Here is a 69,545-nt window from a genome sequence, read left to right as displayed (position 1 = left end):
TTGCAGCAACTACTGTATGGAGCTTAATCAGGGCCAAATGTTTTGTTAATTCGAAGAAAGAAAATCTTTAGTCGAAAAACTAAAGCTTGACATTGAAAATGTCAGTTTTGGTCGAAAACTTGAAAAATAAAACCATGTATTCAAAGAAAAACTAAGTGTACACATTTTTATATCAGGTTGAATAACATTTCGATTACATTTCTGAATAATTTTGAATAAGTTATATGTGAGGGAATGATAGCATTATACTGCTGATCAATGCTGCTATACCAATCAATATCTAATATGAATATGTAAACACACATGTTTTGTAATGCTAATAACTAAGATACAAATATTGAATGTGATCAATTGATTTAATAAAGTAACAGATAAGAAACATTGAAATGTAACTTTGGTGTGTGGACAAGAATGCAGATGTCAGGCAAACTGACTTGGGAGGCGAGTTCGTGACGCTCAGGGACTGGTGTGAGCACAATGAGCTAGTCAGCTCATGGGAGTAAAAGTGTCAACTTGGGAGATAAGGTGATGCTGGGAACATAACTCTTCTCTGCTTCAGGACGAGTCAGACCGGACAGTTCTTACTATGGATAATATGCCCCCTTCCCCTGGAGACCCTGCCCCCCCCCCCCCCTTCTCACTGGATGCCCCCCTTCTCCTTGGAGCCCATTTGCCCCTTTACATCATCTGACCTAGGAGTGGTCTTACCCTCTCCCCTTCCCCTTGAAGACCCCACCCCGTATATCATCAGGACCTCGAGATGACCTGCTCTCAACTCTGGAGAACTCAAACCCCCCCCCCTTGGATTGCATCAGACCTGTGGGTCTTGTCCACCCCCCTCCCTGAACAACACCAGACCTGTGGGTCTTCTCTGCCCCCTCCCTCTCCTAACATCACCAGGTCCGTGGACTGCCCACCTTGCGCCAGCATGAACGCCCTGGACATTTAATTGGTTAACAATAGCCACCCCAAGGTCTCCTGACCAATGGCCACTCACCAGACCTCCCTCTCTGGGGAGTACAAGATCTGTCTCCCAAGGGCGGGGAGACAGAACTTGGGAGGGGCAGAACTTTCTCTGATATTCTGTCACGACCACTTTCTCAACGAAGGCCTTCGTTCGTTCTAATCTTATACTCTGTTTTGGTGGGACGACTGCTTTTGCATCATCGACTGATTCATTGTACTAGACTACGGACATCTTGGTGTGTTGTTTTCATTGTGTATCTTGTGATTGCATCATTACTAATTAAACTACAAGTAACATGGTCCGATGCTTAACCGTGTATCATTCTTCCTCTCAACACCCAGTTTACACTATCCTTAACAATTGGTGACCTTCCGACGTGCCTGGGTGAGAGATCTGGACGAGAGGTCCCTGAGAAGGGGACCCCAGCCGGCAGGAGCGGGACAGCTGTGGTTCACTGACACTCACTTGGATATCCACAAAAATAGGGTAAGCAGAGCCTGTTTAAACGAAATCTGCATAGCTTAGGACTTTAGCTTTTAGGAGTGAGTGTCTTTAAACTGCACTGTACTGTGACTCTGGGCTGCACACTTTGAATCAAATTGTCCATAGAGAGATTAACGTTGATGCAAACTCAATGATACATTTGTAATTGTGAAACGAGGTGGGGTCTGGCAGATGTGGCACTGTGACGGGAGCGCTTGGCAGTTTCTACGTGAAACGAGGCGGGGTCTGGCAGTAGTCACACTGTGACGGGAGCACCTGGCTGTTTCTGATTGTGTCTATTGTGAAACGAGGTGGGGTCTGGCAGATGTGGCACTGTGACGGGAGCGCTTGGCAGTTTCTACGTGAAACGAGGCGGGGTCTGGCAGTAGTCACACTGTGACGGGAGCACCTGGCTGTTTCTGATTGTGTCTATTGTGAAACGAGGTGGGGTCTGGCAGATGTGGCACTGTGACGGGAGCGCTTGGCAGTTTCTACGTGAAACGAGGCGGGGTCTGGCAGTAGTCACACTGTGACGGGAGCACCTGGCTGTTTCTGATTGTGTCTATTGTGAAACGAGGTGGGGTCTGGCAGATGTGGCACTGTGACGGGAGCGCCTGGCAGTTTCTACGTGAAACGAGGCGGGGTCTGGCAGTAGTCACACTGTGACGGGAGCACCTGGCTGTTTCTGATAGTCGTAAATAATATGTTTGTGGAGATTTAAGGAGTAGCAAACCTCTTTTTCTTGCTTTCTCTCTCTTTCTCCCTATCTACTGCATTGCTGGAATGGGCTATGCCGAGGTTCGAGCAGGGCACATTTCACAAGCAGACTCTCTCTCTTTCTTGCTCTCTCTCCCTTTCTCTCTATTGCATTGTCGGGATGGGGCCATGCCGAGGTTCGAGCATGGCGCATTTTAGACAAGCTCTCTCTCTCTCCCTTTCTCTCGCTCTCTCTCTCTCTCTCTCTCTCTCGCTATCTCTTAGCATTGTTGGGTTAATAATGTGTATCTCTCCCTTTCTTGCTCTCTCTCCCTTTCTCTCTATTGCATTGTCGGGATGGGGCCATGCCGAGGTTCGAGCATGGCGCATTTTAGACAAGCTCTCTCTCTCTCCCTTTCTCTCGCTCTCTCTCTCTCTCTCTCTCGCTATCTCTTAGCATTGTTGGGTTAATAATGTGTATCTCTCCCCTCGCACCTTTCCCCTCCCCTCTCCTCTCCTCTCACCCCTCCCCTCTCACACACTCTCCCTTCACACACCTCCCCTCCCTTCCCCTCTCCTCTCCTCTCCTCCCCTCTCCTCTCCTCCCCTCTCCACTCCTCTCCTCTCCTTTCTCCTCTCCTCTCCCTTCACACATCTCCCCTCAACTCCCTACCCCTCCAACCCCTACCCTCTCACACACTCTCTCACTCTCGCCCTCTCTCTCTCGCTCTCCCCACCTCCCCTCTCCTCTCCTCCCCCCTCCTCTCCTCTCTCCCCTCCCCTCCCCCCCTCACACACTCTCTCCCTTCACACACCTCCCCTCAACTCCCAACCCCTCCCCTCCAACCCCTCCCCTCTCACACACCCTCTCGTCTCTCCCTTCACACACCTCACCTCCCCACCACTCCCCTCTCACACACTCTCTCCCTTCACACACCTCCCCACCCCTCTCCTCCCCTCCCCTCTCTTGCACTACACACACTCTCTCTCTCTCTCTCTCTCTCTATGTCTCTCTCTCTCTTTACCTCTCTCTGGTCAAGGAGCTGAGACCTACCGGTGCCAACTAAACTCCTTGTCTCTCTCTCTCTCTCTCTCTCTCTCTCTCTCTCTCTCTCTAATACTGATGTGTATGTATGGATCTTTGAGACTCTACCCACAGCTACGACCAGCAACAGGTTACAATTATTTTGGTGGTTGGCATTGACTGGTGACAGTGGGTTGCAGCTGTTACTAGCCTGGATCCGGCTGGTGGCAGTTGGGTGGTTGGTGAGCTCAGACTGGTGGTGGATTATATTATTGCAGTTGTGTTTTGTCTGTGGCTCCGACTGGTGGTGGATGGCATTATTGCAGTTCTATTTTGTCTGGCTCCGACTAGTGGTACATGGCATTACTACAGCTGTTATTGTTTGATTCCAACCAGTGGTGGAACAACAAGTATTTATGGTCAGACGTGACCTTGCTATCTGTGTGTGTCTGTTATGTTTGCCTTATGTTGCCTATATGTATCTGTCATGTTTGTTTTATGTCTGTTTCAAACAAGAGAAAATTATGTTTATGTGTCTTTAAGGAGAGGACAAATGGAGTGGCGTCCATCGCACGTTGAATTAAGGCCAGGTTATAAAATATTAGACTGGTGGCAGACCAAATACACAGTCAACCCAGATACTGGGTTTAAAGAAGGCAGCGGTAAAAAAGACCCCACAACCAACAGAAGAGTGGCATTAACTGAGGAAGAATACAAACTTGTGTTTGCAGGATCGCTGCAGTGCATAAACAAGGAGGAAATAAAAGAACAGTATCCAGCACAAGCAGAATATTTCGAGAAGCTGGCATCACAAATTATAGTCGAACCTTCACACTTGCAGCCAATCTAGGGCAGCAGGCACAGTGTTATCTGGAGGAAATTGTGGAATTTGAAGTTCACTCAGAGATCGAGCGCTTCTGTGAGGCTACAAGTGGACAGGACTGGAGCGACGGCTGTCGCTAGGGCCATGTTCTCTTTCCTCACGGCATTATCTTTTGAACCCCTTTACTTTCACTAATCACGTCCTTATTTACACTGGGACATATCTTAATCAGTAATATCCAGTTTGATTGTTATTCAATGTTCTCAAATTTATTTTATTACAATTCTAAAAGCTTGGCTACAGTTGTATGTATGTGGTGAAGGGGACCTGTGAGTATGTTCAGGTCTGCCGTGGGTACATGGATGTCGAATGTCCACTCTGTGGAGTGACGGTGGGTTTTCCCCTATAACATCGTTAGGGTTTTCCCACTGTGTCCAGTGTGTCCACACCACTTGGCCATAACGCTGCATAGTCTCATTATTATCGTTCTAAGCATTGTGTTCCTTAACGGGATATTTTAAATTTTGTGTTAGTTGTCACACCCTTTAAAGGGTGTGAAAGGAGGGATTCCAAGAAAACTTTAAAATATCCTGTCCGAATTAACAGTTTCTTTCTACATGTATTGACTCTTTTAATGTTCTGTTTAACAGATTGACTGATCGTACGATATGGTCGTCACACCCTTTAGAGGGTGTGAAAGGAGGGTGAGTTCTAGTGAAAAAAAAAAAAAAAAAAATTATATATATCTTCCTGTAATCTGACTGACTGTTTCTTATTGCTCATCTGAACTAACCTCCATTGTTTGCTCACACAGGTTCATAATATTTTACATTTGTGTAGTCACACCCTTTAGAGGGTGTGAAAGGAGGGATCCATGAAACTTTAAAATATCCAGTTTTAATGTTGACACCACATAGTGGTGTCAAAGGAGGGATTGTGAGGGAATGATAGCATTATACTGCTGATCAATGCTGCTATACCAATCAATATCTAATATGAATATGTAAACACACATGTTTTGTAATGCTAATAACTAAGATACAAATATTGAATGTGATCAATTGATTTAATAAAGTAACAGATAAGAAACATTGAAATGTAACTTTGGTGTGTGGACAAGAATGCAGATGTCAGGCAAACTGACTTGGGAGGCGAGTTCGTGACGCTCAGGGACTGGTGTGAGCACAATGAGCTAGTCAGCTCATGGGAGTAAAAGTGTCAACTTGGGAGATAAGGTGATGCTGGGAACATAACTCTTCTCTGCTTCAGGACGAGTCAGACCGGACAGTTCTTACTATGGATAATATGCCCCCTTCCCCTGGAGACCCTGCCCCCCCCCCCCTTCTCACTGGATGCCCCCCTTCTCCTTGGAGCCCATTTGCCCCTTTACATCATCTGACCTAGGAGTGGTCTTACCCTCTCCCCTTCCCCTTGAAGACCCCACCCCGTATATCATCAGGACCTCGAGATGACCTGCTCTCAACTCTGGAGAACTCAAACCCCCCCCCCTTGGATTGCATCAGACCTGTGGGTCTTGTCCACCCCCCTCCCTGAACAACACCAGACCTGTGGGTCTTCTCTGCCCCCTCCCTCTCCTAACATCACCAGGTCCGTGGACTGCCCACCTTGCGCCAGCATGAACGCCCTGGACATTTAATTGGTTAACAATAGCCACCCCAAGGTCTCCTGACCAATGGCCACTCACCAGACCTCCCTCTCTGGGGAGTACAAGATCTGTCTCCCAAGGGCGGGGAGACAGAACTTGGGAGGGGCAGAACTTTCTCTGATATTCTGTCACGACCACTTTCTCAACGAAGGCCTTCGTTCGTTCTAATCTTATACTCTGTTTTGGTGGGACGACTGCTTTTGCATCATCGACTGATTCATTGTACTAGACTACGGACATCTTGGTGTGTTGTTTTCATTGTGTATCTTGTGATTGCATCATTACTAATTAAACTACAAGTAACATGGTCCGATGCTTAACCGTGTATCATTCTTCCTCTCAACACCCAGTTTACACTATCCTTAACATATACATTTTCAGTTTTCACTTTCATATTTTCACATAGTTTCACATTTCATGTTTTCAGATTCAAAACGTATTTTTTACGGCTTCAAATTGTTTCCTCAGATGCAGGAATTATGAGTGACAGCCTAACAAGGAGACACGGCAATCGTCATTGTGTCCGCTTTGCCAACACAATCTCATACTTCTGCATATCTATGACACGGGTTTACAAAAAAATGACGTGACAAAAAGAAATCAAAGGACATTTAGAAAAAATATGATTAATCGCGAGTGAACTATGACATTAATGCGATTAATCGCGATTAAACATTTTAATCGTTTGACAGCCCTACTGTTAATATAATGAAGACTTTTCAATACACAGGGTGAGATATTAAATAATCAATAGGTTTATTCAATTGCTTAAGGCCTGTCGGTGCTCAAGAGAGAACTGCCACTATTGGGAAACTTCCGGGTTCTGAACTGGTTGCAGTTCCATGTAAGGGCGCTAACGAGCGAGTGCAGAATGAATGGAGGTCTATGAGCGGTACCCCTCAAAATCCACTTTTCTCAGAATAATTTTTTTTGTCTAGTAATTTGAATTCTGAATTCGAAAGGGGAGGCAAAAAAAATACACTCTGCTGGCTGTTACATTGTTTTAAAGTCGCCTTTCTGTTCTAAAAAGCCTTTGAAAATGTAATTGACGTCATACGCATCGTACGACCAGAGCTACTGCTTTACGGCAAGCTCTCAAGGCATCGACAACACAGCTGACAGGTTAGGCTCTCCCTGTCAATACCCATCCTAGAAAGAGTTTTGGCTTGCTAATGTTGTTGCTAATGTTGCTAATGCTCTGACATTCTGATTCCGCTTCGGATGCCATCAAGCGAGAGCTCTGGTCGTATCAGTCCTTCACTAACCAATCAGCATTCATTAGCAGAATGCTAGCGTGTCATGGGCAACAACGACTCACCCTGTAAGAAATCGAAAAGACATATGTACTCGTTCATTCAACTTTCGACCTATAATCCATGTTGAACATGCAAAAACTACAATCAAATCAGAGATTTCTCAACAACAATCAGGCAAAAGAGACAAATGTTGCCGTTTAGCTCCATGGACTCCCATTTAACATGCACTCGCTCGCAATCACCCCTAGTGGAACTCTGGTCGAACTGCAGCCAAATTTGGTACCATGGGGCTCAATAGGGAGTGGCAAGGCTCTCCTTAAAAAGGCTCTGTCTATACCTAGCCAGTCTGCGTGGAGTTTGTATCATGTTCTCCTGACCCGTTGGCCAACTTACCAGGGTCCCCCCTCAAAGAACCCGACTAAAATGCAGAACTGATCACTCTCCTGCCCATGTCCCTAACCAAGTATGAAATGAGCACTTGGACTTGGCCGCTGTTTATCCACCCCCCGTAAAGAGTATTTTGTAAAACCTTGCTCTGGGTTGATTTCTATAATCAGTTTCAACTTCAATTAATTCAATAATACAAAACATATTCGGTAAAACAGAATATAAATGTAGTCTTCTGGTATTGGCTTAACTTTTATTCTAAGCCGTTTCTTCATACTGTAAAGGCCACCATGAAAATGTTCAGACGGTGGCTTGTAGCCTAGGCCAACATGAGGTGAGTCCAACCACCAAGTCAATGTTCATAAAAATAATACCTACGTTTATTGAATAGAAAAACAAGACTTGAGTTAGTGAAAATAAAAACAAAACCTGGTAGCCGCTGGCCCTCCCCCAATGGGAAGGCGGAGCCAGCGCGCTCCCTTACCTAACAGTGAATCTAAAACAAAACCCCGAAAACGTTAGCTAGGTCACCAACTCACCCATGTTATAAGTAAAGCTAAGTGGTATACGTTCTACCACTCATTTACAAATAATGCTCTGTGCTCTGCTGCAGTCATGCTCTGGAGGCAGCCTCCGTTGCAATTGATTTGCCTGGGCCATTAAAAGGTAGACATCACAGGGAGAAAAAACACAGTAATAAACATTACAGTATATCAAGTCAGGTCTCAGGCGATAATAGCTGTGACTGAGTAATTCAAGTCCAAGTGACTTGAGTTCAATTCTCTGCATCATCCTTCTCATCATCACTATCATCTTCATCCGAGCTGTTGCCACGTTGCCAGTCCAAGTCTTCCTCCATTTCCCTGTCCTCCTCTTCCACCAGCCTATTACTTGGTTTGAGAGTGCATATGTAGGTACCTGCTTCAGTCTGCAGTTGGAGTCTCAGGTCTTGCAGTCTTTTCTTTAGTGCACTGATGAGGCCGTTGGACCCCTCCTCTTAATCAATTTGGCAAGCCTAGAAATGTTGTTGTAATTGATGTGAATGACATTAATTTAACCGATTGTTAAAGACTATTCTAGCAGGATTGGTTTCCACTTAAATAGTTTGACCTATAAATTTAAAAATTGCATGTAGCCATAGTTTGATTTACACTTACCTCCTGTCTGTGTGCTCACTAAAACAGTGTCAGTGTCTGGACCTTTGCCACTGAGGCCTTGAGGTACTGGAAGTGCTCTTTTAGTCGTGAGGCAAGCATTACGTGGTCAAAGAGCTTCTACTTTGTGAGAATGTCCACACTGTCTGTAATGGAATAAAAACATTTGACATTAATAAACACATTTTATGACATTTAATATGCATACTTAAAGTTAAATCCTGATGCAACACCTGTGTTCTGTTCCTGTCAAGGCCAGATCCAGTAGCGAACCGTGACTCTTAAACCTTGGCCCTCTGACCTAAATTACTTGTCGGGAAAAAAACACAAGATACAGCGCGCACAGCATTAAGGCCTACATGAAATTGTGTTGGTCATTAAGCACTATTAGAGCCAGCCCTTGCGGCACTATTCACGTAATTGTGCACAATGACGTTGCGTTGGTACCTACATATTGACCGGTCATTCTGCACAACACGATAACATAGTTAGGCTCTCAAAAGCTTTGGTTTTCTGCACAAAATTAAGTTCTGGTGTAGATCTTCCTTTGGAAGAACAAATATGAAACAATGGCCTCCTCACTAGCGGGAACGTTACTCGCAGCTGAGGGCCGGATGCACCCTACTTTGACTGGGGGGGCAGTGAACATTTCTGGGGGGGCATCATGATTACGGAAGTGGGTCGTATAGTTTTTTATATAACCATTATTTTATTATTTTGGAGTCTGCTTAACGATCCGAGTGTTAATCAGGCACGGAACCAGACGTTATACACATTCGGGCGGGGCTTAACCCAAACCCAAACCCATGACATATCCTGGGTTTGATCTGATGCTGGATAGGATCCTTCACAGCACAGCATCCGAGCGCGCGCAGTGTGCGAGCAACATTTTTGGGCATTCATTTGAGCACAAAGTAGTATTTTTAGCTCTAGGTAAATTAAACAGCTGCAGTTTTCCAATTGGTAAAAACCTTGTCTATGAAGGGGATGTCTTTATCATTTCTGGATCCAAATTGTCGACAGGGGAAGCAGAAACATGTAACTTGACTGAGCATTCCAACCAAGTTTGAGAGCGAGGGCCTAGGACCTTTGGATGAAAATGCTGAAAATACCTTGGATTCAAACAATGCTCGCCTTCACCCACAGCAGCGGTAACGTTGGTACCGAGAGACAGGGAAGTGTGCTTCCACTAGTACGTCACAAGTTCTTCCAGGTGGAAGAGCCCCTCGAGGACGTGGTCTCCGCCCCGCTCTCCGATGAGAAGAGCTCAGGGTCAGAGGACTTAGGCCTATTCGAGGTGGCTAGTGATGCAGATGTATGTTAGAAATGTCGCAATAATTTACTTGTGGCCGTCGCGGACCACTACAGGGGCGGACCACACTTTGAGAACGACTGCTTTAGACAGTGAAGAAAACTGCACAGGCTAGAGGTGCTTTATTTCCTATACTCCTTAGCCCCTGACTTTCAGATCTTCACACTCTAGGCTTACTATCTGCTACCGCATGTTGGTAATAATAATCAGTCAAAAGCTTTGCATATGGTTTCCAGTAATATAGCATATACTAAAAGAGGTGATTAAGATTTTCAATCATATAAATCCATAATCATTACATATCTTCATAATTTCAACAGTGTGATGTTATTTTCACAACAACATGTACCTGAGGTTTAAAGATAGACTCAGCGTAGATTAAGACATCATCATGAACATGAGATTGACTTTCACTGGGAGAGACGGTCTGAATGGGAGGAATTAAACTTCACTTACAAATATGTTAAAAATCTATATAGATCTACAACTGTTAAAATGTATCTGACCAAAACATTCGCTCCTCCATTCTCTGTACCCTTAATAACAAAACATTACATACCCACCATCATTGCTCTACTTGTTTCAAACAGACTAAGGTAGAACATAGATTCTCAACTCAAAGTTGATAAAGAACATTGCATGTTCTAAAGTTCAGTCCATGTGTTGGTGAGTTTGTACCTTCAATCGAACTTGCTTATCTATGAGCTATGAGCAGTGATCAATTGATTGACTTGACTCATTTACATTTAGTCATTTAGCAGACGCTCTTATCCAGAGCGACTAACAGTAAGTACAGGGACATTCCCCCCGAGGCAAGTAGGGTGAAATACCTTGCCCAAGGACACGACATCATTTGGCACAGTCGGGAATCAAACCGGCAACCTTCTGATTAATAGCTCGCTACAAAAGAGGAGCAATTCACAGATCAGGCAACTCATGTTGGTCTTCCTCTTAAGTTTGCTCACAGCCTTGGAAGATGCCATTTCTGACTTGAGGTCTTCTGCTTTGTCAGCAAGCACACGAGAAAGGCTTTCCCTATTGGCCTTATACAAAATGTAGACAAATAATATAAATGTGTGGTGAATAAAGAATAACTGCAATAATAGGATTTTGTGATGAAAATTGACTGGAATTGATTACACCAAACAAACAACGACTATCTTGACAGCCATATCAGCCAACTGTTTCATAATCAGTGTTGATTGGATGACCTACCTTGTCTTTGTTGTCTTCTTGATTCATTGTTGCTTTATTTCTACAAAGTTCATAATAAAAATAAAATTATGTTTTACTACCAAATAATCACTGCTGTGATAAGAAAATGTTCGTGCATGTGTGGAATGAGCAACAAAGCTAACAAAGCGTGGGTAGCGGCCCCAAAAAAAAAAAAAAAATCCCCTGCAATATTCTTCTGTTGATATTCACTCTCGTTTTCAGTTGCTTGGTTGATTGGATAATTGCACTCTTCCACAGTAATAAGGAAAAACCAACACAAATTGGCAATTTTTACACTTTATTCATTTTACGCTGTCAGGGACGTGTGAAAGATCCATACACAGCCACAACAGCTTGGCACCTCCTCATGCTGGTCACCAGCCTGGTCACACACTGCTGTGATATGGCATCCCATTCCTCAACCAGGATTTGTTGCAAGTCACCAACATGTTTGCGTTGGTCACTCTGGCATGTACAGCACGCCCAAGCTGATCCCACTTGAAGCTCAAAACGAGAGTGATTACCAACAGAAGAATATTGCAGGGGATTTTGGCAAAATAATTTGGGCCGCTACCCACACGGTTTGCTGTGTTGCTCATTCCACGAATGCACGATCCTTACAAGTTGTACCTCGTTGTAAAGGTGACTAATCAGGTTTTCCAACGATATAAAATACAATACCAATTGGTATTATTAAAGGGGAGGAATGATCAACCGAAATAACGCTTATATTATTGTTTATAGTTTATAGTTCATATTATTGTTGCTTGCTTTTTCCACAGGTACACTCTTGCACTTTTGAGGTTCTTGCTGTTTAATTGTAACTTGTCTAACTACATGCTCTTATTGTTCTTCCCTTTGGGACTTATTTGGTTTCACAATGTATGCTTCATGTTTGGCTACCCGTAATATTTGGGGCTATCTCGTTGTTATGTTCAGTGACCTATGCACTTTTGTGAAACTCTCTTGGAAGTCGCTTTCGATAAAAGCGTCTGCTAAATGCTTACATGTAAATGTAATGTAATTATCCATTTGTATATCATATATTTGGACTATCCTAAACCTTAATGGATGCATTAATCATTCATTAATTTACATATGTTGATAATGCTCATAAAAGGTCATTATAAAGTATAACAAGTCTTTTGCGTGACCTAAATTGAAGTGAAAGCTTACTATGCCTTATAATACATAACTAGATTGTCTCTTCCAAAACCCTAGCAATGCCTGCAGTCATTACCAAAGTATCACACATTCAGGCCGTTAACTCCTTGCTCAAATGAAAGAGACACAAGACAGTGATACAAACAAATCTAAGAAATGTATTGAAGAGGTACAAACAAGAACATGCATGGGTTATGAAAACATCCGTAATTACACAAATAAAAAACATCTTGCTGATCGATCTCTGCTCCTCTTAACCGCTTAAATTAAGAAGTGTCCATCTTCTAACACAAGAGGAACTGTAAGTTTAGAGCTAATAAAAAATGCAATGATTTTGCAAGTCATTGTGACGTGGGGAGAGGTTTAGTGTAAAAGGTTGCAGAATTAACAACACCCCTCTCCACTCTGACACACAGGATGTATAGCAAAAATAGACAAAGCTTTTATTTGATCAAATTGAATATTGTTCATTTAAAACAAAGGGTTTGCCTTTGGCTAGAGTTCAGAAGACAACGTGACACCAAAATAAGGGTAAGATGATGTTCCTCATGTGGCATAGGAACCCAGGGTTAGGAACGGAACCAGCCCAACAGAGCCCCTGAGCACCCCTAAAGTACCTGCTACCCCACCAAGTCTACTTTGTCCCACACCTTAAATACAAACACTAGAATTACATATTGCACTGCAAATGCTGGCACATACACAATAACCTGACTTGAATAGGGAACTCCTACTGCATCTTTTGGTCTATACAAACAGGCTACACGCCACACTTGAGCACTACACACAAATGATTATTGTAAATCGGAAAGAGAAAGAAGGAGAAGAAGAAGCTGAAGTGAAGAACCCCAGAGAACAGTGCTCCACATTCCCTTCACTTCATTTATGTGTAAGAACCAGTCAGACCACATCTTGACCCTTTATCAACATCTGACTGCCAGCGCAACAGTAAGTCACACAATGAGGTGTGAGAACCATAAAGCAACAACTTCATCCAGCGACTCCAGCCTTTAGCATATAAGACATGCTAAAGGATTTATCCCAGCTACAGCTACAGCTTGGTACGGTTAATTAAGATTTTCTGACATGGTTTACAAAGTAAGTCTACTTATATTTTTGTGACTTTTTTACAGTACAGTACAACAGTTACCATGGTCAATGAAACCAGAATTGTCAGACTTTTTTGTTTCATAGATATTTACATTGAAGATTTTGGAGATTGGAGACCCTAAAAGTGAAGTATGCGATTCGGGACAGCCCCAACCTTCCTCAGTCTCCAGCCAGGTTGCCAGTTGGGCATGAGCCCACAGAGACCAAGTTCCACCATCCATGGCAATAGGTATCAGCTCCAGATAAATACTATAGGAGGCTATATAGAACTGTGGCCCAATCAGCATCATTTCCAGACCTTCATTGGACCCCCATTGGACCCAATTCTCCTGTTGAGTAAGAAAAGTACAAATAACTATTATAATTGTTCTGTGGATGATGCCATTACATGTGTGTTGCATGTACATGTTGGAAGATGTATGGACAGGTCATGAAAATTACTGAGGCCTTATTGACAAGAAACATGCTAACTAGGTATGGATGACACCATCCCCCACTATCATTCTCCGGTTTAGGGCATGGTTTTCCTCATCCAGCAGGTGGTGCTGTCTATCAAAGTGTATTTTGATATCCTGTTTATCGACCAAATGTTAATAATGATTGGAAATAAAGAATATTACTGATGTTCATGGATGTAAACATAGTTATTAGTATAGTGTGAACTGTTGAAATATGTGAAAAAAACATTTCTTAAAGTGGATTGTTTTGTAGACAGGACTATAGAGAACAGAGTTCATTCACATTAGAATGTTTATTCACAAAGTCATCAAGGTAAATACACACACTTGAATGTATTGATGAGCATATAAAACTAAAATGGATTGTTTTCTTTACCATATAAAGAGTAAATTAAATCACTCATCAAATTTGATCATATATATACACATCATTGTTCATTTAACATACATTTACAAATATTTACATGAGCACTCATTGAAACAGGTGTGCACATTTCTTCACAACTGTTGCTATCCCTTATACACCCATTGAGACAAAAGTCATAGAAATATTACAAACAGAATGGCTTTTTTCCCATCTGACCATGTGCACACGTCAACATAAAAAAACCCCCACCTAAACAGAATCACAAACCGGGTGACAACATGGAACGAGAGGTTAGAGGTAAAAATATACCCATTTTGTGAAAAACACAGAGACACATAACATTATGTCAATTAACATATTTCATATCGTTTCTTCCCTCCAACGTATAAGTTATAGTGGTGCATCACTGCCATGTCCTGGGGTGGAATACATGACGGGGGGGATAAAAAAGAGGACGTAATACAAAAGTAAACAACGTGAACTCGTTACAAAATTATTTACACACGACTCCTTTGTAGCAAGCATAGATCCAGACCTCAGACAGGATAGGAGTAGCATTAACAATCTAGTGCCCTGATGGCAGCAATAAGTTCCTTTATTGCAATACATGTGTCGGTGTGTGTGTTTGTCTGTGTGTGTCTTTGCAAGTGCATTTATGTCCCATTTCCCACACCATAAAACTCATATCTCCCCCTCCCGCCCTCCCTCCCTCCCATCCACCCTCCCCCTTTCTCTTTCATTCCCTCCCTCCCACCCACCCACTCTCCCCCTACCTCTCCCCATTCTTCCTCCCTCCCACTCCTTCTCTCTTCCTCTTCCTCCCTCCCTAGGTAGCGATGACAGGAGGGTTGGGGTTGACGATGACTTGGACGATGAAGTCTTTCTGGATCTTGGTGTCTTGGAGCCGGGTCTTGTCTGTGAGCAGCTTCCCAGAGAAGAACCACCTCTGGTGGGTGGCGTCAATGTCCTCCTGGACCTCCAGTTGCTTCTTCAGCTGGGAGATGGAGTCGGCCATGGTGGCCGTCAGACGCAGGTCCTTACCTGGCAGAGGCGGGGCCAGATGTTGGTCAGCATGCAGTAACATTAACGTAAAAATACTAAGGTGTCGGTGTTGAATGGATTAATCCAATGAACACTTACATATACACGTGTTGTAATTTTGAGGTTTGTGTGCGTGTATGCGTGCTCATGCATGTATTTGTTGTGTGAGTGTACATCTGCATTAATGCATGTATACATGTGTGTGTGTATTCATGTGAGTATGTGTGTGTCTGTGTTCATGCATTTATTTGTGTGTTTGTATGTGTGTCTGTGTGTATGTCTGTGTTCATGCATGTATTGATGTGTGTGTGTGTGTTTGTGTGTGTGCCTGTTCATCCATGTGTTTGTATTCATGTCTCATACCTGAGGACAGGCGGACCTTCAGCTGGAACTCCTGTTTGACAGGAGGAGGAGGGGCTTGCTTCTCAGGCTTATCTGAGGCCTCGGTCTCATTGGTGCATTCCTTGATGAGGTTGAGGGGCGGGGCCAGTGTGTAGGCAGGGAGCTGGTAGCGGTTGCCCAGCTCGTCGTAGCTCTCCGTCAGTAAGCCTGCAGGACACAGTGGCCGGCAGAACCGTCAGTCACCCACCAGCAGCTCTAATCCCTACCACCATCCCTTCTCTGTCTCTGCCCTCTCCCATGCTCCCAGTTCTCAGCTTTATCTGTAAGCAGGGAATTTAACTTAAATCACCAGAAATGAACAGATTCTCAGTAGTAGAGCATTAGACCCAGGTTCAAATTCCTCCCTGTATGGGGCTTTGGATCAAAGCATCAGCTAAATGAATGCATGATTATTGTGAACGTTCACCACTGTAATGTGATTTGGTGTGACTAGGGACTTTAAGGGATTGTCGATAAACCCTAAATAAGTGCAGGAGGTAGCATTTCACCTACATACACATTAGAGAGGGGATTTTTCCATCCAGCTCTGGCCAGGCTTGGACAGGCCCAGTACATCTGCCTTCTCTGCAGCCTGTGACTGTGGTCATTATGTAACCAGGCAGTAATCTGCTACACACACAGATATCTGCTGCAACAGACTGGGACATTTAGAGAATTATGAAGGCTTCCAGACTCTGGAAACTCTGAAGAATGGGTAATTCTATGTTATTCATTTGTGTGTTGCAGAGAGATAGGTTCATGTGTGTGTGTACAAAAGGAAGAATGGGTTATTTTACGCTGTATTCATCTACGTGTGTTATAGAAGGCCCATTTGTGTGTGTGTGTTCATGTACAGTGTATGGTTTCACAAGGACAAAAAAAGAACAGAAGAAAGGGTTCTGTGTTTCTGTTTGGTATTTATGCACGTGCATGTTACAGTGTGTGTGTGTGTGTGTGTGTGTGTGTGTGTGTGTGTGTGTGTGTGTATGTGGGGAGCACACAAGCATCTCCTCACCGTGCGGCACCGTGATGCAGGCCCCGTCTACGATGGCCTGGGCCAGCTCCAGGTCGTTGACCTCGACCGCCAGCGCTGCAGCTCGAAGCGCGTCCCAGATCTCTTTCCGACCGTCGAACGCCGGGGACGTATCCCAGAATTCATCTCTCTTGCTTCTCAGCTGGCCCTCCGTCATGGGATACTCGCTCTTCCACTTGGGGCTCTCTTTCTTCAGGGGCTCGTTCCGTCCTGACCGAGAACGAGGGAGAGAAGAGAAAATGAGAGTGTGAGGGAGGGAGAGAGACTAGAGTGAGCTAAGGGGAGAGAGAGAGGGACAGGGAGAGAAAGAGGGCACCATCTCCTCAAAACTGGGGACTGAGCTAGATTTAGGCAAGTTGTGACTTTATAAAGTCCGATAGTCACTTTCTTGATCTTGTCGTAAGAGAGAGAAATGCAGGGTTCAGGCTAAAGTTGTGGACAACAGTGACATGTTCTGAAGAGTTAGAGTAACCGTTTAAAGGCCAACTGTGTGAACACTGTATTTTATGCCCACTTTTAAAATATAATGCAGAAAAGCCATGAAAGGCCAAAGTCATTAAGAAGCTCACAGTTCCAAAGTTGTGGCAGTCCTGGAAGACAGCCACAATCGGTAGTCAGATGGCTGAGCGGTGAGGGAGTCGGACTAGTAATCAGAATGTTGCCGGATCGATTCCCCACCAAGCCAAAATGACGTTGTGTCCTTGGGCAAGGCACTTCACCCTACTTGCCTCTGGGAGAATGTCCCTGTACTTACTGTAAGTCGCTCTGGATAAGAGCGTCTGCTAAATGACTAAAATGTAAATCTTACATTCTCACGTACGACAGATGCTAGACAGAACTTCACATTCTGCACGTTAACTGAAATGTGACCAGGAAGAAACTCCTGAGTTAGAAGGATAAGCAGCATCTGCCATGAAGCTCTCAAGAATTAAGACTTAAAGACTGACAGTAGAATTACAGTACACGCCAAGAATTATGTAATAGCACATTGAAAGGCAGCAGGACAGTAAAAATAGGCTAAACCAGATTTGTCAGATAGCTAATAGCACAGGTCCAACAACACCTGCTTGTTGCTGCCCGCAGTCTTCCAGTGGGTTGCCAGGTTGGCTTTAGCCCCACCACTGTTTTAGGGTTGCTTAGTTGCTCAATGCCTGCATACACAGATGAGGAGGAGTGAGTGTATGAGTGTGTGTAAGAGAGTGTGTGTATCTCCTCAAACTATTCTCAAACTATTCTATTTTACCACAAAAAACACTAGGTACAAGTGTATGAGAGACAGTCCACCACACATGTAAACCAAGCGGAGGTCAGACAAGGACAGACAGGCTCATCTTAGAGGGAAGCCTCTCACTAAGGAGCTTCAGCTGGCAGGGCCACACACACACACATACGGACACACTCCTGCATTGCCTCTAAACCCACAATCTAATATTAAAAAGGAATGATTATGTCCTGTCTACATCGAGAGAGCTGCTCTAGTCTGCTCTGCCCTGTCTACATCCAGAACAGTCATGAGGGTGCAGACACAGTACTGCGAAGGTCATTTTGATTCCCAGAGGGAGGAAAATCAAAGTGATTATTTATAGTGCAGTGGATTATTGCACACAAGCAACACACACAGGCCTGGACACACTGGTTCATGCACACACATAGTAACTCACACAGGTTCACACACACAAAGAAGCGCACATACCCAGGCTCACACACACACACACCACAGTGGATTAAAGACAGTAATCGGGCACCACATAACAGGATTTAACCCCCATTGTTCCACAAGGCATGGCTTGGGGAGATGAGAACTGCGTGGACACAGTGACACGGGACTCAATTCTGTGAACCTGCGTATTTCAAACTAAGCAACTAGGACAAGACTCCGATACAACATCTTCACATACAACTTCCACAACCACTCAATGCACACAGTTAAACAGGGCTGAGGAAAACAGAAGGCCCTCACGCCACAGTTTCTTCCCTTCCGCTGTTAGCCTCCTCATCAAGGCCAAGAGTTCATACTGACTTCAATGACTTCATGTCTTAAAACAATTTGCATTTTGCACTACATTCAATTCCTGTAATATTTGTATTTTATATTGTAAATTGGCAACTTAGATTTTATTTTATGGCAACTTAGATTTTATTTTATTGTATATTTTATTTTATTTGTATTCCACTTAGTATTGCTAGTTTATGTATCCTTAGTATAGTTAGACCACATATTTAAATTTAAGATTCCTATCTGTTTATTGTATGCACCTCCCTGCCAAAGCAATTCCTTGTCTGTGCAAACTTTCATGGCGAATAAATCCCTTTCTGATTCTGAAATGGAGCAAGTCATGTTTGTCATGATGAATCAATGTCATGTTTGGATATATAGCTTGGTACAGTCAAATATCACAACATTTCCTGGTTTTAGATAACTATGATTAAACAGAGGGGGAAAGGGCTACCCCGGGCCAGAAACCAACCACCAAAATACTGTTAGAACTATAACCTTCTGATTCTTGATTTTATTCTGCCATTTCTATATCCTACACTCTTTGTATGTCATTTTGGATAAAAGCATCAGTTAAATTACTGAAATGTCAAATGTAATAAAGCAGACATCAGGTGAATTTGATAACCACACAATCAAACAAGAGGACAGTTTGCTTGATTAGGATGACTGTCACGTGGTAAAACGTTCCTTTGTGAGTCTGTGTTCAATTCATGTGCTAATCACCACCTTCTTTTTGGCAAAAACTGAATGAGGCTGGTCACTCATGTCATTCATCTCCTACATGCAGCTAACCAGTCCAGAGGAGAGAGAGGAGGTCAAAACTCATTACTAGCTACAGATTAGATCCGAGGGCTACATGGAAGGATTTCCTAAATCATGTTGTCATACCACAAGGCACTCTGGAAGGTATGATCTGACAACACTTTTTTTTTTAGGGGTTTTAGGAGAACTTTCACAAGCAGAATGTCAAACATTTATTTTGCAATAACTATAAACCAGGCAGATAACCAACAGGCAGTCAGAAAATTAGCAGACAACAAATGGGCAGTCAACAAGCAGAAGGACGTTCACCTAGATTTCTCATAAGAGAAAACCAGTTCCACAGTGAATCAGTGTAGCTACATCCATTAGCCATGCCCTTGTTAGAAGGGGGAGGGCCAAGGGCACACCAAACACAGCCGATCAGAGATTGAGCAACTGGAACTCTATATAGTCCAGATTATACTACCTACTTAATCCAGTCATCCTGCCATACCAAAAGCATCCTGTGATAGGACTCTCATGGATTATGTTTCATGCTTGTTGCTGCCAATGCCATTAGTCTGTCAATTAATCTGAAGTGAAAATGTTTCATATTTCCATATTTACTTTTTAAATATGACCTTTTTACTCCTGGTGGGCTGGTACAGAGAGAAAATATTTGATTGATTCCTCCCTCAACTACCTAGCCTTCTCTCTGAAATACAGGTTGCTGGTGCAGCCGCACCTATTAACAGAGTGCGTCTCTGGTAAAAAACAACAACAGATGAACAGATGAATGGCCAAACTAAGTTAGCACTACTACTACAAGGCCCTACTCAGTGCCTTATGTAAGAATAATTTGGTTGTAGAAGAGTTTATAGAATTTATATACAAAATATAGCGCACAATATTTCGAGAATAATGCACACTGACTATATCTCCTGTCAGATCACTCCATGGAAAGTTAATCCAGTTGGATGTGATGTTTTTCTACTGTAATTGTAAACAGGGGTTTTCAGACATGAAGATTAATGATCCTAATGCCTTGTTGATGCAAAAAAAGAAAAAATTGATACGCTCTTATAACAGCCAGATATTTTCATATTTCCCTCAGCGAGACCTGCTGTATGGTAGGCTATATTTAACAACAACAGATGGTCTGTGACAGAGCTATGCAAAAGAGAAGTAAAACTTCTCTTTTTCTCCTTTTCAAATAGACGCTTATAGACTTCGGAACATTGCCTAAATTTAATGAAAGAAAGGATCTTTGATTTATAATAACATAGCTAACGTAAAAAAAGATCTCCTTTCTAGCACTTGACAAATATGGCTAACATTTCTGTGTAGCCTTTGTGCCTGTGTTCCTGTGACAAAATAAAATGAGAAAGGTACACAAACAAACAGTATTTTTTCTTTTTTTAAATCAAGACTGCTTTAATATATCCAGACTCACGTTTCAGCACCACCTTGATGGGTGATTGAGAGGGGTGATACGTGTGGTAGTCTCTGGAGTTAGCTACTCCCATGTTGTCCTCCTCTCAGCTCCTGACTTCTCAGTTTCTTGCTTCTGTCGGATGTCAAATTCACTTCCTGTTAATTCCTGCTTTCTGTTGTGTCTCAGAATGATGTGCTGAGGCTATGCTCTCAGTAACTCAGACACTCCTGACTCCAGGCACCGTTATGTGCTAATGATGTCAAGTTGTCCTCCTCTCAGAACCTAACTGCAGTTATGCTGGTGCTGGTGTACGCTGAGTGAAGTAGAGGTTATGCAGTCAAGGTAATCAGGTGAAAGATCCCACCATCTGCTGTGGTTTCCCACAGCAGGGAGGCTATGGTGACACGACACTTCCCCAGTTACTTCTAACCCGCCCTGTCAATTATCGTACCTCTTCTAATAAGCAATCCAAGAAAAAATCTGGCTCAATTTATGGCCAATATGTTGGAGGAGGAGATGGTTAAGAAAAACCACGATAGGTTACGTTTAAAGTCCACGTTAGCTCTCCTAGCTACTCTTAAAGCTTTACACAACAAGCCTAATCCAATCAGTGTTATTCAGAGGCAAGGGGTTAGAAATAACCAGGGGTTAAAGTGGTAAACAAGAGGATGGAAAGGTAAAGCCTGGTCAGACGACTATAATTGTCTCTTTGGACAGCCCTCACTGACAGTTTCTAGGTAGAGTCATGTACTAGAACTAGACAGTACAGTACACATGCTGGCTCAGCAATGCGGCAGACTGTTTATAGGGGAGTTTGCGGCACAAAGGTCAAACACAGAGAAGTTAAAGCCTGGTCTCGGAGATGAAACACTCTCGGTCCATGTCTGACAAACAGAGAGGTCCTCCTACTCCAACACAGTGAATGAGTGATGCTGCTCTGTAGTGAGTTTTACAATACTTTAGCTCTGTGATTCCCAGAGAGGACAGACTGGGATTCATCGCAATTTGACAGACAACCTCCCCCCTTCTCACTTTGCAAACTGTGATGTTGTTCTTGTCTGCATTCTTGTATTACATAAGGTATACTGTATATGCATTAATAAAGTTGATATGATGCTATTATTGCAATGCCTTGTAAATAGATATTCCTTTGCATTAGCCACGATGACACTTTTAGAACAGTGCACTTCTTCTATTCTTGCCAGGGAGATGTGCCGTACCAACTTTAGGCACTGTTTGTACATCGTTTTGGATAAAGGTGTTGGCTAAGTGAATAAATGTTCATGTGTACCTTGCTGTGACATTTCTACAAACTGTTTACTTATACAATTTACTCAACCTGTCAAAAAGCCTATTTAACATTGACTAAGCCTCCTCTTAAGCCTATAACAGTTATAAACTAGTGCGGTCAAACGATTAAAATGTTTAATTGCGATTAATCGCATTAATGTCATAGTTAACTCGCGATTAATCACAATTAATCGCACATTTGTATCTATTCTAAATGTCCCTTGATTTCTTTTTGTCCCATTCTTTTTTCAAATTGTAATGCTCTTATCAACATGGAAAAGTGGTTCGGATTGCTTCGTGCAAATATTTTTTGTTATTGAAAACAACATTGCAATCGCCTGGCTTTGACGAGGGGGCGGAGAATTCGCATCATCTGTGTGCTTGGCCATCAAGTGGTATTTCAGACTGGACGTGCTGCGATGATAGCTCAGTTTACAACGACAAAACACACAGATCACTTTGGTCTTGTCAATGGAACCATTTGGCAACTTTTTAAAAGTAAACTTTCCATTCAGAATCTTATTGGCATCCATTTCGGCGTCTCGCGCTCGCCATCAACTCAAAACGTAACGTTAACCTACTACCAGAGAATGTCTCATATCCGTAAACGGGCTCTGCTACTACGCTTTAGCCAGATCGCAAGCCAAACAAGTGTGTGGCGTGCCTGTTGTTTTGTTTCCGGTCTAGCTAGATCCGGTGTGGTGTTGTAGTTTTTCTAACTTCGGTAGTTGTTGCAACAGCATGTGAAAAAAAACTACAAAGTTTGCTAGGCCAAAAAGAGCGTTAATCGCGCGATAAAAAAATTGACGCCGTTAATTTGGGTTTGCGTTAACGCCGTTAATAACGCGTTAAACTGACAGCACTATTATAAACCTGAAGATTGGGAGTTGTTTCTTAGTGGCTTTTCTAAAGAACAGGTGTTATTATTACCGTAAGACTATTTCTGAAAGTTGTTGTCCAGACTAGTATGCTATCTTTAGAATGAACCTGGGTCATGTCATTATGAGGGGAAGACTGCTTTAATGCGTTTACTGTAGCATCAGCAGAACGAGTTAAAGTAAATATTACAGGTGGACACTGTTAGCCCAGTGTAGCATGAATCCATTCATGCAGGAACAAGACTAAGACATTTAGTCTTAAGACATTTGGTACGTCCCCCCCAAAACACACACACGCACGCACACAAACTAGCCCTGAATTATCTTGACCAGCCCAAATTCCCTCCTGCTTCAAAGCCCATCTTGCTTACATCTTCTCAACATACAACAGTGCCCAAATAACTTTTTTAAATATTTTTAGATTTGAAATAAGTATGTAATTGGCCACAGGTGAGAAGTTACTGGGCAACGTTGTTTTGCAGCTCTGTTAGAGCTGGGGTGGGGATTTGTGAGGGATAAACTGACGTTATATCAGAGCATCTTACCTCCACGTTTTCTGGTCCTAGCAGTGTTTTGAGCCGTCCCTCCTTGTCCGTCCATGCGGTTCCGTCCAACACACCCACCCATGACAGATCCTACAGCCCAATACATCGGATCACTAACAATCTTCTACTAATAACCACCACAGTTGAGGTTGGTAAAGCTAAATAAATGGCATTGACAGAAACCATAATATGATTTTAATATATCTAATTAGTTTGCCATTGTAACCATAATGTTGGATGGGGATGCTGTGAATTAACCGACACAAACATGAATGTGATACACGATCTGAAACTTTATGAGAATGACTGTGAAGACTTAGTTGGACTGCACTGTCAAGCCTGCACTGTCACATGTAAATCCACTTGACTGTCACCACAGCAACGTTAATCTGACAAGGATCAATTCAGGGCAATCTCCCTCGTCAATCCAATGTTACTTACATTTACTCAATAAAAACTATCCTTAAACACATAGTTGCACATAATATAAATAATTAAAAATGCGTGAAAATGCAGTAATTCTTGAATGCCTTGAATACTTTAGCTACATTTCTAAACTAGCAAACTTTAGCTACTGTAGCTAGCTAAGCAGCCAACAGTATTGAAACAAGAGTTTTTGGATATCACCGATATAGCCTACTACATATTTTTGCCTACCTGAGATCCATTCTGCTATGTTATGCATTCGTCTGCAGTTGGCTTGCCACATCCGATCTCTGCTTAAGTTATGACAGGAACCAGTCGGTACGTGGAAGAGAACGAGTCAACTAGTGGTGTCACCTTTCGGACAATGTGTAGCCTTGCTTTCAAACTCAGTGGTCCCACGGACAAACCAGGCGTCCAAACAAAATCTAGCTCTATTCTATTAGGTGTGAAGAGTGCTAGTTCAACATACAATATGTTTCCAAAATCCTCCCAAAACTATGGTAAGAACCTAGTTGGAGGCTTCATCACCACAATCCTCCTACATGCAGTTTGTTTGCAGCATCCTCAAATCCCTCTGGTTTGACTCAGGGCCAAGCTAATCTGATACGCAAGCGCAAGGCCACAGCCAACCTGGCACCAGTTAGAATCCACAAGAAGCATCCAATGATGCTATTGCAAAAATCGTATTTCTTATATAAACTATTACATTCTATTGTGTATATTCAAATGAATCTGTTTAATGAAAATGTATTACTATTCGGTGTTCAATGGGCGAATGTAAAGCCCTCTGTGACATTGTAAAAAGGGCTATAACCAACAAATACAGTTTGATTCAATTTAAGACAAACATTATTTTTGTCATTATATTTTTCTCTAATCTAACCAAGAGCCAGGACTCAATTTCTATGAATAATTATTGAGCCACACAACCACTTGTCCAATATCAACCTCTGCTGGAGACTTGAAAGGAGCTTGGTGGTGTGTTTGTGTGTGTGTGTGTGTGTGTTTCACTTTCTCTCTCTCAGTCTAGGTTGGTATATTGGTTGGTATGAGTGTGTAGATCATAGATAAAACTAATCTCTTCTAATCCTTTGTCTGTCATGGCTGCCTGACCAAACACCCCAGAACATTGAGAGACTTGTTGCTCTTGTAGGTTAGCTATAATGAAGTTAACTTTTGAACTCTTGTACTCGCTCTGAAATATTTTGCTGTTGATTGTTCTTCTACAGGTACAGTCTTGCACTTTTTGGGGCTCATGTTGTTTACATTTGTAACTTGTTTAACTGCATGTAGGGGTCTGCCCTTTGGCACTTGTTTAGTTTTTCACAATGTAAGCTTCATGTTTTGGCTGCTTGCAATGTTTGGGACTACCTCGTTGTTATGATCAGTGACCTATGCTCTTTTGTAAAGCTCTCTCTTGGAAGTCGCTTTGGATAAAAGCGTCTGCTAAATAAATAAATGTAAATGTAAGAACATAGTTGTGTTTGAGTCAGACTACCACCATACAGTGTGTGTGTGTGTGTGTGTGTGTGTGTGTGTGTGTGTGTGTGTGTGTGTGTGTGAGTGAGCGAGCGAGCAACAGCAAAAACAAAACATTTGTGAAATATGATAAAAAGTATTCCTTTTATTTAAAGACACATGTAAAAACAAATCTGCGGTAAGGTTTCAAGAAAGCACAGCTTCATTCAGGTGTTGGCAATCAGACAGTCAACATAACATAATTGAGAAGTATTATGGAGTGCTGTGCTGTGCTGTGCTGGGCTGTGCTGGGCTGTGCTGAAAGAAAGCAATCGGGAAGACCAGTAGAGTTGCACTGGGCTTGGTCAATAACGGCCCCTGCAGGAATTAAATCCACAGCCTCAATACTGGGAGAACATTTCTCTTATAAAAAATGCCATCTAAATCCAGATGTGTCTCTACTTCTGCAATGGTCAGACTTGGAAGTAGCAACAAAGATAATGTTCTCTATGTCTGCAAGATTTCTTTCTCCCACATTTCATCTTGGTCACAATATTCTCTTGTTATCTCTCTCTCCCAATCTCTTTGCCTCTGTGAATGGAAGTAGCCCTTGCTGGTCTCCTTGCTCTCCAGCCCAAACCCACATTGTTAGCCGTCAGGGAGTTCACTAGGCTGGCTGAAAGGAGCAGTGGCTTCTGGGAGTAGGAGCAGGAGGAGTCTGTGGAGTCAGGGGTCATACTGGCATCATCTCCTTTTTGATTGGATAAATGTCCCAGGTCATGCCGTTTCCCTGAGGGGTGTGTCCTGAGGGCAGGAGCACCCGTGTCAACCAATGTCTGCAGAGACGAAAAAGGGAGGAAGAGAGCGACAGTGGAGACAAATGGAGGGATGCAAGTAAACAGGGAGAAGAAAGACAAAGGGAGGGAGAATGAGTATGTATTGATGGGTTCATGTGAGGGGCCCTGTAAAGGCCAGCAGAGGCAGCTCACCTTCGTCTCTCTACACCAAAGAACACCTTCCAGTTGTTCAAGCGGCCGTAATCAAAGGGGTTTTTGTACACCTGAAGAGCGAGAAAAACAGAAAATTGGCGATTAAATCAATGAGGTGTCAAAATAGGGCCTAATACTGTTATTTAAACCAACAGTGTGTGTGTGTGTGTCCTCACCCTGCCTCTTTTAGCCAAGCGTTGGGTCTCTTTGCTGTTGATGTGTCTCTCTATGCTGGTCTCGCCTCTAGATATGAGCACTGCGTGCCATATAGTCAGGCCTCCCAAGGTAACTGCCACTGTGCTGCAACCAATCACACAAGCTTTTACTGGCTGTTACCCAATTAAAATTGAAGATACTATTGGTGTAGTATGCACACAAGTGCTTTCTCACTGGCACCAGATCAGAATTCCAAACACTACAGGGGTAGTATGAGCTTGATTTCCTTTCTCAGAGAGTACTATTTAAAGATGTTGTTACAATACATACAATAACACCACTCCTCTATAAAGTTATGCAGCATCCGTGTAGAGCATACGGCGCAGTGGGGCCCACCTGGTCAGAACCCACATGTAGATGATGCTCTTGTGAAACATCTTTTCCTTGAAGGTGTAGGGAGGTGCAGGCGTCTGGTAGTTAGTCTGAAGGACAGCAACAGAACAAGAACATCCACAATCTCAGTGCACATGAAAGGAGGGGAGAGACGGAGAGTGGGGAGAGACAGAGAGTGAGGATATTACCTGCCCAGGGGGAAGGATTCCTATGAGTGGTCCCATCCCAGTTACTGGTACTCCTGGTTTCTCTGCATCCATATGTTTAAAGCGCTACACACAAATTTCACAGTCAAACATATGGGCAAAACATCCTCCTGCTGTGTGTGTGTGTGTGTGTTTGAGTGTGTGTGATTCTCACCTCTATAGCGCTGTATGCATCCATGAACAGGTTCCTCCCACTGATGCTGCAGTAAACACAGCCCATCGTCATGAAGAGGCAGAAGCAGAAAAAGTAGCGGTGGTTTAAATGGCCCACGCAGTTATTTAACCAGGCTGCACAGGTGCTGGAGTTAAGGCCTGCACATGTTTATTAACTATTTGTATGTCACTCGGATAAAAGCATCTGCTAAGTGAATACATTGCCATGTAGAATCGAAGGAGGAACAATCACAAAACCATTACTGTTAGGAAGGAAACAGAATGATCATTACTCAACATCTACAATTCATATGGTTATTTGTGTGACATGTTTACATTTAGGTTTCTATTGCTGTGGTTTCGGCAAATCTTGATAACGATTGCGTCGGACGCAGAACAACATTCCCGTCAAAGTGAATGACCAACTGGTTTGAGAAGAATGACGGCATTGAAGTGAAAGATATAAGCTACACACAAAACACTCAGACATGCCTGGAGTACTGCTTTAGGAGAACTACTCTAATGCGCAACTACGCAGTATACTGTATGTGTATTTACACACTAATGAAATAAAACATTATGACCACCTGCTGGATATGCTGTTGGTCTTTCAATGGACGCCAAAACAAGTGCATCACAAATCAACTTGAATCCTTCATCATTTTCCTCAAACCATTCCCAAACAATGTGTACAGGTGGCAGGGTGCATTATCCTGCTGAAAGTGGCCAGAGACAACAGGGAATCCCACTGAAAGAATGGCCAGACTAGGAGTTATTCCTGCAGAACATTGCAGAGAAAATCACACTCCCTCTAGTGACTTGTCGTCTTCCAATAGTGCACCCTGGTGCCATCGCCTCCCCAGGTAAACGGTGCACATATTTCACGACCATCCACGTGATGTAGAAAAAAGGGACTCATCGTACCAGGTGACCATCTTCCACTGTTCCAAGGTCCAGCTCTGATCCTTGTGTGCCCATTGTAGGCTCTTTCGACGGTGAAAAGGGGTCACTACGGGGACTCTGACCAGTCTGCGGCTACGCAGCCCCAAACAAACCATAATTTACATTTTCTGTGATTTGTGCCACAGCAGATCTTTTGTTGGTTCGGACCAGACAGGATAGCCTTTGTTGCAATCGCACAACAATGAGCCAGGGATTCCCAACACCCTGTTGCCAGTTTGTGGTTTGTCCCTTGGACGACTGGCGGTAGTTACTCACCACTGACCACCAGGAGCGTCGTCTGGCCATGACAATTTGGCACTTAAAGCTCTCAGGTCTTGACTCCTCCTTCCCATTTCTACAACATCCTACAGGTTGACTACAACAAGTGATTGTTTTCTTACTCATCTTACCTACCCAGACCTTGACGTGCCCTTGTTTGAAGAGTGGTCATAATGTTTCAGCTCATCAATGTGTTTATCCTTATTGTTACTGTGCTAAATGTTTAAAAACCCTGGCTGTATCCAACATGAGCATACTTTATGCATCCTTTCAACCAATTAAGACATCTTTGATCGTATTGTGTGAGCAGCAAACTCAGGACTGTTGCTTGCTTGGTGACTCATTGACAAGGATACGACAGTGGTGGTCCATTTTCAGAATGCACCTGTAGGAGAAAGGTTTTGGGTAAGAAGCAAGTAAAACGACAAACTGATCTTCCCATGTCTGGTGACCTTTAACCTTTCACCATATCCAACCCAGGTAACCAGTAGAGAAGCTGACGCCTTACGTGTTGCAAATCCCACAGTGGTGAGTCCTGGCTGGTTTAGGAATGATGCACTTCTTACAGACGGACACAAACGGAACATCGTTTTTCACCTTAAAAAGATTAAAGGTTTGCATGAGGATAGAAGCTGAGTGGATGTTGTGTACTTTTCTCTACAGGGCTGCAGTGGGGTATCCTCTTCTCCTGTGATCCAACTCAATGTGTACAATGCTGATGCTGCACTGTGTTTTGTAACCACAGGTCCTCTGCATTAACTACTGCAACACTGTTAGAACTGACATACTTTTGACATACTTTGCATGTCACTTAAAGATCCCATGACATGCTGTTTTTGGATGCTTTTATATAGGCCTTAGTGGTCCCCTAATACTGTATCTGAAGTCTCTTTGCTGAAATTCAGCCTGGGTGCAGAATAACAGCCACTACGAGCAGTCCCACAATGAGCTTTCCTCAGGACGTGCCGTTTCTGTATCTTTAAATGCTATGAGGAAGAAAGAGGCGGGGCTAACTGCCATGCTTCGGTGGTTTGCAAGCAATGATGTCTCTCGAGGAAAAACCAATATCACGTTCGCACGGTCGTAGCTCATTTTCTTTTTGGTGGGCCAAATTCTCTGTGCGGGCAAAGCAGAGAAAGGGGGAGGTAACCTTCCCTCTCATGACACCATAAGGACAAGATTTTCAAAACCGAGCATTTAAGCTTTCATTTTCTCAAAGGCTTGGTTTACTACGGTGGCCCTGAAGTGCAAACCACACCCCCTAATATGAGTACATCCCCCAAATGAAAATACTCCCCCCCAATACGAGTCAACTCCCCCCAAATCGGATGACTTGTTCACCTCCCCCCAATACAAAAACCTGCTCCCCCCCAATACGAGTCAACTCCCCCCAAATCGGATGATTTGTTCACCTCCCCCCAATACAAAAACGCGCTCCCCCAAATGGAAAACGACATTACATGAACTCAAAAACACATTACATTAACTCTGAACGGAAAGGGTAGGTACTACACTTTAGCGCTGATTGGATGCAGTAGGCTAACTAACAAGAAATAAGAAATTAATCGACAGAAGTACAAAATGCAATAGCCTGGCAGAGTTACGTGCACCAAAACATTTGTTTGGCTATCGAAGAATGTAGCAAATAGTAGGCTACTTAGGCAAAAGTATTTTGAGTTAAATGTAAAAATCGATAGCCAAACAACTATCCTGGTCCACATTACCCTGTCATTGTGGCATTTAATTCTTCTGTAGTGGACTATTAGTTTTTTCTTCTGAAAAGTCCTGCTTCCTTCAACTGCGTTTTTAGCGTGCGCACAGGCTACATATTGTGAAACGTTAACAGCAGATCTAAGATTATTTCATAGGAATGACCCTGATTAAAATAAAGAGTAGTGTATTGACTCTGAATTGTAAACATTAATGTTTCCTCTTTCCTTCCAATCAAAACGATTAAGTTCATGATAATGACAGAGTTACGTGGACTAGTTGTTTGGCTATCGATGTTTACGTTTAACACTGCAATTTATGCTTTTGCATACATAGCCTATGCTACATGCTTCGATACCCAAATAAATGTTCTGGTGCATGTAACTCTGTCAGGCTATTGCATTTTGTACTTCTGTCAATCAATTTCTTATTTCTTGTCAGTTAGCCTACTGCATCCAATCAGCGCTAAAGTGTAGTACCTACCCTTTCCGTTCAGAGTTGTTCAGATGTAATGTGTTTTTGAGTTAATGTAATGTCGTTTTCCATTTGGGGGAGCGCGTTTTTGTATTGGGGGGAGGTGAACAAGTCATCCGATTTGGGGGGAGTTGACTCGTATTGGGGGGGGAGCGCGTTTTTGTATTGGGGGGAGGTGAACAAGTCATCCGATTTGGGGGGAGTTGACTCGTATTGGGGGGGAGTATTTTCATTTGGGGGATGTACTCATATTAGGGGGTGTGGTTTGCACTTCAGGGCCACCGTAGTTTACACCTATCAAAATGTTTAGCCACTGCGGGACCAAAGGCAGGCAAGGGGAACTCATTAATGTTCAATAACCTGCTTAAGTGAAATTTTCATGTCATGGAACCTTTAAGATTAAAGAGTCTGCTAAATTATTTTATATGACAAGAAACCCTTTTCTGCATGAAATGTTTTGCATGAATTACGACTGATGACTGGTCGAAAGATGGACTGATTCCTTACCGTGGGTGGGTACCCAGGGGCTGTCTTAGTGGCTTTGTAGTAGTGGAAGACGATCATGACCAGGTTCCAGTGTCCATAGCAGATATGCCAAGCGATCCAGGGTGGAGAGTAGGTAGTCAGAACCATAGGTATCAAAATCAAGTAAGCTATCAGCAGGATGGAGCTTGTCAGGATCACCACAAGGAACACAAAGACCTGAGGGAAAGAGAGACAGAGAGAGAACAAGGGGAAGGGAAAGGGAAAGGGGGGGGGGGGGGGGGTAGGGAAGATAAGTAAAGTTTTGTTTCAAAGAGGAACACAAAATATAGTTCCGACACACCTTCACCTGTTTGCATTCTCATATTAAAGGGTGCAATTAGCGACAGTAAACACAAACAAACACATTTACATTTAGTCTTTTAGCTTATCCAGAGCGACTTACAGTAAGTACAGGAGTGCCTTGCCCTAGGACACAACGTCATTTCGCACGGCCAGGAATCGAACCGGCAACCTTCTGATTACAAGCCCGATTCCCTAACCGCTCAGCCACCTGACTCCTAAACACAAACACAAACTCACCATTCCAAACCATCGTGTGACGTAATCGACCAACCAGAAAACAGGTTCGAACAGCGAGTCAAAGACCACATCTGAGTTGGTTAGAGAGTTGAAGCAGAGGGAGTGGACCAGCAGTCTGAGGTAGGCCCATCTCTCCCTCAGCCACAGGGGCAACCTGCTACGCCCCCTACGGGTACACATACGCAACCGCACCCAGCGTAGGAACAGGAGCACAGAGCTGGGGCACAGCCTCATTCTGCTCCTGGAATTCACACCTACACAAAAACACACACACGATAACAATGCACCCACAAACTCAGATCTGTAACATCTAAACATGCGTATCTGTCATCTGTCAGTCACACCATAAAGATACAATAGTCTTACCGAAGTGAAGCTAGCGAGGCAGGCAATTCGATTGCCCAACACACTACCTGCAATTGAAGAGGCTTTTCTTCATTCCAGTCAAAGGCTAGCCGGGAGGAGTAGCCCGGGTGGAGTTACTCGGCAGAATTTGAGCGCACCTCCACATAATAATTATTTTGGTTGTGTTTTTTTTGTTTTTCAAGCATCGGTAAGAAAACATTTCAGTCGAATAAAAGAATACATATTCATCCATTTGGCTGCACTGAATCGCACAAAACCCAATGTAATCCCGTTTTTTTAAACGCATAATCTACCCTGTCAGCACACCAAATGTTTTGTCGAGCAACACAGATTATTAGAAACCGCTGTACATTCCAGATGCGCACATACATTTACATACTTTTCTAGGATCGCACTTCAGTTGTGTGAAAAGACACATCCTTGCACGCCATGGTACAGATTTTAATTGGGATGTAGTTTCCAAATGATGAAAATAATGCAAAACCACAATGCTAGATCCGTCCTTAGCCTATCATGAAAGTTTTCAATAAACACGCTTGCGCAGTGCCGAGTTGTATCATGGTAGATTGTGGTTTTTCAATTTTTGACATACCAGTACCTCTGGGGGTTGTAGTTTTCTAGTTCCTTGTCCATGTGGATGTGTCACATGTTACTGGCAGCAGGTAGCTTTATCTATCTCTTTTATTGCAATGTCATTCAGTTTCAACTTCGATGTGCAGAAAGAAGCAAAAAGCCAGTCTGACGAGAACAGTGACGTTACTCAAAATGAAGGCCAGAATGGGAAGCATAAATGCGCAGCTAAACCTGTAAGTGAATGCTAGCTAGTAGACAACACATACGAGTTAGCTAGCTTGTCTCACACTGGAAAGATAACAGTTCGTTAACTTTACAAATGTGTCACTATTCACGTTGTTGTCACGAGTTTAATATTGGGTCTGGAGCTGAAGCATTTTCACTCATTTGTGAAGCGTTACAATTAAATTTGAAGGCTATATGATATATGTTAGGCTAGCTTAAAAGTAAAGTGCACGTTTAACAGTGTGACCACAAGAGGGGGCAAGTGCTTTAGGCTGATACCGTTTGTATTGTAGGCTGGCTGATCTTTGAGAAGAATTGTAATTTAAACCAAACCATTTAAATCCATGTTTGAATTACTATCCCTTGTTATATGTGATGTGTTGTAGGAGAAAGCTGTCAGCAGCAGTCCAGCAGAACCAGTTAAAGAGGCTGTGGAACACCTCCTCCCCGTGGAGCCTCACTCCCTCCTTGAGGACGCCGTTTCTGAGACCATTACGATTGGAGCGCTCCCTCCTCTCCACTTCCTGAATGAGTCAGTGTTCGAGAGGACAGCCGGAGAGAGGGAGGATGGGGAGAGCATCCTGTCCCGCACCGCCGCTCAGAGATCGGACCTCATCTCGGGGGTGTACGAGGGTGGGCTGAAGGTGTGGGAGTGCACCTATGACCTGCTGGAGCTGGTGGACAGGGAGGGAGAGACATTCGCGGGGAAGAGGGTCCTGGACCTGGGCTGTGGGGCGGGGCTGCTGGGTATAGTGGCTCTGAAGAGGGGAGCCAGGCTGGTCCACTTCCAGGACTATAACAGCACAGTCATAGAACAGCTCACATTGCCTAACGTGCTGATAAACTGCCACGAGGGGGAAGGAGATGTGGAGGAGAGTGAGGAAGAGGACGACGACAAGAAGGGAAGTGAAAAACGAACGAGAGAGGAAAGCGACAGAGAGGTAGAGGAGGAGAAGAGGGCAGGAAGGGAAAAGAAAGGAGAGGGAGAAGTGGAGAAGAACACAGAGAACAGCCCACCACCACCTAAGAAGAGAGCCCTGGAACCTTCCCCGGATTCCAAGCTATCCCGGTGTCGTCTTTTCTCTGGAGACTGGAGGACTTATCTGCCACTAGTCCTGAGGGAAGATCCGTCCCCTAAATATGACATCATATTCACCTCTGAAACAATTTACAACACAGCCTACTACCCGGCTCTCCACGACACTCTCCAGGGGCTCTTGGCACAGGAGGGGCTGGTCTACCTGGCCACCAAGACCCACTACTTCGGGGTGGGGGGCGGGCTGCACCTGTTTGAGACGTTTGTCGAGCAGAGGGGGGTGTTTCGTGTGGAACGTCTGTGGGATATGGATGAGGGCTTGCAGAGACATGTTGTGGCCCTTAGATTTAACACCATATCACCTTGAATAAAGGTGTGGCCTTTCAAAGCCCTCTTTTTCAATGCAGCTTATTAAAGGACACGTGGCATTTGCATGCATGAGGATGAACTTTTTGGCGCAGTGTGCGCCCAGGTAGACATTGATTTGTTTAAAACAACCTTTCATGATTGAGTATTGTAAGGGATATTCCCTAGCTTTCAACATCAGATATGTCGCTGAAGTTGCATCTGTGACTTGGATGAGGGGCTAGTACTGGGAAAAATAAAAGATGTTGACTGAACTCACCTGCCTTGCCCCTTCAGTGCCCCCCCTCTCCCACCCTGTCCCTTTTTCTCACTTCCCATGTTGGACTTTTGAACATGGCTGCCAGAAATCCAAGTGCACTGCAGCCGAAAGGCACAGAGAATCATTTGAAGGTCTTTAGAGACATGGCGGGGAGGGGGGTGAGGGGGAGGGGGTAGGAGGGAAAAGGAAATGGGCTTAGTGACCTTTGTCGACGATTCCCCCAGTATTCAAACAGCAGCATGAAAGCTGGGCTTGTTTCTGAAGTCCGGCGCAAAATGTCAATTGCAACTTATCCCTCCAGCCCCAGGATGTGGAACCAGGAAGGGGATTCTAGAATCACTGCCCAGCAAGAGTGGTCTTCTGTCAGATCTCTTTCTACTCCTCCCTGTTGAATTCACTGCTCTAAATATATTTACCCTTCACCTATGGCACTTACCTTTCAATCTATCTACTGTACTCATCTATACTTAGGCTCTTGATTGTTTAGCTTTACTGTAAGGTATAAATGACTCAGTGTGTGTTTAATATGGCGTCACATAGCTATTATTGTGCACAGGGAATTTACTGCTGATGCAAAACAGTTGCTGTGATAGGAAGAGAAGTCAAACAACCTTACACAGAGTGGAACTCAGAGTCTGAACAGGGAAACCAGAGGAAGGAAAGAAGAGGTTGGGGAAGGGTGTTCTAGGAAGTCAAATGTTAATAAAAACAAATTGTTATCTGGTTCCACCTAAATGACTTGAGTGTGGACCTGACGAGGAAATAACTGATAGAATTTACTGTCTCTGTGTGTCTGTCAATATTGTCCTCCTCCAGCTATGTCACAGTGTCATGAAGGAAACCCCCAGAGATTCGTCTCACTAGGAAAAACGGGAGGCTTTTGTTTTAGCCGTCTGCATTGTTTTTACAACCCTGTGAAGTTTTTGTTGTTAGAGTATCAGTTCTCTGATTATGAAGACTTTTGTCACTTTTGCTGCTTCTGAACATACAGTATGCTGACAGAAGGAAGCTTCAGTGGAAACCCAACAGCTGTGCCACCTACACAAGAACCACTATGTTTTTAACACTGATAAGGATACATTTTCTGGATCGCTGACACCTCTCTTTCTCATTGACTCTTTCTTATATAGTCTCTCTCTCTTGGATACTCTCATACAATCTCATACACTTACATACACTCCTCTCTTTCTCTCTCTGTCTCTGTCTCTCTCTCTCACCTCCTCCCAACAGCTGTTTTCGGCAGTTGCAAGAAGGGGAATTCCTAGTTCCTCCTCCCAACATTCTCAGCCTCTCCCCTGTTTGAGGGAACGGCCACTGTGATGTGATGGGTTTCCTCAGAAACTGCTCTGCTGCTGATTCACAATGAGGAGGCGTGCAAGTTCACTCCCACCGTTTCCTCCTTACTGGGAAGTGACTGCCAAGCTTACCGAACGGAGGGAACGCATGAGAGGTAGCAGCAAGAGGGAGGGACGGGGGAGGGGGTGTATTTAAGAGTCTGTGTTTCTCTGAATGTCAAGCCAGTACCTCCTGTGTCTGTGGGAGAGACAAGAGAGTGGAGAAGGAGCAGGACCTCAGACATATTGGATCAGGAAGGATCATCATTCATCATGAGTTGCTGTAAGTCTGACAGCCTTACCCAAACCAGGCCTGGACATCACTGTTGCTCACGGGGTTTGCTTTTGGGTTACGGTCATATCTTAAGCTTTCAGTTTTCTTTTCAACTTTTCAACTAAAGACAGTAATGTGTGAAATCGTTTCTACTCTGGGACTGACAATCTGAAGATTTGGTTGGTAAGTTACTTCATGAACAAAACTTATTTACTGTTTGCAATTAGGCACCAGTAATTAAGTCTGATCTCTAGAATGCTTGATGGGGTTAACCATGGTAATTAGACAGATTGTGTAGTTTCTACAACCATAGAATAACAGGCTGTGGAACCGGTTGTATCAAACGCCCAACTTACAGGAAGACAGAAAGTTTCCTGAACATACAGTATTCAGGTGCAGTCTTCCTCAAGCCTACTTTGCTGCTGTTTGTGTGTGTGTGTGTGTGTCCTCAGAGGAATGTCCCCACACTGCATAAATACCAATGACTATTGACTTTAATGTTCTTCATGAACTACTCATGATGAGGTGAGATTTCAACAAATGTCGACTGCCTAATCTCTAAATGGACTTTGGAGCAAGGGTTCTGTCTGTTTAGTATTGGATAACAAGCTAATAAGTGCACTAGCTACATCCTTGAACACACAGGAAGGGTATTAACGTATAGATTATAGTATTCAATTCAACTTCAGCTAATGGAGTCAACCACAAGTGTGCCTTTCTTTACTCTGACTGCTGTAGTTGTAGCTAAGAATGAGTCACTTAATGGCTCTATCTTTCTCTAGAAATGTGACTCAGCAATTGTATCAATTCAACATGGAGGACGACTCACTTTCCTTTCAGCCAACTGTCAGCAGCATTGTGAAACATTTTTAGGAATCCTTCCCTTGGCGCGGATCTTTCTCTTACATCCTGTAAGATAGATATTGTTAAGGCTTTTGTAGACATATATAACCTAGATCAGAAAGCCCTCCTCCAACACTGGCTTTGGAATGAGGATACTGACCCTGGTCTTGATTCATCTTTGAATCCTCAGATGAATCTTTAGAATATGGATTTTTAGGTACAAAGTGCCATCAGGCTTCAGTTTTTCTTTCTTTCACTTTTGGTAGAAAGAATTGAGGACACTAGAGACTGTCAAAGACTAGGGAGAGTGTGACAATACCATCATAGGTACATTAACAGGGAACCATCATAGGCATATTAACTGGGACCTGTGTCAGGCTAGAGGCTTGTACAGTAAAAGTGTATATGTGTTTAGAGATCAGGCCGCCTTACAGACAGAGCTATGGCCCCACACATGAACAGAGTACTTCCTGCCAGGTTATGCTATAATCTGCCTCATCATCATCATGAGGCCATTGGACTGAAAGCAGAAGGGGGAGGCACTGATCAGCTGACATCATCTGACATTGACTCTTGTTCCAACTGCCAGGAAGGCTATAGGGAAGGTCATCAAAGTGTGAAACAAACTGACAGTAAATGTAAATATATTTTCAAAGTTCTGCTGTGGGGAATTGCTTCTGCAATTCTGCAAAGAGAGAGACTATTTTGAAATTTGGTAGTTTCCTCCACAAGGATGTTTTGGTAAGAGATGTGCTACAAGAGGTTCTGAACAAGAGGTACTCTGCCCTGAGAACTGAATTCCATAGATGGGGACTTCTTCATGTGGCATCTATGGGCTCAGTTCTTTTGGTTTGGTGCTGCCTGACAGCTGGGACACCAAATCCCCAACAGGAAATGGCTCTCTTGAACCAAACACATTGATGCTGTAAACTGTGACAGTGTTGTAGCTTTTTTGGTGGCCAACACATCATTAGACATTTTAAAGTACATCTCTAAAGTACATATTTTAAGGGTTCTGATTTAAAGTCTAATTACATTCAGTGTACATATAAATAAACAACACTGATCAAAGATATTATGGCATTCATGTCTCATTTATTTACTTGCAAATTTTGAATTAGACAATTGAGAAATGATGGAATGTGGGGTGACTTCCAGGAAAACAGTGCGTGGTTGTGCACAGATGGTTTTCAGTAAATATGAGGTTGCAGATTACACCTCTGACATACCAAGCCCACACACCCAGACAGTATGTCTTATCAGCTGGATCATGGCTCAATGCTATCATTCCATGAAACCTGCTGTCATGGAGACAACAGTAGGATGATTCACAAACATGAGGGTGTTGTATACCTCAATGTTTTGTGCATAAAATGGATGATCGCTTATGGGGGGAGGGGGGGGGTTGATGATTCATTGTTTTTATACATAATTCAGATGACATCACCAAACCACAAAAGAGCAAGATTTCACAAAACTAGAAGGCACACAACCATGTGACTTTACACTTCAGAAAGGTTATTGATGACTATGACTTCCAGACCACATTCGCTGTTACAACAGCCTACCTTGAGGTATGAGGGGTTTAGTTTGACACTGATACTGAAATGATTTAATAAAGATTGATTCATGCATTGCGTTTGTTTACTATTGTAGTATAAATAAGTATAAATATGGAACGTGTTTTTTTTTTTACAAAAAGCATGTCCACAAACATCTCATTCAGCACAAATAAACATGTTCACTTAAATCATCTTTATAACAAATATTCGAAGCTATCAATCAAATGAGGGCACTGCTGTCTTGTGTCTCTTTGACTGAAACCCTTAACAAAAACATTTTCAAACTCATGTCGGAGCATGGCACTGGCCCACCTCATCATCCAGGCTGGAAGTTCTCCTTCTCCTTCATGATCTCTTTCCCTTCCATCCTCTTTTTTTCTTCCTCTCCTCCACCACTTCGCTCACGCTGTCCCCCTCTGGGCTTTCTGCCAGCTGGACCACCCTCCTCTCCACCCGGTACTCCTGCTCCCCGACATGGGGGTCCCCTCTCACCACGTACTCCCCACCCTGGTAGGTGATGCTCAGGTCCGTCCGAGGGTAGGTCCCATAAACCCTCCGCAGATCCTCCCTCACAAACTCTGGAAGCTCCCTCCGAGGGCCGTACACCCTCTCCAGCCTGCCCCAGCGGAGATCTCCTCTCAGGGTGAAGCCCTCTGGCCAGGTTTGAGTCTGGAACCTGGAGGGCTTAGGAGGGGTGGGGGCCACTGGGGCCGGAGGTGCCAGAGGGTGTGAATACAAACGCTGGTAATTCAAAAGGTTGTTAGACCACATGTGCCAAGGCCAGGAGCTGTAGTAGTGGTGGTGGTACTGTTGACCAGGGTCTTGGGGACCCTTCCTGCGGTCCCTGCTACCCAGGCAGAAGGGCTGCGGAGGTGGGTTGAAGAGCAGCGGATACTGGGGGTGGATGGGTGGCAGACGGCAGCTGCCGTTGTATGACGACAGCGCATGTGGAGGTAGGGAGGTTGGAATCATGGTGCTGTAGGAGTATGGTGCAGGGAAGCTGTATGGGTGGAAGAAGTGCATGTTCTAAAGAGCAGGTTTGGAGAGAAAGGGAAGATGTCCTTGTGCCTCGGAAGAGAGGCTGTGTTGATTATATCCATACACGTGCCTCTAAGCTGAAACATATAAAAATGCAATTAGTCATGCAGAAAAATTAGAGTTTAAAAGTACACACTCATGTATTTTTTTTATTCATAATCAATGTACACACACACAGCCTGTTCTCACCCGTAGACCAACACAATCTCACTCGTCTAATTGTAATGTGCCAACAGGCAGGTTAAGAATCGCAAATCCATTCACTTTTCTTTGCTCCTTATTTTGCAAGCCACCTGCCTGACTTGAACGTTTGACTGCCCAAGTATCCAGGCAGCAGGTAAACAAACTTCTTAAGTAAATCTTGTGTGATGACGACCCATATCTTATCTTATATTCAATGAACAAGCTCTCAATCAAGAGTTATGATGTTGGCATGTCATAGATGAATAAAACTTACAGCTGTTTTATCTATCGATATCTAAACAATCAAACAGCAGAGGGCTCCCTAAACCAAGCAAAAATCACATTCCACTAACGGGGTTGCCAGGTATGAAATATTAACTTTGCCGAAAGACCCGAAAATAAAAAAGCGTCTTTTTTGTTGCTTTCCTCTAAGCCACTAAACGTTTTAACTAAACACGACTGCCTAATGAAATATATCTAATATGAACATTAATTGTTTGTTTTTACGTCCCAAACCGTGGATCGTGACTTTAATACTAACCTGGCAACCCCTGACTTAATTGGGGGAGCAACAGGCGGACCATCGTGGACTTGGGGAAACGTTCGAGGTCCCCTCGCTTTAATAACATTGCCAACTAAGGTCCATTAAAGTGTAGTTTGTTCTTTTAGACTACTAACGCAATTAAAAGGTTTTTCCCTTGAATTGACTTACGAAAAAAGTTACATAGTTTGCTTCTTCCGAAGATTTCCCATCGTTTCCAGACAGTGGGATGGACGAGGTGCGGCCTAGCAGTGGGACACCAGCCCACGGAATAGCGTCCCTGTTTCCACCCGGACTGCAGGCGATCTACGGGGAATGCAGGCGCCTCTACCCCGAACAGGCCAACCCGCTACAAGTTACAGCAATCGTTAAATATTGGTGAGTCGCAAAGTGACGTAAAGTCAGATTGATTTCATAATTCGATGCTCCCTCCTATTCTAATCTGCTGTTGGGAACAGCCAGCTAAATTAACTACCTAGCTAGCCAGTTGTGTTTATCTTCAAAGCAGTCTGTTTACCACTAATATAATGTTGCAGAATCCATAACCAGTACTTCATGGGCACGTTCAGAGAATGGCTGTTCAGATACACTCTTCTGAACACCAGTTGGAGTTGCTCATCGCCAAAGAGAAGGAAAACTGAATTATTGGTCAATAGTTTACTGTAGCCAGGTTGTTTTGTTTTCATGATTATTGCGTTGGGATTTCCCAAATATTGAGCTTAACGCGTTGGCTGCGACAACCATTTGACGTGTTTTTCTCTCACCCTGTGGGTTGCCAGGTTGGGGGGTCCGGACCCTCTGGACTACATCAGCATGTATAGGAACACAGGTTGTCAGGCGCAGGAGGTGCAGGAGCACTGGCACTACGTCAGCTTCGGCCTTAGCGACCTGTACGGTGACAACAGAGTTCACGAGTAAGTACACCCAAACTCAGATTATGATCCAGATCCATATTCAGATGCTGGAGTTCTCCAAGCTTGACTTGTCTCAACTGATGGGTAACACAGTCCGACATTACAATAAGGCAGACATGAATGGGTCGTTATCAAGCTCTGTGGAAGCCGGGTTATGACCATTCATTTGAATCAGGTGTGCTGGTGCAGGGAAACATCTAAAACATGCAGGGCAGCGGCTCTCTAGGACCAGGGTTGCCTACCCCTGCAATAGGGGCACCCTCACGAGACAACATGTCAGTGTTAAGAAATTGTTTCTATAGAATGTTTTTTGGTCCTTGATTGACATATTTCCAATAATATACACAGCATTGCTCACTATCTGTTATTTACACACAGCTGTTAGCTTTGGTATTATTTTATCAGTCAGCCCTGTTGCTCACATGCTTCCACTTTCTCCAGAGAGCTTTTCTACTCTTGATAGATGACTGCCTGTAGGGTTAGTAGTCAGAGATTCAATGTTTGAATGATGCTGTGGTCATAGTTTTACAAAACTGCTTTATTACTACTTTCTTCACAATAGTTATGATTGATTTGTATCCTTTGTACTTGGTGTGCGTGTGCGTTTCTGCCCGTGCGTGTGTGTGTGTGTGTGTCAGGTTTACAGGAGCAGAGGGTCCCAGTGGGTTTGGCTTTGAGCTCACCTTCAGGCTGAAGAGGGAGGTGGGGGAGACCGCCCCCCCCACCTGGCCCGCTGAACTCATGCAGGGATTGGCTCGCTACGTCTTCCAATCGGGTGAGTTCTTAATGTATTGAATATATTCAAATCCGAACTGTCTCAGGGTTCAAGGACATTCAATAATTCCTTCTCTGTATTTACAATGTAACTGTGGAACAAGCGATTTTCTCTTCCAAATCAACTGATGTTGGAGAGAACGTGGAGGAGTAATGTAAAGAGAGCCTTAATCCAGCCTTAACAGAAAGTTAGACTTGCCTGTTATAGACTAGGTCTTTCTGTTCTAGGATGAGGTTCTGTTCTAAACTAGTTCTATATGTGCAAGGATAAGCTTCTGTTAAAGACCAGCCTCTCTGGTCTAAGCTAGGTCTCTGTGTTCTAGACCAGGTCTCTCTCTTCTAGACTAGACTTCTGTTCTAGGGTAGGTCTCTCTGTTCCAGACAAGCTGAATCCCAATACTCTGTCTTACACCTACCCCTTAGTTTTGCGCGTTCACGTGAGAGTAAGTGGTGTCCCAATACTATTTTTGATTGAGGGGTAGGGCAAAGACGAAGGGGTAGGCACCCCTTAAATCCAAGTGTTTTCAGGAGCTTAAATTGAAACCGAGGGGTATGTTAATACTGCGCAACGTGCAACAATGGCGTCCATATCAGCCAGAGCCCTATAAATGTAATATTTTCGGCTTAAATATTTGATAAAAAAATTACGGCAGTCTTATTTTGTGCTATACACAGTCCTGTACATATGTATTTGCAACAATGTTCTTAATTAAAATGTTTAAAGGGGTCATTGATTGCAAAATTGATTTTACCTTGTCATTGTTGAATAACAATAATTTGGTGGGTAAAATGGACATAGTTAATCTCAAAGTCCATTGAGGCCTCTTTTTTTAATGCAAATCTCGCAATAAAAAAATGTAGCTGTAAAACGGTAGGTTTTGAAAAAGCCACCGAACTGACATCAGTTCCACCTTTTTTGGTTCTGGTCTGTACCTTTTAGTCCCAAAATTTGCTGCGCGCTGCTGTGTACTTCCGTGGAATTACAAAGAAGAACGTTGTTCAAGGATATTGAAAATGTACCACGGTCGTAAACGCAGTGTTCCAGCCTGTACAGGAAATGCTGATACTTTTCAGAGTCTTCCTAAGGAACCAATCACTCGATGGGCAGTGATATTTGTCTATGAGAAGATCCCTGTGCAGTTCCACCCTCAATTACACATTTGCTCAAACCATTTCACACAGGACAGTTTTGAAAACCTGGGACAATGTAAAGCAGGATTTGCTATGAAGCTGTTGCTGAAAAGAGGTGCTACCGCAAGCTGTAGTATATTGTAGTCGCTAACAGTTATTAGCAATGTATCCTGCCTGTATCTAGCATCGGTAGAATGTGTGATGATTTAGTTTATTGGCAAAACGTTAATTCATGTTCCTGACTGTGTCATTCAAATAAATAACCTGCGTCGTCATGTAAATCTACAATTCAAGATGCATGTTTGTCCAGATCTATTTTTCAGAAAGATCGCTAGAGTGAAATGAAGCTGAGTTGAATCACGATGGGTTGTTTGCTAAGCTGTAGCCCACCTAAGTCGATCCCGTTAGCTTCGACAACAGAAGTGGAAACAACCAACATTATCATCTCAAATGCTATCTGGTCAATCTGTTGAAAACAGTGTTGTGTAGACGCAATAGATTTATTTGTATGTTTTTATCTCTCCACCTTCGATGTTTCAGTGAGTGCTGTTGGCTGTGTTGAGTCTTTGCTCCGCAGCTTCACTCATTGTAAACCAACCATCAGCGCGCAGCTCATCTATATATTCATGAGCATATCATAAAAAGAAAAAAACTCTTGTTTTTTCCCAGGCTATTTCCCAGGATGCATCAGGGCTCATCGAACAGCACCTGGGCCATTTTCAGCCTAACCAATGTTACATACCCTATTCGGAGACCTTAATGAACAATGTGAAATACCCCAAAAACCAAGTCAATGACCCCTTTAAAAAAATCTGTAGTTTGCTATGCTAACGTTACATTGCTAATTTGCACAACAGTCCTGCATTTCTTTAATTAGCCTTGAATGGACTGCATGCATGTCTAAAGTTTGAACTAAACTCTATTAGCAGCAAATTTCATTTGATATCAGTGCATAACACTACTCGCTTTGGAGACATCGATATATGTAACTGTAACCAAGTGGTGTCTCATTTCAAAGGGCTATGTAGCCCAATAAAATCCCACTGGTAGGGGTAAGACAGAGAATTGGGATTCGGCCTAAGTCTCTGTTGTAGACTAGGTCCTCTGCATTGTTTATTTCTAGTCTGTAGGGAAATGTAGGAAGTCTAATTTCCTTCTCTCACTCTCCCTCGCTAGAACATTATATATTATTGTTTTTACTACTGCAAAAGCACTTTCCTTCTCTCCCGGACCTCGTGTGTGTCACTCCGCTGCTAAGTCCTTTAAATCCCACAGCTGGGTGAAAAGTATACATAGAAGGGTGAGGGTTGGGAGGGTTCAGAACCAGTAAAGGATAGAGGAGGGACCCCTCCCCCACCCCTCCACTCTCCAGCTGGGGTCCATTTGCACCTGGGTGGCCTCTGAAGCTAGATGAATGCTGGTTCATGGCCCGGTCTTCCCCCTCTCCTTTTTGCCTTTTCCTGTCCTCCTTCTCTTGCCCCCTCCTCTCTTCCCTGGCACATCTAGACAGGGTGCCTGTAACCTCCTCAGCAGCCCCCAAAACATGTAATTGAAACCTTGAGTCTATTCTTTGTCACACCCCCACCTCTCTGTCTCTCTCCCCACCATCTCTTATCATCTGCTGTGTTTTGTCGTCTTGTGCAGAAAACACATTTTGCAGTGGGGACCACGTTTCGTGGCACAGCCCACTAGACAACAGCGAGTCTCGCATCCAGCACATGCTGCTGACAGAGGACCCCCAGATGCAGCCTGTCCATACCCCCTTTGGCATAGTCAGCTTCCTGCAGGTGAGCAAATCCAGCCCTGGGCTTCATTAAAATTTTCGCCCTAAAACTTCTGTTTAGCCATACTAATGTTTGCCAGATAACTCCCTGCTATACTGTGTAACACATTGCGACATGGTTAGGCAAATCTCATTAGTTAGGCCTTGAGCGCAGATGCATGGTGCCCAGCAAACCCACACACACTTCCATTTAGCATTTTATTCATTAAGCAGAGGGAAAGACCACGAACACTTACCCAAAGCGACATTTGAAATCTTAAAATTATAGTCAAAGATTGAGGGTCAGAAATGCATAGGTTAGATTCTCTGAATGGTCTCTATATTAACACACACACACACTCTGACTGGCGGCTGTGTCTGTGAGCAGATTGTGGGTGTGTGTACAGAGGAGCTGCAGGCAGCCCAGCAGTGGAACGGACAGGGGATCCTGGAGCTGCTCAGAGGCGTGCACGTGTGAGTGGAGACACGCACCAGACACAACACAACACCACCACACAATGCTACCACACAATACCACCACACAACACCATACCACAACACAACGCTACCACACAACACCATAACAAAACGCTACCACACAACACCAAAACACAAAGCAACACAATACCCAAGTTCAAGTTCAAGTCTTTTATTTGTCAGGTGCACAGAGCAACACAAGGTTAGACTGGGCACTGAAATTCTTAAGACAAGACAACGCAAGCACTTGGCATAACATAACATATAAGTACACAGAACAAATTTACATCTATGCTGAGCTTAGATAAGTGAACTTCCTAAATATACAGATAGCAATAAATAAACGACTATACTAACCCTAACACTAAAACTTCCTAAATTACAGATAACAATAAATAGTACGCTATACTAACCCTAATACCAAAAAAAAAAAAAAAAAAAAACCTGTTACAACCCTATAAACTAATCTAACCTAAATGGAGTACAGTGCAGTAGTGCAAATTTACAGATCAGTGACTTTGTCAATGACCAAACAGGAGCCTGGTGGCGAGGTACAGTAGTGCAATGTTACTGAAAGAGCAACCAGTAGCTGAAAGTGACAGTGTATAAGTGACTAGTGTGCAGTAAAAATGTCCATATCAGTGTCCATTGAGAAGCCTGATGACCCTTGGGTAGAAACTGTTGTCCAGTCTGCGTGTGCGCGACCGGATGCTGCGGTAACGCCTGCCAGAAGGCAACGGGGTAAAGAGACTGAAGGATGGGTGGGAACAGTCTCTTAGAATCCTGCTGGCTTTCCTAAGGCAACGTGTGTGGTAGGTGTCCTGTAGGGCTGGGAGCTTCCTGCCGATGATGAACTCAGCAGAACGGACCACACTTCGTAGGGCCTTGCGGTCCCGGTCTGTGCAGCTCCCATACCACACTGTGATACAACCAGTCAGAATGCTTTCTATAGTGCATCTGTAAAAGTTAGTAAGGATGACTGAGTCCATACCAAACTTCTTCAGTCTCCTCAGGAAGAAGAGGCGCTTACGGGCCGTTTTGACCACCTTGTCCGTGTGAACAGACCAGGTGAGGTCATTGCTGATGTTCACCCCGAGGAACTTGAAGCAGCTGACCTTCTCCACTTCCGATCCATTGATGAATAGGGGTGCATGCTCCTCCTCCTGCCGCCTCCTAAAGTCCACAATCATCTCCTTGGTGTTGCTGATGTTAAGAGAGAGGTTGTTGTCCTGACACCATGATGTCAGGGTGTCAACCTCCTCTCTGTAGGCTGACTCGTCACTGTCAGAGATGAGGCCCACGATGGTTGTGTCGTCAGCAAACTTAACGAGGAGGTTGGAGCTGTGCGTAGCCGCACAGTCGTGGGTGAACAAGGAGAACAGGAGAGGGCTGAGCACACAGCCCTGGGGGGTGCCTGTGTTGGTGATCAGTACAGATGAAGTGCGGTCACCGATTCTCACCACCTGTGGCCTCCCCGTCAGGAAGTGGAAGATCCACTTGCAGAGGGAGGTGCTTAGTCCCAGGTCCACAAGCTTGGAGACCAGTCTGGAGGGGATGATGGTGTTGAATGCAGAGCTGTAGTCAATGAACAGCATCCTCACATATGTATTCCCCTTGTCCAGGTGGGAGAGAGCGGTGTGCATGGTCAGAGCGATGGCATCGTCTGTAGACCTATTGGACCGGTATGCAAACTGCATAGGGTCCAGTGTGGGGGGCAGCGAGGAGCAGATGAATGATTTGACTAGCCGCTCGAAGCACTTCATGATGATAGAGGTCAGTGCTATTGGGCGATAGTCATTCAGACATGTGACCTTGGTGTTCTTGGGCACAGGGATGATGGTGGTCCTCTTGAAGCAGGTGGGGAGTACAGACAGGTTAAGGGAGAGGTTGAAGATGTCACTGAAGACCCCTGCCAGCTGGTCAGCGCAGCCCCTAAGGGCCCTACCTGATATGCCGTCTGGGCCAGGTGCCTTGCGAGGGTTGATCTTCTTAAAGCATAACCTCACCTCAGCTACAGTTAGTGTAGGCACACCACTGGCTTGGCCTTCAGGTAGCTCCACTGCAGGGGGTTCACTGTCCCTCTCAAAGCGAGCGTAGAAGGAGTTCAGCTCGTCTGGCAGTAGGACAGAAGACTGGGTCTCATTGTAGCCTCTCCCTTTGTAGTCTGTAATGGCTTTAAGTCCACTCCACATGCGCCTGGGGTCAGAGCCATGGTAGCTGGACTCCACCTTGGTCCTGTAGGCCCTTTTCGCTGCTTTGATGGCCTTCAGAAGGTCGTATCTGGCCTTCCTGTACTCATCAGGGTCCCCAGAATTAAAGGCGACAGTACGGGCTCTCAGCTTGGCCCGGACCGCGGCATCAACCCAGGGCTTCTGATTTGGGAAAGACCGGACAACCTTCTTGGGGACAACGTCATCAATGCAGTGCTGGATGTAGCTGGAGACAGTGTCTGAGTATTCGTTAATGTCCCCATCTGCTGCGTCCCTGAACATCAGCCAGTCAGTGGTGTCAAAGCAGTCCTGGAGGGTCGCCACACACTCGTCACTCCATAGGTGAACTGACCTTTCAACCGGTCTGACCTGTTTGAGCTTTTGTTCATATGCGGGGAGAAGAAGAATGGAGGTGTGATCAGCCTTCCCAAAGGCAGGGCGGGGGAGGGGTTTGTAACTGCCCTTGAATGTTGTATAACAATGGTCAAGGATCTGGTCTCCACGTGTGAAGAAGTCAATGTGCTGATAGTATTTGGGCAGGACTTTCTTCATGTTAGCTCTGTTGAAATCACCAACAACAATGAAGGCTGCCTCTGGGTGCACATTTTCCAGACCATTGATAATCCCATACAGTTCATCCAAAGCAGCGGCCTTGTCTACCTGGGGGGGGATGTAGACTGCACTCATGACGACCGCAGTGAATTCCCGAGGTAGATAGAAGGGTCTGATTTTTACAGTTAGCAGCTCAAGGACCGGAGAGCAGTGAGATGCTAATACCGCTACATCCGTAGCCCAGAGAGAGTTAACCATAACACAGACCCCTCCGCCCCTGCACTTCCCTGAGTCAGCTGTTCTGTCCTGGCGGTATATGGTGAATCCCGACGGGGTAACCGCTGCGTCGGAGATCTCCGGAGACAGCCAGGTCTCAACGAACGCCAGTACACAGCAGTTCCTGAGGTCCCGTTGGAATTTGACACGAGCGTTAAGTTCATCCATTTTGTTGTCGATGGACTGAACGTTAGCTAGTAAGATGGTTGGAAGAGCAGGTTTGAAGCATCGTTTCCGAGTTCGAACAAGGACTCCAGCACGCCGGCCACGTTTCTTCTTTCTCCGTCTAGCGGGTAAACAGAACGGCGAAACAGCAAAGGGCCAGCTGCAGTCCGAGCTCGCACTCCGAGAAGTGGAATTAAAGTTCGTAAAATGATCCTTGCCAAGTGACAACTTAATGTCCAGAAGTGTCTGCCGGTCGTACTGAATAAACGACAATATAACATTGACAAAACAAGTAACGAACACTAAAAAGACTAACAAAAAGCTGGGTTTTTGCGGAGCTCTTGTCGACGCAGCCATCGCGTAGGCGCGCCGGAAGAATACCACAACATAATACGGTGCAACAACACCATAACACAACACCACACTACCTCAACACAACACCACACCTCTGCAACACCACACCACAACAACAAAGTCCTTCTAAACAATACTAACACTACATATAGCATGACACAACCTAAGCTACACACCTCTTGGTCTGTCTTTTCATTGTGTGTGGGTGTGTGTGTATACAGGGCTGGTGGCCCCTGGCTGATCACGGACATGAGGAGAGGAGAGACCATATTTGACATCGACCCTCACCTACAAGTAAGGCTTCAGTGTTTCCTCTCAGGATTTTTTGGTTTGCCACCTGGGAACCCTGTTCCAGTTCATCTCACCGGAACATCAGTCCGTAGCCGCGAGACTCAGTCACAACAAGTAGACATGTGTGAACAAGTAGACATGTGTGAACAAGTAGTCGTGTAATTGTAGTCAACAGGAGTTGACTGAACAGCGCCACCTGCTGGCCAAATACTAATAGGGCAGCATAGTTACAATGCTCTCGTCTGGTGTGTGAGAGCTGCTGTGTGTGTAAGAGCTAGTGTGTGTGTGTCTGTCTGTGTGTGTGTGAGACAGAGCATCAGTATTGGTGTTTGCATGCACGAGTGTTGATGTTTGTGTGTGTTGCTGATCCCAAGCAGGACCGAGTGGACCAGGGCATAGAGACCGAGGGCTCCAACCTGAGTGGGGTCAGTGCCAAGTGTGTGTGGGACGACCTGAGCCGGCCTCCCGAGGACGAGGACGACAGCAGGTCCATCTGCGTCGGCTCCCAGCCGCGCAGACTCTCCGACAAGGGTACACACACACCCCTCGTTAAAAGAAGGAATCTCTTCTTAAAAGATAAGAAAGCTTTTGGAGTCTTCCGATGTCATTGTTTTGGTTTGTGTGTGCGTGCTCCAGACACAGAGCAGATCAGGGAGGCGCTGAGGAAAGGACTGGAGTTCAACACCAAGGCTGCTCTGCCACCCATCAGCAGCCAGAGACAGACCCAGGACAGACCCCAGTATGTACACACGCACACACCAAAATGTACACACGCACACACCAGTAAGCACACATACACACCAGTAAGCACAGACACACACACAGATCCCAATCAGTACATGCGCACCACACACACACACACACACACACACCCTGACTGTAACCACTTTCCTGTACTTTAATCTCCTGTGTGGGGCCTGTTGATAAAGTTGTTGGGCTCATAACAGAGACTCCCCTCCTTCCTCATATCCTCCCTCCTTCTCCTCTCCCACCTCCCCCTTCTTCCTCCCTCCTCCTGTCCTCCCTCCTCCTCCTCTCCCACCTCCCCCTTCTTCCTCCCTCCTCCTCCTCTCCCACCTCCCCCTTCTTCCTCCCTCCTCCTCCTCTCCCACCTCCCCCTTCTTCCTCCCTCCTTCTCCTCTCCCACCTCCCCCTTCTTCCTCCCTCCTCCTCCTGTCCTCCCTCCTTCTCCTCTCCCACCTCCCCCTTCTTCCTTCCTACTCTCCTTCCTCCCCCCCCCTCCTCTTCCCCTGAAATAGTCTCACAGGAAGTCATGCTGACCCCTAGTTGACCCCCCTGTGGGTGCAGTCTCTCCAGAGTTGCTGGTTCTCATGTCTACATGTGAGCAGTGCCAGGCTGTCACCAGAGGAACAGTGACGAGGTCAAGACCGCTGACCTTGTCACGTTCCAGCTGCTCTGTCTGTGTGTGTGTGTACACACACAAATCTCCCCATCTGGTTTTTCCATTGACTGTCAGTGGGCCATTTGCAGGGCCAGCAGTATAAGACAGGATGGCTGAAACCTGCACACACACACCTGTCTCATAACCAATGCTTCCCAATCGCTAACTTACTCCTTTGCACCCTCTCTCTCTCCCTCTGTCTTTCCCCTACCCCTCCCTCTCCCCCCTCATCTCTCTCTCCTCCCCCCAGGAGCAGGAAGGCCAGCCTGGAGAGTGAAGGCTCAGCAGCCATCGTTCCTCATGAGCTGGTTCGTACCAGGCAGCTGGAGAGTGTCCATCTGAAGTTCAACCAGGAGTCAGGAACACTGCTGCCCCTCTGTCTGAGGTACACACACACACACACACATTCTCTCTCTTTCTCTCACACACACACACTCACATACACAAGTGCACGCTCCCTCGGTCTCTCTCGCACGCACACACACACACTTATTCCACTCTGATTTGATCAGTCTTCTAGGAACCTCTTGTTGCCTGTCGGCGACGTGGTAGTGAGCTTGTGTTAACCTCCCTCTCTCCCCCCCTTTCTCTCTTACCAAGACTGGAGGCTCTGCTTGTCTCAGGATGAACATGATTTATATTGGGTGTGTATGGGAGGGAGGGGGGCACAGGCAGCTTACAGAGAGACCTTTGTCTGAGGGTGAGGAAGGGAGGAACGCAGAAAGGGAGAAAGAGAGGGTGAGGTGAGGCCATCAGTGAGCCGGGGGGCAGAGAGAGGGATAGATCCCCAGTCTGGCTACTGTCCTGTAGCTTTGCCACACAGCTGGATTTGCAAGATCACGACCACACAAAAATCCAAGTTAAAAGCTTTAAGTTAAAAGCTCCAAGTTATCTGTTTGGGCCCGTACCACAGTGGTTCAGACCAGCATCCCATGAGGAACTACTAGTAGCTACAGGTGGGGTTGAAGTTAGCCCGTCTTAGACGTATGGTTCACCCAATCACCTGCCATGGATTTGTTTTTAAGTGCCAGGATTTGTTTTTAAGTGCCAGTCTTTTTCTGAACAGTTTAAAATGACCTCAGGCTGGAGGAAAACTCGGAAGTCGGACAAGAATTGGGGGAACAGTTTCTCATATTTAAATTGATTTGATAGTGTTTTCTATTGCAGCTCTAACTTTTGATTTAAAAAGCGCCTGATGTAGTCAAGGTAGTCTATTGAAATATTTACAACAGGTTTTAGATCTAGCTTTCAGCAGGCTTTAAGCTCTTTCTAATAGGGACTTGAGACCTGATTTAAAGATGCTGTAAAGCAGAACTGAAAATTAGTTGTAACTACCCATCTAAATTTGAATGGAATTTTTTTTTTCTAGTATGTTGAATTAGGCTTTGAAATAGTGAGAAAATCAACAATGTTCTCTGCTTGATACTGGGGGGGGGGGGGGGGGGGGGGGCGTGTCGCCTGAAGGCGCTGAAGCTCCGCCCCCTTGAATTTATTGAATTTAGCAACAACAGCAACACTAGCTAAATCAATTGCAGATATCAGAATGAACCTACCTGCAGTCTTTGAGTGTTTTATGTGTTAATTACTTTGTCTTTGCAATAGACCAGCTGGGTAACAGAATGCAGATTATATAAACCGTCTGTGATCTGACGTAGATAGGTGGCTGTGACGTAGATAGTATGGGTGATCCCCAGTCTAAACAAAACTTGAGCTGAAAACAGGTGAGAAACTGTCCAACGGTCTAACTCCACATTTCAGTGCTACAAAGTTTTAGAGCTTTGCACATGCTTTCAGCAACTCATTTCACACGTATATAATGTACAGAGAAGCAAATCATGGAATTTGCTTTACAGCACCTTTAAGGTCGTAACCCAAGATTTTGACTTGGCCCTGTAAGGCTTGATTTGGACTGTAAAGACTTGAACATCTCAGCTCCAAAGAGCAGAGCCTGACAGGCTGTGCACAAGGGTCCCAGTGGTGTTGGGTCCCAGGGAGGATGGGCCTCTGGCCTGCTGTTATCACTTGCCCCTATTCCACCAACACGGAATTTGTTCCGTTCTAGTTTGCACACCTAATTTTGAACCGTGCAGAATAATTTCAACCAAAAATAAATGGGTTCGTGACTTGAAAAGTTCATTCCCAGCTGGAAACATTTTTTATTTTAAATAATTCCATGATCTAAATTCGGTAAGCAATATTCATCGTGTCTGCACAGCTGTGTTTACATCTTAAATATCTTACAATATTTGTTCTGTCTTTTAAATAGGCGTGCAGAGTTCTTTTGGGAAACTAGGCTATAATTGTGCCTGTTAACTCTTCTGCTAACTTTAGGCATAGCCATGTTTACATACTGAACATTCGCCTTGTATGACCTGTCTTAATGTTTCAGATTTTACATTGCCTTTAGAACTGTTATGCATTGTGCAAAGCCAATCCTTGATGACAAGGGTCCCTTGATGTGCCTGCTCTCACTGTGTTTTCTGTTCCGACTTTTCTGACTGTGTTCTTTAACCGGACTGGTTATATGTTCAGATTGTCCCGACTGGTTGTCATTTATGACTGGTTCTCTATTCCGACTGATCCTTGTTCAGATTGTTCTGACTGGTTCTCTGTTCTGACTGGTTCTCTTCTCCCAGGGGCAGGCTGCTGCATGGGAGACACTTCACCTACAAGAGCATCACTGGAGACACGGCCATCACCTTCGTCTCCACAGGGGTGGAGGGAGCCTTCGCTACAGAGGAACACCCTTATGCTGCTCATGGGCCCTGGCTACAGGTACCCCCCCCCCCCCACACACACACACACACACTTAGGACAGAGAAACACCTTTACGCTGCTCATGGGCCCTGGCTACAGGTACCCCCACACACATATGCACATACACATAAGCTCACTAACTACATACATACAATACACACAAGACATATCTTTTCTGCACATGCCACACTCAAAAACACACACACGCAACTAGGGCTGGGCGGTATGGCCTAAAATGTTTATCACGGTATAATTCGTAAGCACTTAAGGTATCGGTATTTATCACGATATATTGGTTATTCTTAAATGTCATGACAATGCAATCTGCATTGCTGCGGCTAATCTACCGCTCTTGGACGGATTTGGATTAGGTAACTTCGGTGTGTCACATGAGTTGAATTTTGCAGTATTTAATTGCCACGGTAGAGCGCCTTCTCAGTAGCCTAGGTTTATGGGATCGCAAGAAAACTGTTAAATATTTGTAGTGATTTAGCTCTAGCTATAAACAATTATGACATGGCTGAATACTCTATTCTGTTGGCCTACAATAAACATTTCACAATTCTAACCAACCTGGCATTGGATTTGTCAAACGCATTCTGGTAGATTCATTTTCGCACATATGCATGGCTTTCAGGTGGTGAAAGAGATTGCTAGCTCAAGTGTTTCTACCTTTGGCTGGCACAATTCGACGACACAACTTACAGAGTAGGGTACTGTTTGTTGGTCGATGTTGGACAACTTGAAACCAAATAATTTTCAAACAATAGAAAAGGCTCAATTATTTTTTATTTTTTTTACCAACTCTTCTTTGTCCGGCAAATCAACCCCACTGGCGTTATTTTCAGACATCATTAATGCTTGCTTACACTTTGCAGTTTACTCATATGAATGCTTACTTCCTCTGGAGTTGCGCTAGATTGTTTGTTGACTTTCAGAGGCTGGCACAATGCGTGCAGTGTGAGCTGCATGTTTTTTTTGTAAAAGATACAAATTTGATTGATTTGCCACTAGGCAGTATCACTTGACTTTTATTTTATACCAAACAGAAACACTTTACTAATACATTTATTAATATATCCTGATATCCATGATATGGCAAAATCCATATCTTGGCACAACGCAATACCAGTATTCACATTCATACCGGTATACCGCCCACCCCTACACACAACACTAACCACTTACACACACTAGGAGTTTACCATGGTAACACACACACTTTCTCACCCACTCATTCAGACTCACGACACACAATAGGAGCATAATTGTCTTCCACCAAGGCTTGACCCTGTTCTGTGTCTGACGGTCTTAGATCCTGCTGACGGAGGAGTTTGTGGAGCAGATGTTAGGAGATCTTCAGGAGCTGAACACTCGAGAGGAGGTGAGGGGAGCTTTCTGAACTCCAGGACTCACTGTTATTACTAAGAGCGTCTGGCAGCGTTAATGTGCTGCAGGGTGGGGACTTAATATCCTGTTGATTCCAGCATTGAAGTTAATGTTTTTTTTCTCAGACTCACTCACTTTTGCCTCTCTCTCTTTTCCTCTACCTGTCACTCCCTCTTTCTGTCTCTCCCTCTCTCCCCCTCCCATTCTGTCAGACTAAGTTACCGAAGGAGTACAGCTGGCCAGAGAAGAAGCTGAAGATATCCGTCCTTCCAGACTCTGTGTTTGACAGTCCCCTGCAGTGAGACTGGCTTTAGATATACACACACACACACTTACACCTAGACACTGGGACCACGCACACACACAGCCCAGTAGGAACGTGAGTGTGGTCCCTTAGCAAACCACAACCCAGCCTTGGTCCATGGGGCTGACCTGCTTCAGGGACTGCAGTTGGAGGCCCCAGATTTGGGCACACTGACACTGTCCCTCCCTCACGGCCTAGCAGGACGCAGACATCATGAAGGGTACCTGCCAGAACTACTACTGGACTTCCCCGGCCTACATTCCAATAGACACAAGTGGGTTTGGGTGTTCCCTTCTGTAGGTTTTTATACTTAGTAAAATATCAATTTGTTTTGTTTTTATTATTATTATTCCTAAGTGCTGGACATATTCTGTGTTTGTGTGTTTGCGGTTATGCCAAAGGTGCCAGTAGATGGCAAAGTGGATCCATGCTGTTTGTGTAACTCATGGGCCACTTGGTTGATGAAGAGTTTGACTGGAGACAGACTGACTTCCCTCAGTGCCAGCCTCTCTGTTTGTTAATCAGTCAGAACACCTAGTTAAAAAAAAAAAAAGATTATCTTGCTCGTCTTCATGTGTACGCAATATGCATGTACAACTTTTGCAAATATTTCCCCTTTAATATCCCGTTGAAGTCGTGTGTACTGTGTTGTATGTATTTGTTTGTTCTGTTTGTGGAACATGCTCTCCACATGACATGAAATGAACCAAGGCCCTAACTGTTGACAATGCTGTGGGAAATGTGAGCAAGAATTCATGACACTACTTTGAAGACTAGTGTTTCGTTAGGGATGTTTTGTTAGTTTTAAAACTGTATGAATTGTATATATGTTATTTCTGGTCCTCTGTGGTGTTATCTAGGGTTACTTAAATGTGCTGAAATGTACTCCAGTCGGAGGATGTGAGGTAAAATACGTCCCTGTTTCAAGACTCTAGAGATGCATCCTCCCTCCTTGAGCTTCCCATTGACCTAACGTGACTCAACAGGAGAAGACTAATTCTCCTAGGTCTACACAGCTGTTGCCAGTAGAGACTATTACATTAGTGAGTCTTCACAGGAAAGTAGGACGTGAGGAAGGCTGCCTTTGAAGACTATTCAGGCATGGTCATCTCTTACGCTTTGTAGTGAATAGGAAGCTATGTTTTTATGAGACGAGACACTGCCTGCAAGTACATCTGGATTAATTGAATAAATGTTTTCCTTTTTTTGTCTTTTGCCATCCCTCCATCTATGTGTTTGGTGTGTGAATGTATTTCAGAGTTTGTTTCCTAAAGGGAGGATGTGTTCACTAAGCGTAATGATGTTGCCGTGATTTTTTTTTTCGTTTTTCTGTTATGAGTGGTAGTGTAAAAAAGAGCTTTTATGAGGCGCCAAAAAACTTTAATTTGGTAACGAATTGTGTAACTGCCTATTCCTGTGTAATCCCAAGTGCATTAAAGGTATTTACATGATCATATTCTTCTCTGAATGTGTGCACTGAAGGACATGATAAACATTGTGTCAGTTGTCCCCCTAGATCAGATGTCCTTCCTCAAAGGCCATTTTAATGAATTCTGTTTCAAATCTTTGGTCCTTAGCTTAACCATTAGGGATCGAAAAACATGCTCCATCCTGTATCTGTCCTTAATCACCCCCTACCCTCATTCCTCTTGCTTTTCCTCCAATCACCCTCAATGCTCATCCTCCCCTTCTCTTTCATCCTCCTCATTATGCTCTCCTCTCAAAATCCTGTTCTCCCATCCCCCTCTTTTCTCATTGTCAAATCTCCTACATCCCGCTTGCCTCGGCTGAAGTACCTGAAGTGACTTCCTCTCAATGGCTAGAACCAAACCTTTTCTCTGTAAATGCTTTCATGCTGCGGAACACGTCACTAAGCATATGTGGGTAGAGACACAGAGCTTCAGGAACCCACCGGAGATTAAGAAATCTGTCATACTATATTATTCGTATTTAGAAAAGAGTTGCATCATCACCAGGTTGCTTTTTTCGTGTTGTGTACTAATGTACATTAAATAGTGTACATTTTATGCCATGTATGCGCATGTCAACTGTTAAAAATTGATTTGCATTTAATGAGTGAAATAAGTATTTGACCTCTGCAAAACGTGACTTAGTACTTGGTGGCAAAACCCTTGTTGGCAATCACAGATGTCAAGACGTTTCTTAGCCACCAGGTTTGCACACATCTCAGGAGGGACTTTGTCCCACTCCTTTTAGTAGCGCTTCTCAGTGAGGTTTTGAGGCGGATGTTTGGCAACTCGAACCTTCAGCTCCTTCCACAGATTTATGGGATGAAGGTCTGGAGACGGGCTCGGCCACTCCAGGACCTTAATGTGCTTCTTCTTGAGCCACTCTTTTGTTGCCTTGGCCATGTGACTTGGGTCATTGTCATGTTGTAATACCGATCCCCGTTAAGTTGTCTTGTCCCCAAAGCATAAACTTCAGACAGCCTCCTGTACATGTGCTCTCTTGAGCAGGGGGACCTTGCAGACACTGCAGGATTTCAGTCCTTCACGGCATAGTGTGTTACCAATTGTTTTCTTGGTGACCATGTTCCCAGATGCCTTGAGATCATTGACAAGATCCTACCGTGTAGTTCTGGGCTTATTCCTCGCCGTTCTCAGTATCATTGCAACTCCATGAGGATCTTGCATGGAGCCCCAGACCGAAGGAGATTGACACTTCTTTTGTGTTTCTTCCATTTGCGAATAATCGCACCAACTGTTGTCACCATCTCACCAAGCTGCTTAGTGTTGGTCTTGTAACCCATTCCAGGCTTGTGTCGGTCTACAATCTTATCCCTGAGATCTTTGGACAGCTCTTTGGTCTTGGCCATAATGGAGAGTTTGGAATCTGATTGATTGCTTGCTTCTGTGGACAGGTGTCTTTTATACAGGTAACAACCACGTTTTTTTCCGTTCTTGTGTTCTTGCGAACTCGTTTGACGTAATCTTTCATTGCCCAAGTACGGTTCCAATCCAAAGAACACAAGTCACCAAGAACGCCAAAAATACCCGGAAATGTTCTTGATCCGCCCCTTTTATTAAGGATGCATAGGATGGTGACTTGTCAGCGAGAACGCATCTGATTTCCCAGAAGTCATTGCAAGAACACACGCATCTCAAATCGCCTACTTCCCCGTAGACCCCTCCTCCTTTATGTATCAGTGCTGCCGTCACGCTATCAGAGAAGGGGGAGCCGAGCAAAATTCGGAGTTACGTCCAGTGTGGCTATAGCTCTCATAAAGGAACCAGAAAAAGCACAACGATTATCACATTAAGACGACTGGAATAGGAGTGCAGCGACGAATTTTCGGAAATGTATTCAGACCTTGACCGTCAACGAATCGCCTGATCCTGCGAAGAAGCAGAAATCTTCTGACGTTTTCCGTTTTTAACGGACTGTCGCTGCATCGGAGAAGCTGCATACAAATTAGATGGAAAATAAATAGTAACGTTGCTTTTTAAATTTGCTCTAAAGAGGCTGACAAAATGGCTGATAATAGAAAACTATAAAAAGACGTGTCGACCTAATTCTAGTAGGCTGTGAGAGCTATTTAATGTGACTGTTTGATACGTTGTTACAATTACTCCACAGACTCTCTGTGCTCTCTTTTTAAATTAACCCGTTAGGCCCATAGATGGGCTACCTGCCGAATATCCGTCCTACTTGCGCTGTTCACTTCCTCTTCGTGTGAGGGAATTCATATTTGTAGCGATATTACTCTGTCTGCTTGTTCTGTATTCTGCTTCAGTTTCGGACGATAGTATATCTTAAACATGCCCAACTGTTAAGTGTGGTTTGTCAACTTCCCCTGGCTGTTTTGTGGATGGACATTAATGATTGACAGATAAGGAACGCGCTTAAACTACCGTATCAGCATCCTTCTATGGTAATGTCTCTGCCAAGTGTTACGCCATTATAATCAAAAAGCGGATTATTTTGGTGGGTTGTAGATTTTTGTAATCGTTTTTGTCATAAATACACGATAAGTGTAGTTCAGGGCTTAGGCTAGGGTAAATTGCAGAATCTAAATATTCTTTAGTCTATAGGCTAGCTATATCGTTTTGCGTTGGATTGTAATTTTGTCGGGGACTACTTTTCTAAAACAAAGAATCAGGGTTAGGCCAGCCAATTTTTACAGAACCGTTGATAGGAATCCAACAAACGAAACCAACATGGCAGAGAGTTGGAAAAACTGTTTCGAAGAAGAGCTTATCTGCCCGATCTGTCTTCATGTGTTCGAGGAGCCCATACAGCTCCAGTGCAAACACAACTTCTGCCGGGGCTGTATCTCCGAGGCCTGGGCCAAAGACGCGGCGGCAGTCCGATGTCCCGAGTGCAATCACGCATACTCTCAGAAACCCACACTGGAAAAGAACATCAAATTAACGAACATTGTGGAGAAGTTCAATTCGTTAAACGTCGATAAGACACCTTCGGTGTTGCATTGTATCTTCTGCCGACGGGGCCCTCCGCTCCCGGCGCAGAAAGTTTGCCTGCGTTGCAAAGCGCCCTGCTGTCAATCTCACGTCCAAACGCACCTGCAGCAGCCGTCACCGGCTCCGGGGCACCTGTTGGTGGATTTAGAGGAGGTGAGAGCGTGGACTTGCCCACAGCACGACGAGTACCGACTGTTCCACTGCGAGGCGGAGCAGGTGGCCGTCTGTCAGTACTGCTGCTTCTCTAGGTGCGCCTCGAGCCATGGACACGCCGTCTGCGACGTGGAGGTGCGAAGGAACGATATTCGGGTAAGTGCATCTCAACGAAGCCTTTAGGTCGCTGACGTGAATCTAGTTTCTCTTTTAAAAAGGGTTTAATTGTCACGTATCTATTTGTGAATAGGGCATTAAACGGGTTATCAGTGCCACTTTGTGCCACCAACGTAGACATTTGTTGATGTTTGAGGATGTCTGGCCCAAAGGTCTCCTTTGTTCGTTTGGCACCCAGTTTGTCACATCTGAAAGGCCTACCTTACAAGGAAACTGTGACCCAGCACAAGGCTTTAGGGTTTATCCTTCATCCTCATAAAGTGCTCTGTTTATAGTTGCACTTAAGCTCCATGTGCACAGAAAAGGGTGGTAAAGCTGTGCCCCCCTTCTCCCCCTTACACACACACACACATACATACACGCACACACACGTCTTTACTGGCTGGGCCAGTAGTATATCTTGCTCAACTTAGCGTGTAGAAGTGCTAGTGTAACTAATGGGATCATGTATGGATCATGTATGAAGTAAAGGATGTGTGTGTGTAGCCGGTGTGAATCGGTGAAACTCACTCCTCAAGTATGTAACAGGCCACCCGCGTCATTGAATAGCTAGCTTTTCTTTAGCCTAGCTGGTAGTGGTGGCGCTTGGGAAGTCAGAGTTGGCGTGTTCGATCCTCGGTGAAGGATGAACACAGTCTGGAGAACCCTGACGGAACTTGCAAGACCACGTCTGTTACATACCCGTCACATGTGCATGTTTCCACAAAGTCCAGCTGCTCCATGGAGCTAGACCACAGACACACGGCACAGTCAGTAGAATCACAGACACACAACAGTTCAGAGTCACAGACACACAGCAGAGTCACAGACATATAAAATGCTCACTTTGCGTATGATTATGTTAATGATCCAGTCCAGTCTTCCTGTTCTGAATGTAAACAGAAACTTTTTGGTACAAAAAAATGATTCATCTGGATAATAAGGTGTGTACTATTATGTGTGTTGGCACCCACTACCTCTATGAATCAGACATGGTAAAGTTCCTGGTAACACAGTCCCACCCTCCCCTCACACTGGGCTAAAGATGAAATCTTCCCAAACAGGAAGTGATGACTGAAAACCATGAGGGGTGGCACTAGCTTCGACAGGAAGTTGGTTAATGTGCGTCTGAGTGTCTCGCGGGACAATACATTATGACAAGGATCTTTCGCTTTTGTCAGGGTGGAAAGTGGGTGAAAGGGCAAACCACAGATGTGTCATACACCCCTATCCTCGATCTGAATGGGATCACACGTTGATGGGCTGACACATCCTGAGAAACACTTGGACAGCAAATCTGCATACTAACCTGTCAGGAAACTGTGAGACCGCTATGCATGAGGGTTTCCAATAAGAAGGCCTGTTTCCTGGTTTCAACAGAAGGGTCACTAAACATGGTGGCTACTTAATGTTGCTTGCTAAAGTATCTTGCCATGTGTGTCATGAAGGAAGTTGGGAAAGAAGGAAGAAGATGGGAGGGAAGGGAGGGTGGGTGGGTGGTGAGTGATGATGTGTTGCTGTGAGGTGTGCTGTTGTGGGCTTGGCAAGACTGGCCCTGTGGATGCGTGGAGGAATTCTCTCCTGCTCTCTCTCTCTCTCTCTCTCTCTCTCTCTCTCTCTCTCACGCTCGTTCATGGCCCGTGTGTCGTGGCGTCGATGGAGGCAGAGAGACGGAGTGAGAAATGACAGCTTTAACACACATACGCTCTCTCACTCACACATACACACACACATATACGTCTTTGTGTTCTTTCATAACGGCAGGGTTTTTACAGGGTGACTCAAGTCACACAGGAATTCATTAGATGTGCCTCTCCTCCCTCCACAGGAAGGGTGTGTTTACCTGACACCCCCGCAAACTCCACAAGTATCCTACCTCCTCTCTCTCTCTCTCCCATTCGTCTCTGTCTCTCTTTCTTTCTCTTTCTTCCTCTGTCTCTCCTTCTCCTCCTCCTATCTGGCCAGCTGTGTGTTGGGCTAGTAGCCAGCATAGCTCAGAGACAACACAATGGTTCCCAGCCTGTTCTTACATGTACAGCCTGCTCTTCTTCTCAGCACAGCTGAGCACACACATACATAAACACACACACACACACACAGGCCTGTCATATGGACCCACACAAAACACAGGCACACCTGTTAAGTACACACACGCGCGCACACACACACACACTTGTTAATTGTACACACACACACCTGTTAAATGTACACACACACACACACACACTTGTTAAGTCACATGTACTGTACGTACTGTACACACATATTTTCCTCAGCGTTCAACAAAGGTTTTGTCGTGGCGATTCCGATTTAGAATATGGAACCAACACTGGTGTCTTTGTAGCAGTGATTGGAGGATAAAGTTTCCCCTCATCAGTCTTGTTGATGGGAGGTCGTTCACAGGGGTGGGGGTGGGGGTGGGGGAGGTTGGACCATCCCACTGGGGTGGGGGCGCGAGAGCCTGGCCCGTTCCAGGGGGCTATTTTAGTTTGAGGCCGTGAATGCTGTTGGCAAACCTCCGAACTGTTTATGTAGAGCACAAAGCCCAAACCACCATGCTAGCTCAACTCTCTTCCAGAGCTGCTTCTGTGACTAAAAGCATCTTTGAAAAATCGTTTTTGTGTGCGTGTGGGGGGGGAAATGCTGAACTTTCAATGCCTCACCTCTTACTTTCTCCCCTCCCCCGTAATGAGTTGGCAGTGTCATGTCTGTCTGAATATGAGTCATGCTCCTACAATGTGGAGGGCGTTTTGATGACATGTCATGTGGAAAACTTGTCCTTTGGTTCTGAAAGAGACTCTGATGTCTGTACCCTCAGGGATTCTTGCACATCAACATCCTGGTCCAGCCTAGCTTGCATAGCTACTCACAGTCCAGTCCAGTTCTAACTATCCCAGCACAGTACTATTCCACACTCAGTAGGGGAAAAGAGAAAGGAAGGAACAGAAGCTGATACATTTGTATGGTGAAGTAAAGGGTAGAGCACTGGGTGTAATTGGAAGCACTATTATGCATGCAGACAGAAGCTGTGTGTGTGGGAGGTAGTGTGTGTGTGTGTGTGTGTGTGTGCAGGCTAAGGGTCTCTCTCTGGGGATGTGGTTTCATTCTGTTGGAGCTCTTGTTTTGTGTCTGTCTGTTGGGCAAACAAATGCCACACAACACCGAGGCCCAGTTCTGCTGGGTTGGGGCCTGGCCTGCTCCTGTCCTCTGAAAGGCCTTGTTCTCCTGTGTGCTGTGCAGTTGTCTCAGGTCAGGGGTCAGTGTGGTCTTGATAGTACAGGATATGGTCTTGATTCTGGGCCTCTGTGTAGCTTGAATCACTAGTAGAGCTCACGACTCGGCACTCAGCTAAGAGAAATGGTGTCTCTTCACCAGTCAGCACTCAGCTGTGTGATTCCTAGTCTCTCACCCAGTCTCAGTCTCTCTCTCCAAGTGCCAGTCTCTCTCTCCAAGTCTCAGTCTCTCTCTCCAAGTCTCAGACTCTCTCTCCCAGTCCCAGTCTTTCTGGAGAAGGCACAGAACCAGAGAAAGAGTGGATCGTTTTAGAAGATAATACAAGAGAAGGTGAGGTAAGAAAGGGTAGGAGAAGACCTGGAGAGTTGAAGAGGCAAATTAGAGAGTGCAGGATTGAAGATGGGATGGTAGAGAGGGCAAGAGAGAGGAAAGATAAGAGAATAGAGAGAGAGAGGGTGCTGAATGAACAAAAGAGAGAGAGAAAGAATGAATGAATGGACTGGGGTGTCGCGTTTACTGGGCTGAAAGGTGGAGAAAGGTAGATAAGATAAACACAGGAAAAAGTGCATCTGCAGAGGCCTGTTGCTGTCATACCAAAGCAGCACTGTTATCCACTTACCAGGGCCTACTAGAATTCCCTTCTTCTGCTCCATCCCTCCATCTCTCTTTTTCCTTTCCCCCCTCCATCTCTCACTCCATTTTTCAGCTTTCTCCCTCTTTGTCTTTTCTGTTTCAACATCTGTTTCTCCCTCCCTCATCTCTATCTTTTGGTTTTTCTCCATCCATCTCTCTTTTTCTGTTTCTCCAACAACTCTCCATCTGTTCATCCGCCCATCTTTCTCTTTGTTTGTTTCTCCCCCATCTATCTGTTTTTCTGTCCCTCCATCTCTCTCTTTAATGGTTTCTCTCCTGTCTCACTCTCTCTCTTTTCTCTCTCTTTATTGGATTCTCTTTCCCACAACTCGCTCCATTGCTCCCTCTCTACAGCTGTCAAATGGGTAATGCTCCAGGCATTTGATCTTTTTCATGCCATCTAAGGTGCATTTGTGTAAATTCCACAAAGTTTGCCATGAAGTAGGCTTTGCAGTAATGGCCGTGTCAGGAGGAAGTGTTGGGAGGAATAACGCTGCATTGTAGCAGTGCTGCTCCTCCTTCGTAACGGCCTCTTCATCAGCGATTTAACGCAATTTATTTCCACGAGTCGTTCAGGCACATTTATCGAAAGAGTGAGATGTTACACACTTGTGTTTACTGTGTGCAATGGGTTTGGTTCAGCACATGGTTATTTTATTTTACAAAATGGACCCATCCAGAGCCATGGGTCACTGTTAGCAGGCAGTGACGCATCAAGACCTGGCTTATCCCACCATACTGTATATTGTCTCCCTCTAAGACAATTCGCATTCAATCAATGCTCAATGTTTGAGTGCATGAAAATGCCTTTTTGTGCCTCGTTAGTAGAATGTTGTGTTCTGCACAATATTGCCAATGCATGAGTGCCACTTGGATATTACAAAGTAGTCATTGGAGCAACAAGATGGATAGTTCAGTGAACAAATAAGGGATTTGCACCCATAACACAGATAGGGAGCACGTGGCTGAAATGCTGCTTCCTACTTGGTAACTGAATGCCCATTGAACCCATTCATCAGAAAAGTACGTTAGCACATGATGCCAAAACATTTATTAACATAAAACGATAATAAGACAGTCTTCCAATTCAAGTTGTCACCCCCTGTGGATACATCCGAGGAGATTGCGGTGCCACAGGACGAAGACTCGCAGAATCTCTGCAGAGTTACACATCTTTTCCCACAACACTCTTCTGTACCATCGGGCACTTGATTAGTTGTAGGCACCAGCCCCTCAATTATGCAATGATTCCACCCACAAGGTGGATTTGGTTTGACCATATTCTGGATTAATTGAGTGAGCAAGATAACAGATTATTATTTGTTGAGGTTTAGACAATAAGGTTATACTATACACCAGTGCCCTAGTTGGCACCCTAGGTTATTAGCTGGTACCCTGGAGACTTTGCGGTTCCTGGCCCTAGTTTTCTCTTTTGGCCACTTCTCTTTTGGTATGACTTTGCATCACTCTCGGAAAGCAGGTTTTCTCAAAGACTCACACATAGAGCATAGTCTGGTGTGTTATTCACTCAGTCATGACTATCGGTCACTGACAGAGAGGCCAGGGCAAACAAAGAGAGACCTACTGTTTTACAGAATGAGACGTTTTCCCTTTTTTCTCTCTCTTTCTCTCCCCCTCTCTCACTCCCACCATCTCTAACTCCGTGCCCCTTTCTCTCTCCATCTCTCGCTCCCCCTCGCCCCCCCCCCCCTTCACTCCCTGTTTCTCTCTTTCTCATTCCTGCTCTCTCCTGACTCTCACACTCTGCTCTCACATGTTCCCATATTGTATAAATATATACACACAAGTGCTTTGTTGCCATGGCAGCAGCCTCCTCCCCTCTGTGCCTGCTAGGTACCTTTCTCATGAAATTGACCAAGGTTCACTTACTGCTGCATGGCCTGCCTAGGGTCTTGTGTCTCTCTGTGTGTGTGTCTCTGTTTCTGTGTGTGTCTCAGTCTGTCTCAGGAGGGAGGGTTAGGATGGAGTGAGGATGGGAGAGGGGAGGGTTAGGAGAGGTTAGGGTTATCAAAGGAGAAGGAAGGATATTGGCCAGGGCATCTGGGTTCATATTGGGTGTGTGTGCGTGTGTTTGGATGTGCACCAGAGTAAAGTTTGGTTCTCAAGAGTCTTGTGATGACATGACTAACCCTTGTGTGTTTTTTTCTGTCTCTTGACTCTCTCTCTCTCTCTCTCTCTCTCTCTGTCTCTCTCTCTGTCTCTCTGTCTCTCTCTGTCTCTCTCTCTTCAGCACATGTTGATGAAGCAACAGGAGAGGATAGAGGATCGGGTTCAGGACATTGAGGAGCAACTCTGCAAGCTGGAGTCGGACAAGACACAGGTGGAGGTAGGACACGCACGTACACACACACACATTGCTCTTGAAAATAGAGAAATGGAGTGAGAAAAATCTATGGAAAGTCCAGCGCAGTGGTACGTGGTCAACCTTACACTGCTGTTTGTGCGTGTATGTGTGTGTGCAAACCTAGCCTCTAAATCCCCTCTCTCCTGCAGGATGCTGTGTGTGAGCTGAAGGAGCAGGTGAAGTCTCAGTACCGGCGGATGCAGCTGATGCTGGAAGAGGACCTGAGTGAGACCATGCAGCTGCTAGACCGAGCCCACTCCAGATACCGACAGGAGAACTCCCAGCAGGCCTTGCGGCTCAGCGAGAGGAGACAGGAAGCTGACAAGCTACTGAGCTCCGTTCAGATGGTCTTGGACAGGGCCGAGGACATCAACTTTATGAAGGTATCACTCGCTCGCACACACACGCGCGCTAAATAAATTTACAGTTGTGGACTTAACTGATAAATCTGTTTGTCTGTTCCAGAACACCAAACCGGTGAAGCTATTGAGTGACAGGTGAGTGCTTCGCTGTGTCGATAACACTTGAGAGGAACCAGTGTACGTGTGTCTGTTGTAACAGTGTTTTCAGTGATGAGCTGCCCTACCGGGCATCACCTCCTTTCTAGGACAGTTCCTCTAGATCTAGTGGTAGATGTTTGGGCTCACTGTGGAGCATCTTGTTCATTCCCCACCTTGTGTGCTCGGTTAGGTCCCAGTCATGTCTGGGCAGCGGCCTCCCACCTCACAAGGTCGGCCATCTCAACTCCAAGCTCCTGCTCTCAGAGGTCACCAAGAAGGAGAAGAACCTGCACAAGATGCTGGAAGGTAAGAAAGGAGAGGAGTTGAGATACCAGTACCACTGTTGTGTTATTGTTTGCCATTTCAAATATTTAAAAAAAGAATAAGAATTAAAACGCTGAGGGGATAAAAAGGAAGGGGAGGAGAAAAGGAGGGAGTAGTTGTGAAGAAAGCGAGGGAGAGAGAGGAAGAGGAGTAAATAACACTGACTACCTGCTGTACATACTGCTCTTACAGTACTTCTCTCACCCCTCCCATCTCCTTGTCATCCTCCTCTTTATCTCCTCCCCCTGTACTCTTCTCCCAGTTCCGTTCAGTACACCTTCGCTCCTCCTCCAGACAGTGCCGTACCCAGCCACCTCCCACCCCTCTTCCGGGCCAGAGAAGCGCAAACACTCCTCAGCCTTCCCCGAGGGCTCTGGAGGGGCCCACAACTTCCAGGATCCTTCCCCCAGTGCCAAGCAGCCCTACCTGGGTGGCCAGGGCCGTCAGGGGCCCTCCTCGTCTTCTTCTGAGGGCCCCTCCCAGGCTCCGAACCCCAGCTTGGGCCCCAGCTCCTCAGTCCAACACATCAGTGTTCTGGGGGCCAGCTCCAGTGGCTCTCCGTCGGCCCCCCACCACTCAGGCCCCGTGTTCCCCCCTTCCCACTACCCCAGTGGGGGCCCCTCTCAGCAGGCTGTTTTACCGGAGTATGCAGGCAGGAAGATCCTTATGTGTACCATGGATAACTGCTATTGCTCTGGGGTGCCCCCTCGCACCAACCCACCCTACCCGAGATCAGGCTCCTTCCCCTGGGTGACCTCGCAGGAGTACCCCCCTCATCCCCAGCTGTCCTCCGGAGCCTCAGCCATGCAGGGGCTGTCTATGAGGGACTGGATAGATGCCTCACAGACACACAGACACCCAGACTTCTACGGGCTGTACGGGCAGTCCTCGGCCAAGCACTACGTCACCAGTTAACAGTTAAAAGTGAACTGTCCCTTTAAAACTGTTGGATCCCATTCTCCTTTCTGCTCTCACAAGTCTACAAACTTGCTATTTTTCTTTCCCTCTCTGTGGGAATGACAGTTCATTGACAGGACTCATATCGGTGTGATTATCAACACATCCGAATACGTGAGGATAAATATAACAGGCTGTTATAATTGGGGTGTGTGTGTGATGGCAAGAAAGTAGATTTGCTTTGATAATTACTGTTTTAACTAATGTTTTGCTTTGACTGGAACTGTAAGCTATGAAAACTTGGTCTTAACCACATTCAGGAAGTTATTTGTCTTAAAAGAAGTCCTTCCTCTCCACAGAGAGATTGTTATTGACTCAATCCATAGACTGCAGTGCCTGAGAACCCTTTGATCTCATTTTATTTCCTGAAAGTAGTCTTAACTTCCTGTCCCAAAGCTCTTGACTTCCTGTCTGTTGCTGAAAGCCTCCTGGAGGTGGCTGTATATTCCATGGGGCCTGGCAGGATGTGGCATAAACGGTTGTCCGTTTTTTCATGACTTTTATACCAGATAACAAATGGAATTAAACTGCTACTGTACACAAAATAAACAAATCCATGTACTTCAGAACAAGACTATAACATATTGTTTGATTATGGCTAAAAGGAAATATATGTGATATGGCTGTTTGTGTTATTCCAAGACATTAGCTTGGACCATGTCTCATGTTAAACCTGGAGCTGAAAACGTGCCAGCTGGGATTTACTATTTCTGTATGCCACAGTATGTTCACTGTTCTTTTACTGTTGTGTTGGTTACACTTTAACCTGATCCAACCCACTCCCCCGCAGGTGTGTGTGTGGTCATGGGGCTCATCAGAGAGAAGGTGTGTTCGTTTAAGAGATGTTTTCACAGCCATTCACTGGGTCTGAAATGTGTGGGCTCCCTGTGAAAGAAGCCCCTTTACCACATATACATTCTGCTCCATACTACTCTATCTATTTACATTGATTTATTTAGCAAATACTTTTATCCTAAATGACGTACAAATAGTATGTCACCCGTTTATGGAACCTTTCCTACTGCCGGACTCTGGATACACCCAATGAACGGAGTCAGGAATGGAGAGAGAATAGGAGTGAAGGTCACAAAGTCTAGAACAGAGTAATCTACATGCCACTATACTATACTATATCCTAAACAAACTTGGGAATGCTATGCCATACATAATAAATGACAGTAACAGAGAATGTTTTGTTCCTGGTAGCCTGTTGGAAGTGTGTGAATCTTCTGCAGTGTGTCTACTTCCTGGTTTGAACCATGCAGCCTATTAAAGTACCTTGCCTGGGAGAGATTTCCCTTTGTCTCTGTGGTGCAGCTGGATGGTACGTTAGGTCGCCTCCCAGCATTCATTGAGGAAGATCAACTGTAAACCCTCCCCCTCTTTTCTCTCATCCTCCCCTCCCTCTCTACCTCCCTCTTCTCTCTACCTCCCTTGTTCTCTCCCCTCCTCTCTCTTACCTTTCCTCTCCTTCCCTCCCTCTCCCCATCTCTCCCACCATCTCTCCTTTCCTCCCTCTCCTGAGGTATCATTTGATTGCGCGCGGTGCAGTGGAGGATGGGTAGAATAGCAGATGATATAAGCACAGACTTCTTAATGAGGCCTGGGACTGCACAGTCATCCGCCGATCTGTCAGTCATACTGCCTCCACCCCTCTCTCCCTTCATCCTCCCCTCCCCCAACTAAGCAGGAGATGGAGGGGGTATGAGCGGAGGGTTGGGGTGGAAGGGTGGGGTGGGGTAGGGTG

The 69,545-nt window shown here is 44.9% G+C and overlaps 6 protein-coding genes across 12 annotated transcripts; 3 read left to right on the top strand and 3 right to left on the bottom strand.

The window, feature by feature from the left end:
- Positions 1–14,854: 14,854 nt before the first annotated feature.
- On the bottom strand, positions 14,855–24,431 carry ubtd1a (ubiquitin domain containing 1a). Of its 2 annotated transcripts, XM_047030165.1 has the most exons (5): positions 24,083–24,431; positions 23,426–23,515; positions 16,520–16,747; positions 15,487–15,672; positions 14,855–15,123 (listed from the first exon to the last, which is right to left on the bottom strand). In XM_047030165.1, exons 1-5 carry the CDS (start codon positions 24,132–24,134, stop codon positions 14,909–14,911), a joined length of 771 nt encoding a protein of 256 aa, XP_046886121.1. In that variant the 5' UTR covers positions 24,135–24,431; the 3' UTR covers positions 14,855–14,908. The 2 variants fall into 2 exon arrangements, with proteins under 2 accessions (XP_046886121.1, XP_046886122.1); XM_047030166.1 differs by lacking the exons at positions 23,426–23,515; positions 24,083–24,431 and adding an exon at positions 20,731–21,417.
- Positions 24,432–25,455: 1,024 nt separating this feature from the next.
- zdhhc16a (zinc finger DHHC-type palmitoyltransferase 16a) lies at positions 25,456–32,587 on the bottom strand. Of its 4 annotated transcripts, none has more exons than XM_047030152.1 (11): positions 32,043–32,587; positions 31,677–31,930; positions 31,119–31,313; positions 28,936–29,024; positions 28,784–28,812; positions 27,208–27,341; positions 27,036–27,119; positions 26,851–26,936; positions 26,475–26,598; positions 26,299–26,369; positions 25,456–26,113 (listed from the first exon to the last, which is right to left on the bottom strand). In XM_047030152.1, exons 2-11 carry the CDS (start codon positions 31,908–31,910, stop codon positions 25,873–25,875), a joined length of 1,287 nt encoding a protein of 428 aa, XP_046886108.1. In that variant the 5' UTR covers positions 31,911–31,930; positions 32,043–32,587; the 3' UTR covers positions 25,456–25,872. The 4 variants fall into 4 exon arrangements, with proteins under 4 accessions (XP_046886108.1, XP_046886107.1, XP_046886109.1 ...); XM_047030151.1 differs by having other exon boundaries at positions 32,422–32,587; XM_047030153.1 differs by lacking the exon at positions 32,043–32,587 and having other exon boundaries at positions 25,456–26,145; positions 31,677–32,035.
- A 51-nt stretch (positions 32,588–32,638) lies between these two features.
- Positions 32,639–34,496, top strand: mettl18 (methyltransferase like 18). Its single transcript, XM_047030160.1, has 2 exons — positions 32,639–32,848; positions 33,227–34,496. Exons 1-2 carry the CDS (start codon positions 32,732–32,734, stop codon positions 34,241–34,243), a joined length of 1,134 nt encoding a protein of 377 aa, XP_046886116.1. The 5' UTR covers positions 32,639–32,731; the 3' UTR covers positions 34,244–34,496.
- A 1,546-nt stretch (positions 34,497–36,042) lies between these two features.
- LOC124474212 lies at positions 36,043–41,111 on the bottom strand. Of its 2 annotated transcripts, none has more exons than XM_047030168.1 (2): positions 41,041–41,111; positions 36,043–39,629 (listed from the first exon to the last, which is right to left on the bottom strand). In XM_047030168.1, the coding sequence occupies exon 2, from the start codon at positions 39,535–39,537 to the stop codon at positions 38,860–38,862; it is 678 nt and encodes a 225-aa protein (XP_046886124.1). In that variant the 5' UTR covers positions 39,538–39,629; positions 41,041–41,111; the 3' UTR covers positions 36,043–38,859. The 2 variants fall into 2 exon arrangements, with proteins under 2 accessions (XP_046886124.1, XP_046886123.1); XM_047030167.1 differs by lacking the exon at positions 41,041–41,111 and adding an exon at positions 40,448–40,534.
- Positions 40,272–56,488, top strand: sufu (suppressor of fused homolog (Drosophila)). 2 transcript variants are annotated; one of them, XM_047030148.1, is made up of 12 exons: positions 40,272–40,654; positions 41,056–41,190; positions 41,829–41,965; positions 44,740–44,882; positions 45,246–45,331; positions 49,113–49,185; positions 49,560–49,713; positions 49,819–49,921; positions 50,835–50,969; positions 53,221–53,359; positions 54,657–54,725; positions 54,943–56,488. In XM_047030148.1, the coding sequence occupies exons 1-12, from the start codon at positions 40,506–40,508 to the stop codon at positions 55,030–55,032; spliced, it is 1,413 nt and encodes a 470-aa protein (XP_046886104.1). In that variant the 5' UTR covers positions 40,272–40,505; the 3' UTR covers positions 55,033–56,488. The 2 variants fall into 2 exon arrangements, with proteins under 2 accessions (XP_046886104.1, XP_046886103.1); XM_047030147.1 differs by having other exon boundaries at positions 40,274–40,654; positions 49,557–49,713.
- Positions 56,489–58,204: 1,716 nt separating this feature from the next.
- Positions 58,205–69,131, top strand: LOC124474204 (E3 ubiquitin-protein ligase TRIM8-like). Its single transcript, XM_047030146.1, has 6 exons — positions 58,205–59,785; positions 65,904–65,999; positions 66,167–66,400; positions 66,483–66,514; positions 66,708–66,823; positions 67,104–69,131. Exons 1-6 carry the CDS (start codon positions 59,213–59,215, stop codon positions 67,754–67,756), a joined length of 1,704 nt encoding a protein of 567 aa, XP_046886102.1. The 5' UTR covers positions 58,205–59,212; the 3' UTR covers positions 67,757–69,131.
- Positions 69,132–69,545: the final 414 nt, after the last annotated feature.

The sequence above is a fragment of the Hypomesus transpacificus genome, chromosome 11 (genome assembly GCF_021917145.1).
Source record: "Hypomesus transpacificus isolate Combined female chromosome 11, fHypTra1, whole genome shotgun sequence".
Classification (NCBI taxonomy): domain Eukaryota; kingdom Metazoa; phylum Chordata; class Actinopteri; order Osmeriformes; family Osmeridae; genus Hypomesus; species Hypomesus transpacificus.
Note: the sequence above shows the minus strand (reverse complement) of the source record. Positions and strands in the feature narration are given on the sequence as shown.

Coding starts and splice junctions, on each gene's coding strand:
- ubtd1a (XM_047030165.1), bottom strand. CDS start 24,134: ATGTGGCAAGCCAACTGCAGACGAATGCATAACATAGCAGAATGGATC. Junction 23,516..24,082: donor CATAGCAGAATGGATCTCAG/GTAGGCAAAAAT, acceptor ATTGGGCTGTAG/GATCTGTCATGGGTGGGTGT. Junction 15,124..15,486: donor GAAGGTCCGCCTGTCCTCAG/GTATGAGACATG, acceptor CGCCTCTGCCAG/GTAAGGACCTGCGTCTGACG.
- zdhhc16a (XM_047030150.1), bottom strand. CDS start 31,994: ATGTTTAGATGTTACAGATCTGAGTTTGTGGGTGCATTGTTATCGTGT. Junction 31,314..31,676: donor TCACACGATGGTTTGGAATG/GTGAGTTTGTGT, acceptor TCTTTCCCTCAG/GTCTTTGTGTTCCTTGTGGT. Junction 27,342..28,783: donor GAAAATGGACCACCACTGTC/GTATCCTTGTCA, acceptor GCACCTGTGCAG/CCTGGTTAAATAACTGCGTG.
- mettl18 (XM_047030160.1), top strand. CDS start 32,732: ATGTCATTCAGTTTCAACTTCGATGTGCAGAAAGAAGCAAAAAGCCAG. Junction 32,849..33,226: donor ATAAATGCGCAGCTAAACCT/GTAAGTGAATGC, acceptor GATGTGTTGTAG/GAGAAAGCTGTCAGCAGCAG.
- LOC124474212 (XM_047030168.1), bottom strand. CDS start 39,537: ATGCACTTCTTCCACCCATACAGCTTCCCTGCACCATACTCCTACAGC.
- sufu (XM_047030147.1), top strand. CDS start 40,506: ATGGACGAGGTGCGGCCTAGCAGTGGGACACCAGCCCACGGAATAGCG. Junction 49,922..50,834: donor CAGACCCAGGACAGACCCCA/GTATGTACACAC, acceptor TCCTCCCCCCAG/GAGCAGGAAGGCCAGCCTGG. Junction 53,360..54,656: donor CTCATGGGCCCTGGCTACAG/GTACCCCCCCCC, acceptor TGACGGTCTTAG/ATCCTGCTGACGGAGGAGTT.
- LOC124474204 (XM_047030146.1), top strand. CDS start 59,213: ATGGCAGAGAGTTGGAAAAACTGTTTCGAAGAAGAGCTTATCTGCCCG. Junction 59,786..65,903: donor TGCGAAGGAACGATATTCGG/GTAAGTGCATCT, acceptor CTCTCTCTTCAG/CACATGTTGATGAAGCAACA. Junction 66,000..66,166: donor CGGACAAGACACAGGTGGAG/GTAGGACACGCA, acceptor TCTCTCCTGCAG/GATGCTGTGTGTGAGCTGAA.